The sequence below is a fragment of the Aquarana catesbeiana genome, linkage group LG03 (assembly GCF_042186555.1).
Source record: "Aquarana catesbeiana isolate 2022-GZ linkage group LG03, ASM4218655v1, whole genome shotgun sequence".
In the NCBI taxonomy this organism is placed as follows: domain Eukaryota; kingdom Metazoa; phylum Chordata; class Amphibia; order Anura; family Ranidae; genus Aquarana; species Aquarana catesbeiana.
In genome coordinates this window covers 51,736,495-51,808,583 of record NC_133326.1, presented here as the reverse complement: position 1 = coordinate 51,808,583, position 72,089 = coordinate 51,736,495, and the positions used below count along the sequence as shown (strand labels likewise).

General features: G+C 44.9%; 2 protein-coding genes across 2 annotated transcripts; one reads left to right on the top strand and one right to left on the bottom strand.

Annotated features, from left to right (window-relative positions):
• Positions 1-13,734: 13,734 nt before the first annotated feature.
• On the bottom strand, positions 13,735-35,676 carry MFAP1 (microfibril associated protein 1). Its single transcript, XM_073618516.1, has 9 exons — positions 35,470-35,676; positions 31,865-32,084; positions 29,325-29,460; positions 27,412-27,593; positions 25,351-25,459; positions 24,627-24,787; positions 19,994-20,153; positions 17,957-18,046; positions 13,735-16,781 (listed from the first exon to the last, which is right to left on the bottom strand). Exons 1-9 carry the CDS (start codon positions 35,546-35,548, stop codon positions 16,602-16,604), a joined length of 1,317 nt encoding a protein of 438 aa, XP_073474617.1. The 5' UTR covers positions 35,549-35,676; the 3' UTR covers positions 13,735-16,601.
• On the top strand, positions 35,624-45,386 carry LOC141131356 (large ribosomal subunit protein eL43). Its single transcript, XM_073618517.1, has 4 exons — positions 35,624-35,745; positions 39,382-39,510; positions 39,587-39,669; positions 45,242-45,386. Exons 1-4 carry the CDS (start codon positions 35,743-35,745, stop codon positions 45,303-45,305), a joined length of 279 nt encoding a protein of 92 aa, XP_073474618.1. The 5' UTR covers positions 35,624-35,742; the 3' UTR covers positions 45,306-45,386.
• The last annotated feature ends 26,703 nt before the right edge of the window (positions 45,387-72,089 follow it).

Sequence of the window (72,089 nt, the reverse complement as noted above, 5' to 3'; positions counted from 1 at the left end):
GTAGCTTTAGCTGAACACTGTGCAGAGGTCACACTAAACTAACTTGTAGCTTTAGCTGAACACTGTTCAGAGGACGCACTACACTAACTTGTAGCTTTAGCTGAACACTGTGAGGAGGAAGCACTACACTAACTTGTAGCTTTAGCTAAACACTGTTCAGAGGACGCACTACACTAACTTGTAGCTTTAGCTGAACACTGTGAGGAGGTCGCACTACACTAACGTGTAAATAATTTAGCTGCCTGCGGTAGTGATAGGATCAGGAAAACAACACCAACCTTCTACAGGTAGCTTTAGCTGAACACTGTGCAGAGGTCTCACTACACTAACATGTAAATAATTTAGCTGCCTGCCGTAGTGATAGGATCAGGAAAACACCACCAACCTTCTACAGATAGCTTTAGCTGAATACTGTGCAGAGGTCACACTAAACTAACTTGTAGCTTTAGCTGAACACTGTTCAGAGGACGCACTACACTAACTTGTAGGTTTCGCTGAAGACTGTGAGGAGGACGCACTACACTAACTTGTAGCTTTAGCTAAACACTGTGAGGAGGACACACTACACTAACTTGTAGCTTTAGCTGAACACTGTTCAGAGGATGCAATACACTAACTTGTAGCTTTAGCTGAACACTGTGCAGAGGTCGCACTACACTAACTTGTAGCTTTAGCTGAACACTGTTCAGAGGACGCACTACACTAACTTGTAGTTTTAGCTGAACACTGTGAGGAGGACGCACTACACTAACTTGTAGCTTTAGCTGAACACTGTGAGGAGGATGCACTACACTAACTTGTAGCTTTAGCTGAACATTGTGCACTACACTAACTTGTAGCTTTAGCTGAACACTGTTCAGAGGCCTCACTACACTAACTTGTAGCTTTAGCTGAACACTGTGCAGAGGTCACACTAAACTAACTTGTAGCTTTAGCTGAACACTGTTCAGAGGACGCACTACACTAACTTGTAGCTTTAGCTGAACACTGTGAGGAGGAAGCACTACACTAACTTGTAGCTTTAGCTAAACACTGTTCAGAGGACGCACTACACTAACTTGTAGCTTTAGCTGAACACTGTGAGGAGGTCGCACTACACTAACGTGTAAATAATTTAGCTGCCTGCGGTAGTGATAGGATCAGGAAAACAACACCAACCTTCTACAGGTAGCTTTAGCTGAACACTGTGCAGAGGTCTCACTACACTAACATGTAAATAATTTAGCTGCCTGCCGTAGTGATAGGATCAGGAAAACACCACCAACCTTCTACAGGTAGCTTTAGCTGAATACTGTGCAGAGGTCACACTAAACTAACTTGTAGCTTTAGCTGAACACTGTTCAGAGGACGCACTACACTAACTTGTAGGTTTCGCTGAACACTGTGAGGAGGACGCACTACACTAACTTGTAGCTTTAGCTAAACACTGTGAGGAGGACACACTACACTAACTTGTAGCTTTAGCTGAACACTGTTCAGAGGATGCAATACACTAACTTGTAGCTTTAGCTGAACACTGTGCAGAGGTCGCACTACACTAACTTGTAGCTTTAGCTGAACACTGTTCAGAGGACGCACTACACTAACTTGTAGTTTTAGCTGAACACTGTGAGGAGGACGCACTACACTAACTTGTAGCTTTAGCTGAACACTGTGAGGAGGATGCACTACACTAACTTGTAGCTTTAGCTGAACATTGTGCACTACACTAACTTGTAGCTTTAGCTGAACACTGTTCAGAGGCCTCACTACACTAACTTGTAGCTTTAGCTGAACACTGTGCAGAGGTCACACTAAACTAACTTGTAGCTTTAGCTGAACACTGTGAGGAGGTCACACTAAACTAACTTGTAGCTTTAGCTGAACACTGTGAGGAGGACGCACTACACTAACTTGTAGCTTTAGCTGAACACTGTGAGGAGGATGCACTATACTAACTTGTAGCTTTAGCTAAACACTGTGCAGAGGTCACACTAAACTAACTTGTAGCTTTAGCTGAACACTGTTCAGAGGAAGCACTACACTAACTTGTAGCTTTAGCTGAACACTGTGAGGAGGAAGCACTACACTAACTTGTAGCTTTAGCTGAACACTGTTCAGAGGACGCACTACACTAACTTGTAGCTTTAGCTGAACACTGTGAGGAGGAAGCACTACACTAACTTGTAGCTTTAGCTGAACACTGTTCAGAGGACACACTACACTAACTTGTAGCTTTAGCTGAACACTGTGCGGAGGTCGCACTACACTAACTTGTAGCTTTAGCTGAACACTGTTCAGAGGACGCACTACACTAACTTGTAGTTTTAGCTGAACACTGTGAGGAGGACGCACTACACTAACTTGTAGCTTTAGCTGAACACTGTGAGGAGGATGCACTACACTAACTTGTAGCTTTAGCTGAACACTGTGCACTACACTAACTTGTAGCTTTAGCTGAACACTGTGAGGAGGACACACTACACTAACTTGTAGCTTTAGCTGAACACTGTGCAGAGGTCACACTAAACTAACTTGTAGCTTTAGCTGAACACTGTGAGGAGGACGCACTACACTAACTGTAAATAGTCTAGCTGCCTGACTGTGGTACTAATAGGCTCAAAAGAACATCAGCAATTTTCTTCAGGTAGCTGTAAATACTGTAACAACACAAGCCTGCCTGTCAGTAGGAAGATAACAGGAACGGATCTAGCTAAACTGAATACTGTGTATATATATACAACACCTGGGATGCATATATATACACAATACACTGTGAGTGCAGCTAACTGACTGACTGTCCTGCCTAATCTATCTAACTTAAATCAAATGACACTGTCTCTCTCAAGCCGGAACACACTACACAGGGCCGCCATGCAGGCGGCCTTATATAGTGTGGGGCGTGTTCTAAACCCCCTGAGCCATAATTGGCCAAAGCCACCCTGGCTTTGGCCAATTACAGCTCTCTCTACAGACGGCGCTGTGATTGGCCAAGCATGCGGGTCATAGTGCATGCTTGGCCAATCATCAGCCAGCAATGCACTGCGATGCCGCAGTGAATTATGGGCCGTGACGCGCCACAAAATTTGTCGCGAACGGCCCATATCGTTCGCAATTCGGCGAACGATCGAACAGCCGATGTTCGAGTCGAACATGGGTTCGACTTGAACACGAAGCTCATCCCTAATAACAACTAGTCCTTCGACCGAGTATAATAGACTGAATATGTGACAACAGTCTAAATTGCCAAAGCAAAGTGATGGAGTGTCCAACTATGTGTAAACGCGGAGACCGCAACTCAGGGTGATGAGTTTCCACATATAAACAAAAGATGTGTTGATCCGTGCGTGAGAACCACTTCAAACGAAAACAGCATCAATGGATTAGTAGTAAGTGCATGCTCTTACCGGATAAAATGGACTTCACTGTCAGCGACATGAAGTCTTGAAAGCAGTGTGCCACACAGGGCAGATATGAAGATATCCGGGCAACTGAAGCCTCTAGGGTGAACTTCCACGGGAACTCCAGGGGTCTCAGGTCAGCCGTCACAACTGGAACTCTCGGTAAAAATCTTGCAGATGAGGAGTACCAAGTGAGACGAGCAGGGATGCTCACATCCATCCAAGTAATATGTGGAGAGAAAAATAATGCTACCACATGGTGCAATTAAAAGGGGTATTTTTATTTCTAAAAAACCAATGGTAATAAAAAGTGATCACAGTAAAAATAAAATAAAGGGCAACATGGAGAGTAATATGTTTTTATGTCTTTATGTTTTAACATCACTATTATGTTATTCATGTATGTTCACCATGCGCTACATTTTCTTCCCTTGTTTTATATTGTTTCAAACGTTACATATTCTAGTAATTAGACCCAAAAAGTCCCAAAAGTAGACCCAAAGTAAGTCAGTACATATGGTATCTCACAAAAATGAGAATGTCCAAATTAGGCCCAAAGTGTAAAAATTTTTTGCAGCCACCAATTTTTTCCAGCACTGCCTTAACCTTCTTGGGCATGGAGTTCACCAGAGCGTCACAGGTTGCCACTATTACATAGTTAGTCAGGTTGAAAAAAGACACAAGTCCATCTAGTTCAACCAAAAAGAAAAAAAATACAATCCCATATACACAATCCTTCACCCACAGTTGATCCAGAGGAAGGTGAAAAACTCCAGCAAAGCATGATCCAATATGCTACAGCAGGGGAAAAAATTATTTCCTGAACCCCCGAGAGGCAATCGGATTTTCTCTGGATCAACTTTACCTATAAATGTTAGTATCCAGTTATATTATGTACATTTAGGGAAGAATCCAGGCCTTTTGAAAGCAATCCATTGAGCTTGCCAGAACCACCTCTGGAGGGAGTCTATTCCACATTTTCACAGCTCTTACTGTGAAGAAACCTTTTCGTATTTGGAGATGAAATCTTTTTTCCTCAGACTTATGCCCCGTACACACGGTCGGATTTTCCGATGGACATTGTCCGATCGGAGCGTGTTGTCGAAAATTCCGACCGTGTGTGGGCGCCATCGGACATTTTCTATCGGATTTTCCGACACACAAAGTTGGACAGCAGGAGATAAAATTTTCCGACAACAAAATCCGATCGCGTCAATTCCGACCGTGTGTGGCCTGTTCCGATGCACAAAGTGCCACGCATGCTCAGAAGAAATTCCGACACGGGACAGCTCGTTCTGGTAAACTTAGCGTTCGCAATGGATACAGCACTTTCGTCACGCTGCAATGTTAAAAATGGTTTAATACAGCGCACTCTCTTCTTCTTTATAATGTCACAAGAATTAAGTCGTTTTGCTGCTCATATTCATACACACTTCTCACAAACTTTTATTTGTGTTTTTTTAGTGGGATTCCCTCAATATATTGTTATTAGTTGTCACATCTGACAGTTTTATATTTTTTATGTTTTTTTTTTTTTTTGTTTTTAAGCCTTTTTTTTTCTTTAATGTTTGGATTTTTTCCAAGGCTGATCTTTGTTCAATGTTATTTTTATTTTTACTCCAGAATATTTTTGTGTGTGTTTTGTGTGTCAGGTTACCCCAACACCATTGATATCTTTTATTATTTAATCTCCAGGAGATTTTTTGTTGTTGGTGACCCTTGTTCATTTCACATTGTATATTAGAAATGTACCTGAATCCTCACAAACAAACTGTCATTTTTGAAGTAAAACACATAGGAGAGTATAATTCAAAACAAAAATCCTTTATTAAGGGATCAGAACCAAACAAAGAGGAAGGCAACACTGGATCAACAGCAGAAATTAGTGAAGCCTGGGACCCCCACGGCAGACATCAATTCTTAAACATCAAAATTGGTGGCCTGAGGAGTCCATATGTAAGGGAGGGCAGTCTGGTCCGGGATTCACAGAGACTCGGATAGCAGCAGATGACATCTGTGTCCCCAGGCTGTGGTACCACAAGAGGCTGCATCTTTTGGCCGACCAGACTGGATCCAGGGCAATCACTGTCTGGTCTTCCTTCCACACTTCCTTCCGGGCTGTGGCTGTGCTGTTGGAGATGTGGCAGGAGGAGGAGTAGGACCTGGAGGAGGAGGACTGGGAGGACCTGGAGGAGGACTGGGAGGACCTGGAGGAGAGGGAGGAGGAGGAGGAGGACCTGCAGGAGGAGGAGGAGGACCATCCCAAAGCTGTGTGTGAGGTGTAATTTGGCCCCTCACACCTTTCTCCAGAGCCTCTGATATGAGGGCCTGACACATGGCTTTTTGGCCCTCCTCCATCCTCTGCATTTTATATGCTATGAATGCAGCAATGTTCTCCTGCCTGGTCTGTGGTGCTCCCAGGACCTCTGTAGCCCTCCAAAAGAATCTGATAGCCGCCTCCTCTAGGGCACTCGTCCTACTGCCACTTTCTGTTTTCAGGGGGGGTGGAGGGACCTGCAGATCAGCCAGCCGGCTCGGCCCGGCCACCTCCTGGCTGAGACTTCCCTGTGTATGAAAAAAGGACATAGTTGTAATGTTTTGCATCATCAATCACAATCATAAATTAGTACTCCCAACTAACATATAGTTCACATCATTGATTGGACAAGCAGAAATATTTAGAGGAATGCTATACCTGGCTCAATCTGGGCTCCTCCACATATGGCCTGGAAGGCCCAGGTTGGGCGTCAGAAGCCTCAGCCGGGGGGGGAAGGAAGCGTGGAAGGAAGACTGGAGAGGGATGGCCTGGGTTCAGTCTGGCCTGCCAGGAAATGCAGCCTGTCGTAGTACAACATCCTGGGGACATAGATGTCACCTGCTGCTCCGGATCTCTGTGAATCCAGGACTTTCTTGCGCTCCCTCAGATATGTGCTCCTCAGGCCACCAATGAAAATCTTTAAATAAGTGATGTCTGCCATGGGGATCACCTGCTTCACAATTTCACACAATTGCTCCAGTGCTGCCTTCCTCTTTGCTTGGTTCTTGAAATGGGGGTGGGTAATCTCCCACAGACAGGGCAGCTCCCTTAGCATATCAATGAATAGTGACATGAAGTCAGTATCTCTCATTAAGATATCCATGTTCACTGCAAGACACAACACAAGACAAAGCCTAATGTCAGACCAAACTCTCCTAATCTTGTTACAATATAGGCCTCAATCTAGAAGCAGTATAGGCCCAAGTTTGTCTCTTACCTTCGTTCTTACGATCGGCCCGTCCAATGCTCCTTCCTCCGCTCACAGATCGTACGTAATACGCACGCGTGTTACGCTTTATACACACTGCGCATGCGTGTAACTCCGCCCGCCCCTGAGGTTCTTTCTAGTCTATTCCCCGCCCCTTTTCGTTCGGCGCAGTGGGGGAAGAGCATGATGGCGGAGTTACAACAGGTGCGTGATAATTCTAACGAGGAGGAGGAGGAAAGCCCGGATCCAGGCACGTCCCGATCCAGAAGGAGACGTTTTAAGGCCACAAATATGTCGTTTGGGGAGATGTTGGAGATGGTAGACATCATGAGGAAGTCCGACTATGACGGAAAGTATGGGCCTTACCCCCACCCCAACATCAGAAAGGCCAAAATCATTGGTAAAGTGGTCAGGAGTCTTGAGCGGAATTTCGGGGTACGAAGGTCTAAAGATCAGCTCAGGAAGCGGTGGTCGGACCTGAAGTTGAGAGAGCCAGAGCAGTACCGAAAGATCCGGAGAGTGCTGCAAAAAAGTAAGTAGTTGTGCTGTGTTCATATTCTTTCTGTCTTTATTCCGTTCGTTCTGCTGCATATGCTTTTAGTAATTGTAACGTTTAAAAAAGTCAACTTTAATGTTCATGGGCCCATTATTCGTTCGTATCAAACATTTTTCTTTCGGCCTCTAGAACACCATTGTTTAGGCCATATGCATTTTCCCACATTTTTTTTGGGCCTACTTGGATGCCAAATATTTTTTTGTGTAGATGGGTTTGTTACTAGAATGAAATGCAAACTAGATTGTGTGTAAGGAGAGGACACTGAGCAGCTGTTTTCACATCTGGACACTGGAGCACTAGTGTGGGACACAAGAACACCATTTTTATTAGGGGGGGCACACAGGTGCTCCAGTGTATACTATAGGGGGGTCTCCATCTGTGAAGCTTGTACCAAACAGGTAAAGTATTGCAGCTTGACAAAGGACAATAAAAAAAAGACATCTTTGAACTCGGCTAAAATAGAAAATTGTACCCCACTTCCAAGCAATGTTTCCTATTTCTAGTTCTGCCATCAAATATCTGTGTGCTAATTATACCATTTTTGTTTTACATAGGGGAGAAAAGACTCGGAGGACACCCCTCATCCCAGGAGACCAGAGACCCCCCTCTGGAAGAAGGGGAAATACCAACCCAAGAAGAAGAGCAGGAGGAAGAAGAAGATGTGGTGGAGATTGGCACCACAACAGGTGAGTGTCTGCGACCACAGGCTCAGGTAAAAGAGATGGATGGTGGCAGATTTTTGAGACCTGTTTTTTTTGTTCTTTATCTCTTTTTAGGTGATCGTGATCCAGAACGCTTTACATCTGAAAGTGCCCAGATACTGATCGGGGAGATCATGGGGTGTAATCTCCAATTGCAAAACATCCAGCAACAAATCAGTGATGTTATTAAAAAAAATAATAACATCATTGATGTTTTGGGGCGAATTTAAACCCCACAAAATCACCTGTTTTATCTTACAAAAATTTTTACAATGTTTAGAAAAGCCAAATTTGGAGGATGCACACAGTGTGCCAACATGTGCTATCTGCCATCACAGGAGATCAATGGACGCGTTTTGGGGGTGCAACCCCTTCCTCAATTATAAAGTAGCGTTGAGGAAGGGCTTGCTCCCCCAAAACACATCCCTTGATCCCCCCTGATGGCAGATAGCACATGTTGACATTGGGAAATTTGTGTGCATCTTCCAAATTTGGCTTTTCCAGGGGTGATTTCCCCCCATCTGAACGCTATATCAAACCCAGTTCCTAAATACTGATGTCTGATATAGCCTTCAGGTTTTACCTAATGTGAACTTTGTAAGTTCAAGTTTTTTGGCTTTCTTGTTGGTTTTACACAGGCCTGTTTTATCTGAAATGGATATTTCGATTTTTGATAATGCCCCCCCCAAAAATTGTTATACAACAAACATGTTGTTTTGTTTTAAAAACCTTTGGTAAATGCACATGTGATTGTGCAGGTATAAAAAAGTGCCTTACTCAAGAATGTGTGGATTATTGTCTCAACACTACAACACTTTTGGGGTGATGTAATTGCTGTTTTATGCAAAAATGGGGGTTATTTCCTAAAGGCAAATACACTTTGCACTACAAGTGCAAGTTCAGTGCAGTTGCAAGTGCACTTGTAGTGAAATGTGTTTTTGCATTTAGGAAGTACCAGCCAACACTATTCTTTATAAGGTTACCCAATCACGACATTTTCTGCACTCAACACATTTCTGTCAGGGTCAGCTCAAACAAACACAAGCAGTAAATGTCCACCAAGAATTGCTTTTGGTTGTTTTTTATTTGAAAAAGGTGTCACAGATTGTCTGGCATATTGATAGCCCCCCTACCCGCAAAGAACTCCAGGTATCGTAACCGGACATCACGGGCACTCAGGGAGGGCAAGCCAGGACGGCCGCTTTCAAGCGCCGTCATTGTTGATGTATTTGGTATTCCGGCCTCAGGCCCAACTGAGCCAGCATAGTTGGCTGAATGTTTTCTTAAAAAATTATGGAGAACACAGCACGCCAGTATAATATGGTTCAGTTTATACTCCGCCATATGAATGGGTGTCAGAAATAGTCGGAACCGGCTGGCCAGGATTCCAAATGTGTTCTCCACCACTCTTCGGGCTCTGGCCAGCCGGTAATTAAAAACCCTCTGTTCCGGGGTGAGGGTCCTCATCGGGAATGGCCGCATCAGGTGGTCCCCCAGCGCAAACGCTTCATCAACAACGAACACAAATGGGAGACCTTCAACATTGTCCTCTGGAGGTGGCAAGTCCAAGCTGCCATTCTGGAGACGCCTGTAGAACTCCGTCTGGGCGATCACTCCACCATCGGACATCCGGCCATTCTTCCCCACGTCCACATACAAGAAGTCGTAATTAGCCGACACCACCGCCAACATCACTATACTATTAAACCCCTTGTAATTATAATAGTACGACCCCGAGTTGGGTGGTGGGACGATGTGGACGTGTTTCCCATCAATTGCCCCTCCGCAGTTAGGAAAGTCCCACCGCTGGGCAAAGTGGGAGGCCACAGTCTGCCATTCCTGTGGCGTTGAAGGAAACTGTTGAGGAAAAAACAATAAACATTACTATTTTTTCACAGAAACATGGCAAGCAGATTAGACACAAACATTATGGGTCAACCTCCAGATAGCATTTACTAAGGGGAATTTTACAACAACAAAGTATAAGGTACACCTATCATATTCCCCCTCCCCCCCTCTCATGGTCCATTTCTAACATTATAGGGGGGGGGGACTCTTGGACAGGTAACACTCTTCACTTCATTGAGAGATGAATGCCTAAATACAGGGTATTACTTGGAACAGCCCCTCCTTAGTTACACTATTGGCAGCCCACTGGACAGGTAAGAAGTGTCATAATACAAAGATATAAATACACACTGTACACATTTGAGGACATTTGAACATTCTGCTATTATCTAGCAAGATAATAATAGGATACAAGAACTTTAAACAGTACCATTGGAAAGTAGACAGGCAGGCCCTTGCACTACATGCTTTGGGGAATTCATCCATAAATCTGACCAGTAAAGAGATGGGTATAGTGTGTATGGGTTTGGCAAAGTCAGCAGATAGATGATTGAGGATAATGAATTGGGATCAGCTGACTTAGCAGTTGGGGGGGGGGGTTACAAAAAATTTGGGGACACCACAAAAAAAAGCCTATGGCCCTCTGCCTGAATTTAAATCAAAAATAACATTTCCAAACATTTTAGGGGGTGTTTGGGGTAAAGCACTACTATGGAGCTGATAAAATACATTGTTAAGTGACTACATGAGGTGAATATAGGGCAGGAGACACCATGCTGGGGAGGTTAGTGAAGGGCAAATATGTATGAAGGACATAAAATAATAATTACATAAAAATCCAGCATGCATGAGGACAAAGGGGACATTCACAGCATATTACAATCATGGTAATTAGGGAATGAGGAAAGAAATACAATATATTATCAAACATTCAATACAATAAAATGTGATATAAAAGGATAAAAATCTTACCTTCATATACTCCTTCTGCAGGACCTGGATGATGGCAGAACAGGTCTCTGGGATAATGATCCCCAGAGCCTGGGGGGAGATGCCTGTCGAGAACTTCAAGTCCTGCAGACTTCTCCCTGTGGCCAAATACCGCAAGGTAGCGACCAACCTCTGCCCCGGAGTGATGGCTTGCCTCATGCAGGTATCCTGCCTGCTGATATAGGGGGTCAGCGAAGCCAACAAACGGTGAAACACGGGGTCCGTCATCCTGAGAAAGTTCCTGAAATCATCAGGATTATTCTCACGGATCTCACGGAGCAAAGGCATATGACAGAACTGGTCACGCTGAAGCAACCAATTCTTGGTCCATGAACTCCTCCCCACCCTGTTCATGGACTGGACTTGTGTCAAGGTCAGGACCCCAACACCAAGCCCCCGCACAGCACGAACTCTACGAGGAGTACGCATACGAAACATGGCTAGAAAACGGTCGGCTGCTCAGAACGAAGTAACAGAACGCACTGAAGAACAGCAAGGCCTGTGAAGAGCGACCTGAAAAACAGCAACGAGCAGGCAAGATCACACAGAAAACTCCGATACGAACTGACTGCACGCACTGAAGAGCAGATACAAACCCACAAGCACAAACCGAACGTCAGAAAACGATCTGAAAGCCACGAGTCTGAAAAAGCGCGAATCATCTCTTACCAAACTTTTACTAACACGAGATTAGCAAAAGGAGCCCAAAGGGTGCCGCGCTTGGTTCTGAAACCGGCCTTTTCTAGTCTCGTCGTACGTGGTGTACGTCACCGCGTTGTTGTCGATCGGAAATTCCGACAACTTTGTGCGACCGTGTGTAGGCAAAACAAGTTTGAGCCAACATCCGCGGAAAAAATCCTAGGATTTTGTTGTCGGAATGTCCGAACAAAGTCCGACCGTGTGTACGCCCTATTAGAGTGGTAGACAGTGTACAGACGTCACAGGTCCCACATGCTTGAAAAAGAAGTGTGCGTGCTCGATTATAGCAAGGCGCATGCTTCGAAACGCGTTGTAAAGCATTGTGGGACCTGTGATGTCAGTACACTGTCTATCACCCACACAACGCTGTGCTCCGTGCTGCATTCCACCGTGGATCCCGGAACTGCTTCAGTGACTATCTTCCAGCTACTGCCGCTGCTTCCCTACAGCATGAGACACACCGCTGCCCAGCGCTTGGAAAATAGACGGACAGACCCCCCCTTACTGGTGAGTCTAAGTATTGCCTACGTCTTGTGAGTAACCCATTATGGGGGTCATATTAAATCGTATCTAAAATACTACACTTAGTGGCACTTCCTCTCTTCTTTTTTGCCCTTGTGATGACCTTAAAGTGAATAACTCAACACCAAGTTCACTATATGGACAATTTATGTATTTGTACATGTTGACCATATCCCCCCTTAATCTCCTCTTCTCAAAAGAGAATAGATTCAGTTACTCTAATCTTTAATCATAGCTGAGCTCCCCCATGCCTCTTATCAGTTACGTTGCTCTTCTCTGCACTTTCTTTAGTTTCCCGATATCCTTTTTGAGAACCGGTGCCCAAAACTGAACTGCATATTCCAGATGAGGTCCAACTAATGATTTGAACAGGGGCAAAATGATGTCTCTTTCGAGTACATATCTCTCTTAATACAAGAAAGGCCTTTGCTCGCCTTGGAAACCGTGGCTTGGTATTGTATGCTATTATTGAGCTTATGATCTACCTAAACACCCAGATCCTTCCCCACTATTGATTCCCCCAGTTGTTCTCCCATGTATGATGCATGCATGTTCTTAGCCCCCAAGTGCAAAAATACATTTATCAACATTAAACGTCATTTGTAAATTGGAGACATCCTGTAAGGACGTTATTCCACTGCATAGCTTGGTGTCATCTGCAAAGAAAGAAATGTTACTTTTAATCCAAGACCCTATATAAATTATAAAGATTTTCACAGGTTGCCACTGGAGTCCTCTTCTACTCCTCCATGACGACATCATGAAGCTGGTGGATGTTAGAGACCTTGCGCTCCTCCACCTTGCGTTTGAGGATGCCCCACAGATGCTCAATAGGGTTTAGGTCTGGAGGCATGCTTGGCCAGTCCATCACCTTTACCCTCAGCTCCTTTAGCAAGGCAGTGGATGTCTTGGAGGTGTGTTTGGGGTCGTTATGTTGGAATACTGCCCTGCGGCCCAGTCTCTGATGGGAGGGGATCATGCTCTGCTTAAGTATGTCACAGTACATGTTGGCATTCATGCAGCCCCAGACCCTCCCACCACCATGCTTGACTCTAGGCAAGACACACTTGTCTTTTTACTCCTCACCTGGTTGCCACCACACAGGCTTGACACCATCTGAACCAAATACGTTTATCTTGGTTATATCAGATCACGGGACATGGTTCCTGTAATCCATGTCCTTAGTCTGCTTGTCTTCAGCAAACTGTTTGCGGGCTTTCTTGTGCATCATCTTTAGAAGAGGTTTCCTTCTGGGACGACAGCCATGCAGACTAATTTGATGCAGTGTGCGGCGTATGGTCTGAGCACTGAAAGGCTGACCCTCCCCACCCCTTCAACCTCTGCAGCAATGCTGGCAGCATTCATACGTCCATGTCCCAAAGGCAACCTCTGGATATGACGCTGAGCACGTGCACTCAACTTCTTTCGTCGACCATGGCAAGGCCTGTTCTGTTAAACTGTTGTATGGTCTTGGCCACCGTGCTGCAGCTCAATTTCAGGGTCTTGCCAATCTTCTTATAGCCTAGACCATCTTTATGTAGAGCAACAATTCTTTTTTCCAGATCTACAGAGAGTTCTTTGCCGTGAGGTGCCATGTTGAACTTCCAGTGACCAGTATGAGAGAGTGAGAGCGATAACACCAAATTTAACACACCTGAAACCTTGTAACACTAACAGATCACATGACACCGGGGAGGGGAAAATGGCTAATTGGGCCCAATTTGGACATTTTCACTTAGGGGTGTACTCACTTTTGTTGCCAGCGGTTTAGACATTAATGGCTGTGTGTTGAGTTATTTTGAGGGGACAGCACATTTATTATTATTATACAGGATTTATATAGCGCCGACAGTTTATGCAGCGCTTTACAACATTAGGGCAGACAGTACAATTACAATACAATTCAATACGGGGGAATCAGAGAGCCCTGCTCGTTAGAGCTTACAATCTAGGATTTACACTGTTATACAAGCTGTACACCCACTACTTTACATTGTAGCAAAGTGTCATTTCTTCAGTGTGAGATACTGTATGTTGCACCAAGTGCCTCCAAGCATTGGGCCTGCAAATCTTCCAAATCCTGGCTTCTTCTACCCAGAATCTAGATAGGGCTAAGAAAGGCCTCGGGAGCCAGCTACCCGCAGCAGGATGCACCGTGCTAGCCAGACACCCACCCACACACTGACCCACAGCAGGGAGCCAGGCCATCCATTGACCCACAGGAGGGTGCATAGTGTCAGCCAGCCACCCACTGACCCACAGCAGGAAGCCCGGCCACACACCCACAGTAGGACGCACCGTGCCAGCCAGTCACTGACCCACAGCAGGGAGCCAGCCACCCACCCACAGCAGGGTGCACCATGCCAGCCAGCCATTTTTTGTAGTCTCTTATGGGACCTGGAGGGGACTCTTTATAACAGACTCTATAATGGACACTGAAAGGGCGTTGTTCCTTGTGCTGAAAAATTCTGTTATTAAACAGAGATTAAAAAAAATAAATAAAAAAGGCAGACATTGTGCAAAATGTAGGGGTGGGGCCTGACAGGGGGCCCTGAGTGATGTCAGTCTGCCCCTGGTTTCAGCTCCTGTAGCTGCAGAGTCACGTGCAGCACTCTTTCTGCCCCTCCTCTTCTCTTGCCTAATCATGAAACACTTTTGTATTTTGTGACTAGGTTCACATAATACAAAGTATTTTTTAAATGGACACCAGGGGGGCAGGAAGGCCAGAGCAGCTGCTGTGTGAGAAAGTGGCATCTGTCTCTCCTGGCAGAGCAGCAGGAGTATAGCAATAGCTGTACTCCCAACACTCGAAAATGTAAACTACAGATACAAAAGAGAAGTTCACAAGATGTCATACATCTCATTGCACTTAAACAACACCGGGATGGTGATTAAATTTGCACAGTAGTCCAATTTAGTCAGTTAGGCAAAACCGCTGACATCGTATTGCTTAAAACTGTGTATTTTGTCCAAAACGTATTGTCTTAAAAGCTGTGATGTCATCATTCTGCTCTGAAAGTTTCTGTCCCCAGGGTCCAAGAAGAGGTGTCTCAGAAGCGGCGATGTCACTTTCTAATAATGCTCATCGCCACTCACTGAGACTACACATCCCAAAATGCCCTGGGATATAGAGTCTGTGTGGGCGGAACTGTGGGCATGTGTGCTACACAGCGACTTTGGAATCCGCGCACCGATATCGATGTGCTCCGCTTTGCTCTCATTTTATGACAGTTCATTTCACATTGTTTCCCCACAGTGTAAGCAGTAATCTGATGTGATAAGGCTCACTTTCTCTGAGCAGGAAAAGCGAAACTTTCCCTGTTGGGTGAAGTTCTGGTTTAACTCATTAAAAGCCACCAAAAAAAAAAAAAAAAAAAAAAAAAGAAAGAGGTATATGAATTCCTGGAGTTCTGCTTTAGACCTGCCAAACCAATATCCATTCCTCACCATTATAAAAGGGGGAATGATTCATGCCCCACAACAGCTTGTACGCTAGTTGGAGCCCTTCTGGAAGAGTGTGCATCTCTCACCCCTTCCGCTCTTATTGTTAGTGCATTACCTGAGGGGGCCAATCCTGAAGTCTGAGCACTGTCACCTGGGTGCAGGGGGAAGTCCTAAGCCCTGTATAAGCTCAGGCACAGAGCTTACATAGGGATTTTCACTCAAGGCTCCAATAAACCAGGAAAGGAAATTATAGGCTGCATAAGAGAGGCTATCAAGAGAACCTTTTACTTTGGCCTGAATAGCTTAAAGTGCACCTGTCACATGGCACAAAACGTACTTTTGAGCAGGGGCCTCAGTTAGCCATCAGCCATTGTTCCGAAATCAGCAAATAGCTGGTTGGCAAAGGGTTTGGTACACTGAAATCAAATTATGGACTCCAGATAAAGGCCTGAATCACTGGGGGAGATTTACTAAAACTGGTGCAGCTGTGTATAGTAGTAGACCAACTTCAAGGATTTATTGTCAAAGTTTAATTGAACAAGCTGAAGTTAGGGCCTGGTTCACACCTATGCATTTTTTAGTGCGTTTTCAAATTTGCAGAAACACACTACAGTCCATTTAACATGGTTTCCCATGGATGTAGTTCACATCTGTGCATTTTATGGAAAGGGCCAGGGACCTTTTTCTGGTTCCATAGACTTCAATGGATCAAAAACGTGTATTTTTCAAGGCAAAATGCACCTGGCATATGCAAACTGCAACCTGCATAGGTGTGAACCAGAAGCCGATTGGTTACTATGCACAGCTGCAGCAAATTCTATGTGCACCAGTTTTAGTAAATCTCCCCCACTGGTTCTTTATGTCATTACTACTAATACCACTATATATTTCACCTACAGTGGAATTGTCCCACCCCAGCTGTAAAATATCCCACACTTAGAGAAGACTGCATAGGATCAGATAGTCCAAACAATCTGAAACACTTGAATGCATATTGTAATGTTTGATATTAAATTTATGCAAGGCTTGATACATAAAACTAACCAAACATGTTTAAGGTTAAAATGTACAGAGCATTGTGAATATTTACACAATCTTCATAGACAAAGAAAGTTCTGGGAACTGAGAATTTCATACAAAAGAAAAAAAAAATTATTTACATAAAGGATTTATCCTGGAATACAGGAAAACTATAACAAGTTCACAAATTGATCCTCTAGGTTTTCCTTTTCTTCACAGAAGGTCTCTCAAACACATCCCTTACACCAGCTGCCTTCTGTTTGAAGAATTTGGTGTTCTGGGCACTCTCCTGGCCCCATGCAGAATCAAATGACGTTGTGTCTTGATCCACCAAGTGAGTGTATTTTGTCCTACCAGAACGTCCAAAGTTTTTGACCTAAAAGACAGAACACATTATGAACAAGTGCGTCAAAGAAGTCATTTTCCAAAGTTGAACTATTTAATGCATCTAAATGTGGTCACTTCAACAAAATTATTGAGCTAGCTCTATATTTCTTCATGTAATTATTGTTTATTTGCATTTTAGGAGTACTAAAAAAATGCACTTAAAATTGAAATGTTTTGGATTTGCTGGTACAACTAAAAGTGGCCCCTAGAGATTACTCCACCCTCTGGAAACGGACCTCAGTCTGAAACATGACTTGGACCCACCACGGGATGTACTAGTCAAAATACACTTCTTCCGCTCCAAGAAATGTCTTTTGCAAGCAGACAGGAACTAGGCCTCTTCAGTTCTAGGGTAATCGATTCAGCCTCTACGCCGACATGGCACAGTCCACCCTTCCGAAATGACGAGCCATGCGCCCATACCTGCTGATCCTACAGTCTGAGGGTGTCAGGCATCTCTGGGGCTACCCCTCTCGCCTCCTTTTTGCCCACAACGGCAAGGAAGTGTCGATGCAGCCCACGCGCCTGAGAGGCTGTACTCTCATTTCCAAGAATTGGGCCTCCAACTACCATCTTGCACATCTGGGACCCCAACAGTCCTTGTCCACTGGGATCTCATCCACCCCAGCAGAAACCTTCATCTTTGACCTTCCCCCAGCATGACAAGGCCTTGCAGCTCCTGCACTCTCAAACCTTCCAAACAGTGGGTGCTGGCTGGTGCAACTTCCTGTTCTTTAAGCAAGACTTCACATGGCTTCCGTTCTTCATTGGGTGATGCTACACTTTAACATTTCTAACCGTTTTTCCATTTCTCTCAGGTTACCCTGTTACCAATGTATCCCAATACTGGGTATAATTTAAAGCTCTGCACCAGGGGGGTCAAACCCAATTTAATTGTGGGCCACATCAGCAGTATGGTTGCCCTCAAAGGGCTGGTTGTATCTGGGGTGTGCTATGTACAGAGTACAGCGTTCAGAGGATGCACCATGTACAGCGTAGAGGGTGGAATGGAGCACTAGCAAGGGCAATTGAAGAGATAAATCAATAAATATTGAGAATACTGGTAAAAATAGTAGTTGAAGTCTGGTTTTGATTTTTTTTTTTACAAGCAAACTAGCACACATACACAACACTGTACTTGTGTGCAATATGCACAAAAGTTACCTGCATGACTTTGGGTAGGATAGTTTTATTGAAGTGGTCTTCCAATGTGGGAGCACTGAAGTCTCTCTTATATACATCTTCATCTTCATCCTGTTGTGCGAAAAGAAATATAATTTTCCCAGTTTCTATGTTAAAAATAACATGCTAAAAAGCAGCCATGGCAGAAACAATTACATTCCAACAGTATAACATATTGACCCCCTCAGCTCTGTAGTGTGTGGAGAAATTGCTCATTTTATGTACCCTATTTACAGCATATTTCTTAGCTTTTCAGTAATACAAGAATCTCCCTCTACCACAGTTCTGAACTACAAATAGATCTTAAACTAGAACTCCATGTTTCGTGGTTTGCCTATAAAAATGTAGTTTGGGCCAGCGTGCCCAAAACAATTACTCATGGTTACAGTAAGCTTCAGCCACTCTGTATCCAGCATTACTCTGCAGTGACGAGTCTCACTCCCTTATCTTGTGCGGCTGGAAAGAAATTGAGTCGGTCATGTGGTATACCAGCCATTCAGGGACCACCCTGTATTTTTATCTATAAAATATAGTGCTGTTACTGATTAAAATTTTTGTGTTCGATTAATCGATTTTTTTTTTAAATCGATTAATCGACTCATTTCGATTAATTATAACGCACATACAGATCCAACTACTTTTAGCTGTTCTCCTTGCATTGCAACTCTGCATTAGTCAGTGGTAAATGTGGTATACACTATATACAATCACCTGACACTAGCTAGTTTCCACAATCCATGACTTAACACTTTTTTAAAAAAAACTTTTTAAAAAATTTTTAAAGGAGTCTTTTAATGTTAAATTTGTTTTTAGGGTGGACCTCCACTTTAACAAGACATTTTCAAACTTGCAGCTCAATTGCTTGCTATCTGGGTAATGCCTCAAATGGGTATACCAGTCCTGTTGACAACCATCTAAAATGGGAATGCCACTTCACTTCCCGTTGTGTCTCTGGGACAGGAAGTGAAATGAAAGCTCCACACTGGGACGCACAAGCCAAAGCCTAAACCGAGAGGGGTTTTCTCTCTGCATGACCTAATCTAAAACTAAAATACAGATTCAAGCTGTATATATACACTTTAAAATCACCACGATTCCTCCTCCACAATTGACCTGTCCAGTACAGACAACACACTCACCTTCATAATGCCCTCCAATGCTTGTTTATTCCCAACAAGGGTCACGTATCAACAGCATGGGGCGTGTCCGGCAAATCACAAAACCGGCTCGCAGCCACACCTCTGCAATTTGCGGACACGCCCTCTCGGTTGAAGCCTTTCATGATTGGATCGGTCAGGCGCCTGCTGTATTCCATTACTTTACCATTGTCCAGTGTGGGCACCGTCAATGACTGGGGAAGCGGGGAGGAGTCCGATGACGTCAATGTCCGTGACGTCACCGGATCTCAGACAGAACTCCCTGAAGACCCGGAAGCCAGCGGAAAGGTGAGTAAAGATCAAAAGAATTTTGATCGATCAAAAAAATTAACGATTAATCGAGGAATTATTCGTTAATTTCTGTAGCCCTAATAAAATACAAGGCCTTTCCTGACTGGCTGAGGTGAAAAGGTGGATGGATGACATCACTGGCACTACTCCTTTCATAGGAATTATAAAACAACTTTTAGGCACCTTTCACATGGGCGCCTGCTGTTCCGATCAGCATGGAATCTGTGAGCTGATCCCCTGCTGATCAGAGCAGAGCGGGGCAGATGGCAGGTCTGTGTGTGCAGAGCGGACAGAAACAGACCTCGCACTGTTCTATGGGCAGCCGGGAGTAAACGGACTCCACTGTGTTTACACCCGGCTGCCTCCAATCCGGTCCACCCAAAACGGAAAAAGGACACCTCCATTATTTTTTTTTTTTTACGATCCGGATCAGACCCAGGAGGTAGGCGTGTATATACGGACACAAAGAAAAATTTTATACAAAACCTCACTTTAAGATGCATTTGGATTTAGATTAGATGAAATCTCTGTACAAATCTTTTGAGTATAACTATAGAATATAATTTCTTACCAGGAAGAAAGCTCCTCTGTGGTAGTATTTCTGCAGGAATTTGTATTTTCCCTTTAGAGCTTTGTTGGTGATTATCTTGCCATTGGCACGAAGTTCAGCACGGCGTTCCTCTTCGGTCATGTTACGCATGCGGTCTATTTCTGCCTTCTCCTTCTCTATTCTATAACATAAAGAAGAGATTTATCATACTTACAGCATTTCTGTATGGTGTAAAATGGGGGGTTGTTTTGTGGGCAACATACTATACTAGAAATCCAGGTCTAGAACATCAACATAAATAAATTTGTTCCTTAAAGCGAACCTGTGTCTGCCCATGCAGTGCAAAGCAACAGATTCAAAGTAATGCTTGCCTTCACCAGCCACACAAATATTCTTTACTCACTGGACGCTCCATCTAGCTGTTAGGAGCCAAGAAAAATACCCAATACTTATAGATAAATCACCATCCAGCCCTTCCAGTGTCCTATGTTGTGTAGGACTTGTCTTCATCCCATGATATGGCAAAGTACCATGGCGTCAATATGTATATATGTTTTTTTTTTAGCATGCCTTGCGTTTATGCAATTTTGTGTATACACTTTTTGTCATTGAGTATGCTGTATATGATCACACAAGGTACAGTAAAACGTTCTTTGCTTTTTGGTATACATCTCTCATCTGAAGTCCAAAAAAAAAAAAAAAAAAACAACTATTTTGTCGGATATTATGTAATAAACTCATACAAATAATATTGTGCTTTATATTCTATGTGCTTACTCTATATAGTGATTGGCCTCATTCAAAGTCCAAAATTCTCTTTATTTCTGTACTTATAGGTATGGGGAACATTTAAAAGGAGAAGTCCAGATTGAGCTAGTTTGGCTGAGCTTCTCTTATGGGTCACAGGAGTGCAATTAGTTTTGCACTCCTGTGACCCGTTTTCAGCAGAGAGCAGTCTGAAGTCCGCTCTCTGCTGACGTCACAGGAATCAGTCCAAGCACCGCGTCATGCCGACAATAAAGTCTGGATCCGCAGGTGCCTTTACTAATACCCATTTCAGCCTCTCAGCGAGCTGCTGAGAGCCTGAGACGGACGTTCCCCACCCCTCCTCAGCTCAGCTCGGGGGGGGGGTTTGCAGAGCGGAGAGCTGCTGATCAACAGTCAGCAGTTTTCTGCCCGGGAAGCTGTGAGAACTGAGCCATTGGCGGTGTTCGATCGCTTGGTTCTCAGTGCAGAGGTGGCAGTGGACAGATGCAGCATTGGTCCGATGCTGCATCCACCTAGGCAAGTATGAATCTGGAAAAACACAAAACCATACTTCTCTTTTAAGTTGCTACCCATCTTGCCCTCCGCTTGGAAGCCTTTACAAGGCTTTCTCCTTGCTGAGTGAGTGAACATCATGGTGGGGGAGCAAAGGAAAGGCAAAGCACAGGTATTTAAAAGTCAGCAGCTACAAAAAGCATAGCTGCCGACTTTTAATAAACCGACACTTACCTGTCCCACAGTCCGGCGATGCGGCCGCCCAGAGCCTCGTTCCTCTCCTCGGCGCCGTCATAGCAACTGTGGGCACCCGGCCGTGACAGCTTACGGCTTCACGGCCGGGCGCGCACATGCGAGAGTGGCGCTGCGCTTTGCTATTGGCCAGCCAATCTTCTGGGACCTGAGTTGTGTCCCAGAAGATCGCTGGCAGGGAGGGGCCGCCTAGGGCGAGAGGAGGAGTGCTTAAAGTGTAAGTTCCACTTTTGGGTGGAACTCCACTTTAAGAATCAGTATGGTAGTTGGCGTTTGATAAAACTGGAATGTCACATTATCAACATTTATTTTAATAACCAGCTGACACTTCACATCATCATCTAGGCCAAGCATCACTAAATGGCGGAACATGGTCCGAATCGAATGTGGACCAAGCCGCTGTTCGATCTGGACCCATGGTCACACCATTAAGGAGCTGCCAGTCTCAGTAACTGCCCCCCTTGACATCCCCCCCCCACAAAACCAAAGTAGTGTCCTCTGCCCCCCTTCGCTCTCCTACCTTAGACAGAGCGGAGAGCATTCCTGGACCGAGTGTGAGAGGCTTAGTACAGCACTGAATGGAGTGCTGGAGGCAGAGTATTTCTGTAACGAGTGTGGAACACACAGCATTGAATGGAGTACGGGGCGGAGCTGCGAGTGTTAACATTTCGAGTTAACCAGCAAGTGATTGGCTGCGGGGCGGTCCTAGCAGCCAATCACCTGCTGATTAATACAAAAAGTTAACCCCGGCAGCTCCCGCACTCTGTTCAATGCTGTACTCCCTTTACTCATTTCGGAAATGCTCTGCCTAAAGTAGGAGAGTGAAGGGGGACAGAGGTCACTACTCTTGGCTGTGTATGGGCGGGGTTTATGTGAAAAGGGTCAGTTTTGGGTGTAGTTTGGTGGTGATGCAAAGGGGGGGCAGTGCTGTGAAAAGGGAGGTGTGATGTAAAGAAAGGTGATGTAAAGGAGGACAGTGCTAAGGTGGGTGTGTGTAAATCGGCAGAGGACAGTACTGTGCGGCGGGGTGATGATTTGAAGGGGGGGAGATTGAGGACTGCTGTAAATAAAAGAGGGTGTGTGATGTGAAGGGGGTTTGTACACTATTGTAAAGGGTGGGGGGTGATGTGCAGGGGGCCTAAGAACATTATTTTGAAGGGGAAACTGATGTGAAGTGGGGGCGAACTGATGACACTGAATTAAAAGGAATTGTCATATAGAGAGGGCTGAAAAGAAAATTTTACTGGTCAGAGCTACATATTAAGTGAATACCCCTGATCTAGGCCATTTCATTCCTACACGGTCATTGGAAGAATGCCGTTTTACTTACAACATTGTCTGAGGGATTGTATTATTGCTACAAATGTCTAGAAAAAAACTTTTTGTGTAGGAAGGAAAGGTTAAAACACCTATGATGTAGATGTATTTTTTGTGTCACCTGTGTGCATGCTGGGGGGATTTCCCTCCACTTCTTGTTTTATAATCAAGAATTGGGAGGAAATTCACCCAAAGTGAGGGCAATCCCCACCTTAGGCAGTCATCATCAGAACATTTGTCCCCATTGGAAGACTTTTCCCTCAGCTCTTGCTCTCATGACAACTGTAAAATTGAGGAAAATTGAGGAATTCTGTGTACTTTCTATTTTTCTACACTTGCTATATTGCAGTAAGCTGTGCAGTCTTCCTGCCCGAGTCCTCGCAACTTCCCTTCTGTGTCCAGGAAGAGTCAGCAACAGCATCTCAGCCAATGACCAAACCAATAAAGGCATTCTCTAATTGGCCAAGGTTGAGAGGCTGGGCAGATGATATCACAAGCTCCACCTTGGCCAAAGAATATCTTGTGTGCATTGATAAACATACAAGGGTGTTCCTGAATGGCTGAGATGCTGTTAGGCGGACTGTTTCTTTCCAGATGCAGATGCATGAAGGGAGGCTGCTGGGACTCGGTTAAAAGATAGTATAATGTACGCAGCACAAGCCCAGAGCGGCGGCACTGTTCTGTAAAAAGTAAGCATTCCCTTGAAACATGTTAGCCCCAAAAAATATCCAAAGTGACAAGAAACATGGAGTTCAACTAACATAAGGTTTAGCCTAGGTTTCCACTACTGCAACCTGAAAGTTGCATGATTTTGATGCGACTTGAAACAATGTCTGGTTATTCTTGAGGCCTATGGACCACAAGTCGCATCAAAGTAGTGCAGGGACTACTTTGAAGTCGCACAGATATGAACGTTACGCATTGGAAATCATGGGGTACGACTTGTCATGCAGCTTTGCAGTCCCAAGTCGCACTAGTGGAAACTTAGCCTAACTAGCATGATTTCATGCAGTCTTGTGTTAGTTGCCTCTGCATAAAAGGAGAAAAAAAAAAAAAAAAAAAAGGGGGGAGCCCTGTTAAATGCCCCGGGATTTGTTAACAAGGAAGGCATAGCTGTTACAAAAAAAATAACATTCCTGGAGCAGAACGCTAGCGTTCCATAGACAACTAGCAACAAAGTAGTAGTATGTTCTGTAACGAACATAGGATAGTCTCAAGTAAATATCGTATTTAAATCGGCATATAGCACACACTTTTTTCCCCTTAATATCAGGGGAAAATCGTGGGTGTGTCTTATGCGGTGATCCCCACTGTCTGTGAAGCGAGCGCCGCTGAAAAAGACCACTCGGCTCGGCTCCACTCGCATTCACGCCGCCCCGCCTCACTGCTGTCTGAGGGGAAGAGGAGCGAGCGCCGCCGAAAAAGACAGAGCCGAGTGTACTGTGTACTCGGCTCCGCTCGCAGTCCTGCCATTGGACTGGTGTTGTGTCCATCATAGGAGCCGGGCCAAGGGGGTGGGACTGCGAGAGGAGCCGAATACACAGGACATCCGGCTCTGTATCTTGACGGCGCAATAATTTAAAAAACAAACAATCATGCTGCAATTTTGGGCAAGGCTGCAGATGGGCACTGACAAGGCTGCAGAAGGACACTTAAAATGTAAGTTTTTTTCCTTAAACTTCCCTCCTAAACTTGGGGTGCGTGTTATACGCCGATGAATACGGTATATATAAACGTGTTGATGAATATTGCAGACACCAAATTATTAAACATATACAGTACACATTGGTTGAATGTTTCTGACAAAATAAAAATGAGAACATACGCTTCTCTTTCTTCACGATCACGTTTAATGCGTTTCAGTTCCCGAACCTTCCAGGCTTCATACTCCTCCTCATCATTCTCATCATCTGTATTCAGGGCATCCAGAGCTGCCAGAGTTCTCTTGTTTTCCTCTATCTCTTTCTTTGTCTCCTCCTCCACAATCTGTCAAGTCAGAGAAGTATTAGCTACACAGGCGATTGAATCTTTCTGATACTGCTCCTTTCTTGTAGTTAGCATTGCATAGATTTAAGTGTGCTGCACATGACATGACTGCCAAGTGGATACATCTCTCAGAATAGCAGAGATTTAATCTCAAATCACTTGTGTAGCCCCAGCCTTAAAAGTAGAATTCCAGCTTGAACATGGCTCAGAAAAGCCTTGTATTTCTATCAACAAAACATAAGGCTTTCTCTGACTGGCCGAGGCGGAAATCGTGATTTGCCTGCCTCTCCACCTTAGCCAATCAGAGAAAGCAATTGGCGGAGAAGCATTCAACTCTGCACCATTTAGTTTTGGCAGCAGGCAGGAAGTTGCCCGTACTGCTGCCAGTACACAGCACCGCATAAGGTTTGCTGCTAATGCTACTACAGCGCAAATAGCGGCCACATAGTTATGTAATGGAAGTAGTTTGGGCCATCTTGGCTCACGAAAACTATTTAAAGTCATATTAAACCTGGAATTCTACTTTAGCAGCATGCAGACAGATAGGTCTGTAGCACAGTTACCTTTAGGGTGTATTTACGTCTCTCCTCTGCCATCCGCTTAGCTTCAACCTCCAACTCCTTCTGTTTTTGTGCTTCCACTTCTTTTTCTTGAACCGTTACTCTATCCTTCCTAGAAAAGTAGATGTGCACAATATGTGCTACTTTATATGCATGTTTTAAGAAGGCTATTGCAATATCACAAGGAATCATGTACACAGGTACGAGGACAGAACGTATTCTTTCCACTTGCATTTCTTAACAGCTGGTAAAGCTTATGTTCATGGCAGGGTCACCGTTCACAGGTTGAAATGAACACTAAGTGCCGGTTCACACTAGGACGACTTGTCAGGCGACCTAGTCGCCTGACAAGTAACGTCCTGTTCTGTACAATGGAACCATTCTAGTCGGAGCGACGCAAGTCGCTCCGACTTAGAAAAAGGTTCCTGTACTACTTTGGGGGCGACTTGAGGCGACTTGCATAGACTTCTATATAAAAGTCGTTTTGCAAGTCGCCGCCCCTGTCGTGTGCAGGTCGCCTCGGTGAGGCGACCTGCAAGTCGTGCCGCCCCTAGTGTGAACCGAGCCTAAAAGCTGGATCAGAGACAGAGGCCCCACTGCTTTCAAATAGAGCTTTTAGCAGACAGGGCTTTGATATAAACCAAGTTACAAAATGACTAGTAGCTACTAATCAGGACATTTCAAAAGTTGGGCTGCAAGAAACCCAAAAGGGCCGTTACAAGGAGGGTCAAAAAGGTATTATTCACAAACTGTAAAGTAAAGACAAAAATGGCATAAAAGTCACACACCTCCACCTCTCCAACACTAAAATGACAACATTGTCAAGACAACAGCAGCAGCTGCTCACACACCACACCGAACACACCCCACCAGCTGACTCTGATCAATACAGCAGTGAAGGTTTAGTAGAAGTGAGGATAAGGGAATGGATCCCAAATTATGAAGGTTACGCAGCGCTTGCCACCTGGATTACAAAACAGCGATCAAGTATTTAAAGTGATTGTAAAGTCTTGTTTAAAAAAATAAACATGTTATACTTACCTCCTCTGTGCAGTGGTTTTGCACATAGCAGCCCAGATCCTCCTCTTCGGTGCTCTTGGCCCCTCCCTCCTGCCTCCACAGCAAGCAGCTTGCTATGGGGGCACCCTAGCAAAGCTGCAGCTCTGTGTGTCCATTCAGACACAGAGCTGCGGTTCAGCCCCACCCCCCCCTCTCCTGATTGGCTAACTTACTTTGATTGACAGCAGCAGGAGCCAATGGTGCTGCTGCTGTGTCTCAGCCAATCAGGAGGGAGAGGCGAGGGACTCGTGGACATCGCTTGATAGAGATGGGGCTCAGGTAAGTATTAGGGGGGCTGCTGCACACAGAAGGCCTTTTATCTTAATGCATAGAATACATTAAGACAAAAACCTTCTGCCTTTACAAGCACTTTAAACACCATATGTCACAACAACAAGCCCCAATGACATAACAGATTAGGCTCTCAGACTGCTGAATAGTAAAGAGTGGTATACAGTCCACAGTCACAGTACCATGACATATGACGAATGGCACAGTCTAATGCTCAAAAGTAGGTGAAAACTTACTGATATATGGCACCAACAGTCTTCCACCCTAAACTGCAGCCCTGGATCAAAGCTGGAACCAGGTGTGTAGCAATGGAGGTGTTACTAGTAATATCATAACTGTATTGGGGCACAGTCAGTGCTTATTAGCAAGTCCATGTTGTGAACTAGTAGGTCACAGTGCTTAATCCACACCCCTACAGAAATCCCAGCCAGTACTGCCTCAGAAGTAATTGCTCACCATTGCCCTGGGTTCTAGCGGGTTCCGGCCGTGTAGCAATGAAGGATCACATACGTGTTCCTGGTCAGTGAACTGTGGGTGGACATGGATGGCCAAAGCCTCGGTAAATAATGCCACCCACTGGGAATATACTTGGCAATAGCAGTATTGCCAAGTATATAATATGAGGTGTTATGGAATATCTGTGCTCAGATGTTATTACTTGCTTCACTGCATTTGGTTTACTATGGAAAATGCATTGGTACCCCCCTCACTTACTTCCTAATGTATACTGGTTTAAGTTTTGGTTCTGGCTCTTCTTCACTGTCTGTGTATTCTTCATATTCAGATACCATCTCTTCCTCAGATTTCCATTCATCCTCCACCTCCAACACTTCCATTTCCTCATTCTTCCTTTCCTCTGCTTTTAGTCGCATCATACAACGTCGACGCTCAATTTCCTGCAAAAAAAATATAGGCCTATGGGTGATCCAAAATCTCAAATCAACACTTACAGGAGTATCAATATTGTTTGTTTATATGGTGCCAAGTTATTCTTCAGCACTGTACAGAAAATACAATCATTCTCATTGATCCTTAAAAGGGGCATACAATTCAATATCCCTACCAAAGTAAAACAGATACACAGACACACTAAGTTTAGTCTAACGTATGCTGATAAATCTGCCACTTTGTTTCTTAGGAGTAAAACAAATTATTAAAAGGAAACATACAGCGATAATCTACAAAATCTCAGTGCAACAGCAAGGCAACTAGTAACTTCAGAAAGTAATTGATGCAATGTTTTAATATTTATTCTTTTCTTTAATGCCATTTCTAAAAATTGTAATTATCAACAGCTCGCTGATCATACCAATGTTCCATGAGATGTAGATGTGAACATTATTTCAGGGGTTCCCTGAGATCTCAAACTTTTTGCCAGGGGTTCCTCGAAGGTAAAAAGGTTGAGAAACACTGCTCTAGATATTCTAATTAGACAATGATGAACAACCGGCTTATGTGATATAATAGAATTTGATATCTAAAAAATGGACAGTTTCCCCGGTGGGGCTTTAGACAGCAAAATCTTGATATTCAGAAATAATAAAAAAAAAAAAAAATGTATAACCAGTAAGTGCTTTTATTGAACCATGAACAATTGTAATGCTATAATTCAATTGGCATTACAACATAGAGCACTGGCCAAGTAGTACAATACATATTCCACAATATAAAGTCGACACATCTTTACACAAAATTATATACAGTCATACATTTCCGGGCTGTTGACGGTATAAATCCCCGACGCGTTTCGACCTGTGTACGGTCATCATCAGGGGGATAGTTGGTTCTATAAAATACATTGAATATCTTCAAAATTTAAGAACATGTCATCATAAATCTCATTGTAAGGTTAAAAGTGGTAGTATATTTACCGCTGAAAAGTAGAGGGAATAATCCTTTGGCCAGTAAAAGCCGTAAATGGATCCGGGGGGCCCCCATATTCGCCCCTGTCTCCCCAGAGCGCATGAGTCCAGCCCAAGGGGCTAGCCCCTTGGGCTGGACTCATGCGCTCTGGGGAGACAGGGGCGAATATGGGGGCCCCCCGGATCCATTTACGGCTTTTACTGGCCAAAGGATTATTCCCTCTACTTTTCAGCGGTAAATATACTACCACTTTTAACCTTACAATGAGATTTATGATGACATGTTCTTAAATTTTGAAGATATTCAATGTATTTTATAGAACCAACTATCCCCCTGATGATGACCGTACACAGGTCGAAACGCGTCGGGGATTTATACCGTCAACAGCCCGGAAATGTATGACTGTATATAATTTTGTGTAAAGATGTGTCGACTTTATATTGTGGAATATGTATTGTACTACTTGGCCAGTGCTCTATGTTGTAATGCCAATTGAATTATAGCATTACAATTGTTCATGGTTCAATAAAAGCACTTACTGGTTATACATTTTTTTTTTTTTTTTTATTATTTCTGAATATCAAGATTTTGCTGTCTAAAGCCCCACCGGGGAAACTGTCCATTTTTTACTATTATTGTTTCGGGGTGTGCAGCGCATGCGTCTCTCCCACATGTGTTTTTCTCTTTATTACAGAATTTGACATCTGGCCCTACACAAGTTCAAATCACGTAAGTAATGTAAAAGAGCAGAAGTGCACACTTACCTCATCATCCACCTCCTCTTCCTCCTCCTCACTGGTGTCCTCTCCTCTTTCAACTCGCCATTCTTCTCCTGGTTCAGATTCTGGCTCACTTTCGCCCACCACTTCTGGTTCCACAATCTTACGGTGTCTGGCCAACCTACAAGGGGGAAAACACATACTCTAGAGCAGGGGTAGTGAATTCAAATTCAAGGAGATATCACTAAAATTTTCTTCTGGCCGAATCACAAGTCTGTGCCATGAAAGATTGTACGTGTCTACTTTCCTTTCTTTGGCGCAAGCCGCACTCTCTGGCGCTTTTCTTACCGTTTCTGCCACACACTCTGGTAATACTCTGTAAATGTCCCAAGATAGTGTTCTCCCTTACATCAGGTGCCTCCACCACAGTAATTCATTACATTGGGTGACCCCATAAATCAGTTGCCACTGTCAGGGTACCCCCTTATATCAGGTGCTCCCCATCAATGTGCCCCCTCACATCATTTGTCCCCACCAGAGTTCCCCTTTACATTAGTTGCCGTCATCAGGTGTCCCCATCACATCAGGTGTTCCCATCACAGTGCCACCTTAACATAATATGTGCCCATCAGTGTGCCCCTTCTTTTATATTAAGAAACATTTTATGTTAGGGGCATGCTGATGGGCATATTTTGATGAAGATAGTTAGTGACATATTTAAACACAGCTGGTTCTGCCACACTCCCTGCTTCCTCCTATCTCTCCTCTCCAGACTGCGGGCTCCAGGGCACACCACACATCGCTCGTCACTTGATGTTTAAAAGGACTGAGCACAGCATTGGCACTCCACTAGATCAAGGAGAAGGCTTAACACAGCTCCAGCACTCCACTGTGCCTATCGCACTGTCACAGGCTGCAGGTTCAGGCTTGCCTCACTCACAACTTTGGCTCCTCGTCATTCCGACTCTCATAGCTCTCGCAGCCTCTCACAAACTCATTGGAGTAGCCACGATAGCCTCTGCGTGCCGCCAAACAGGGAAGACTTTACACTGGTGGCCCGACGATCCGGACAGGAGCGTTGCTCGTTCCATGTTCGGACAGCGGGCTGCCATTTAATGATGGCTGCTTTAGAGCAACCATTCTAAACCATGGTTCCTCCAGAGGTTGTTAGAGGTTCCTTGAATTGTGGTGGATTGACCTTCCAGATGTTGGTGCCTGCATAGTTCTGGGCCCAACACCACTTGGCAGAGTAAGCCACAGGGCACCCGTGATATTTGAAGCAATCTGAAACAGGTGAATTCTTTCACCAGCAAGATGTACTATGCTAAATGAAAATAAAAGAAAGAATTTAAAAGTAGCACAACTGGACAGTCATAAATTTATCACTGAAATTTGTGAACTTTCAGTGTACAAAAAGGTTTCCAAACTTGTTCATAAAATAGAAAAAGGCAGGTAGTTCTGCAGCAAAGTATTTGAGCCAATTGGCCATCAGGCATTGAAAATGTAGTGGAGAAATATTAACAAACAATTCATAGTTGTTGTAAGCATTCCACTGCTCTTAAAAAAAACCACATAAAAAAAAAAAGCAGTGCTCAACTTTTTAGAGCTGGGGGGCCTCAAGTGCAGCTTACGACATCAAAGGACCGCACATAAAATTCAGTGACTATTCAATTTCAGAGACAGCAGATACACAACAGCATATAGTCAGAGACTGCAGCCACGATCCAAGAGATGGTCAGAGACTGCAGCCACGATCCAAGAGATGGTCAGAGACTGCAGCCACGATTCAAGAGATGGTCAGAGACTGCAGCCACGATTCAAGAGACGGTCAGATACTGCAGCCACAATCCAAGAGATGGTCAGAGACTACAGACATGATATAAGAGATGGTCAGGGGTGGGGATATGCTGCAGGATACTGTCAGACTATGAACATGCTAAAGGAGCTGTTGGGGACTGGAGACATGCTTTAAGAGACAATCATAGGCTGAAAACCTTACATGAGACATGCTTGAACAGGGCAATAGTGAAACACAGATTAGTCTGCAGGGTCCCCGTGGGTCATCCCCTGAGGGCTTGCACCTGGCTGAAGGTTTGGGCACCAGAGCTTTAAAGCAGTAGTATGTGATGCATACTAGCACATTATGAAAAACTTACCTTAGAACAAAGCTCTCCAGCGCCGTGATGTCACAGCTGAGAGGACTGACATTCTCCCCTGGTCTTCCTCCCAGATTCGCGGCTTCCGGCTACATGAGTGGCCGGGGCGCAATGACGTTGTGAAGCCGGTTCCGACACGGGCCTTCAGAGGGCCCGTAAGCCAGACCTTCAGAGGACATGCGCCGGTGATGTAATCAGCTGCATGCACTCTGAATATCTCCTAAACATGTGCAAGTTTAGGAGATATTTACAGTACCTACAGGTAAGCTTTATTATAGGTTTACCTGTAGGTACAAGCGGGGTAACAGAGTTTACTACCACTTTAAATAGTTTACAATCAGGACCAGGTACATGCAATATACCCTTCTGAAGAGCACAGCTGTGCAACTATCAGCCACTTGTTGTATCATGTTTAAATTAATCCATTACCTCTCTTCTACATCTTCATTCATGCGGTTCTGTAACCGACGGAGACGTGGGTCGCTGGTGCTTTCTTCTGGCTGTTCCTCCACTTCCACCTCCTGTTCCTTCCCTTTCTTTATGAACTGGAACTCCTCATCTTCCTCATCAGAGGATTCCATAGGTGCATAGTCTGGTCTTTTACCGGAGACATATCTTTTTACCTTCACCTTCTCCATCGAGATTTCACCTGAAGGATACAGAACGTATGTTCACATAACACAACAGTTTAGGTTTTAATGCAAATTACATTTTGGCTAAAAACGATCGGTAAAGCAAGAACTCCTCAAACACGACACAAACGGAAATCATTTTCAGCTAAATAATTCGGCCCATCAAGTTTTACAGCATCAAAACAGATCCCACTGGCATTACCCCCTCCTCTACAATCCACAAAATGTTTTTTTTTTTTTTTTTTTTTTTTTTAAAAAAGGGTCCTCTGTGTTTCCAACAACCCATCTGCCTGTACAAGTCCATGCACCTGACATCCGGTCAGGCCTAAGGGAAGGAGTTTTGAAAAAATAAAATAAAAAAATTAAAAATAAAAAGGTAAACCTTAAAAGGATAAGTTTACCTTTCTGAACATGTTACACGTGTATTTAGGATTTATCCAACCGCCATCCCCTCCCCCCTTCTCCTTGACAGTGTTTGGGGATCCTCTACCTGCACCCGCTGTCAGAATTTGACAACAGTGTGGCCATGCGGAGCTCCACCCACACAACCGCGTCATTCATTCAGAGAGGTCTGTGAATGAATGAACTACAAGTACCATCTTCTACTGCAGCAGATGGCTTGTAGATCTCAACAGACTGTGAGGGTGCTGGTGAGCGCTCTTATAGTTCACTGATTCTTCCTGCTCTCCATTAACTGTCTGCCCGTAGGGGGGGTAAAGGCAGACAGCTGCACTGAGAGTCCACAGGGGCCTGACATTGCACCCGCAATCTGCAACGCCCTGCAGGGTCCAAAAAAAAAAAAAGCTATTTTTTTTTACCTGTAAAAAAATAGCATTTATTTTTTATTTATTTTTAAAGTGAAAAGTTAAACTCTAATTCAGCGGTCCCCAACCCCTGGGCCAGGCCACGGCCTGTGGATGACCGGGCTGCACAGAGGGAGGTGAGCGGTGACAGCGGTCCTCACAGGGCTATTACAGACTGTGGTCGCCTCTCACCACCTGCTGTGCGCCCATGTCTGTGTGTCCTCTTCTCCTCCGGCCCAAAAGGTAGAAGTCCTAAGCAGGGAAGACAGAGATTTTGGGGGGGGGGGGGAGGAGGAGGAAAGGTAGGGTGGGGGTGGGGGGGGGGGGTAGACTGTGATTGCTAGGGGCACTATAATATAAAGGGGACTGCCTTGTAATATAAAGGGGACTGCACTGTACTGGAATGTAAAGGGGTACTGGAATGTAGAGGGGACACTGATATAAAGGGGGGGGGGGGGGGGCTGTGTTGTTATGGGGAGGGAGAATTGTAATGTGAAGGGGGGCTGAGGACAGACTCTGAATATCCCATCCCCTGATCCATCCACTAACCCCCATCCCTGGGAAAATTGGCTGCCATGAATCCGTTGGTCCCTGGTGTCAAAAAGATTAGGGACCGCTGCTCTAATGTATTAGTATTATATAATAACAATAATAGATATATATTTATTTTTGTGTCACAAACTAACTTTTTTATTACTACATAATATGAGGACAGACCTACACAATCCACCCCATTTGTATTCAGACAAGCAGGCCCTTTCATTGCATAGCTGATGGTAGATCTGACCATACACCAGGGCTTGACAAAGTGTACTTTGAATCTAGAAGCCAGCTTAAAATAAAGTAAAAAGTTTAGTTTTTTAACCACTTCAATACCGGGCACTTTCACCCTCTTCCTGCCCAGACCAATTTTCATCACTGTCTCACTTTGAATGACAATTGCGCAGTCATGCAACACTACCTACATTACTACTACTACCACTACTACTATACATGACATTTTTTTATTATTCTGTTCACACAAATAGAGATTTGTTTTGGTGGTATTTATTTTGCGATATATAAATGAAAAAAAATAAATAAATAAAAAGACCAAAAATTTTGAAAAAGAAAAAACCTTTCTTTATTTTGGTTATAAAATGTTGCAAATAAGTATTTGTTCTTCTTCACAGATGGGCAGTGATGGGGCTGTATTGATGGGCAGTGATGGGGCTGTATTGATGGGCAGTGATGGGGCTGTATTGATGGGCAGTGATGGGGCTGTATTGATGGGCAGTGATGGGGCTGTATTGATGGGCAGTGATGGGGCTGTATTGATGGGCAGTGATGGGGCTGTATTGATGGGCAGTGATGGGGCTGTATTGATGGGAAGTGATGGGGCTGTATTGATGGGAAGTGATGGGGCTGTATTGATGGGAAGTGATGGGGCTGTATTGATGGGAAGTGATGGGGCTGTATTGATGGGAAGTGATGGGGCTGTATTGATGGGCAGTGATGGGGCCGTATTGATGGGCAGTGATGGGGCTGTATTGATGGGAAGTGATGGGGCTGTATTGATGGGAAGTGATGGGGCTGTATTGATGGGCAGTGATGGGGCTGTATTGATGGGCAGTGATGGGGCTGTATTGATGGGCAGTGATGGGGCTGTATTGATGGGCAGTGATGGGGCTGTATTGATGGGCAGTGATGGGGCTGTATTGATGCTAATACTAATGCTGCTGCTCTGATTATCAGTGTAAATGTCGCCTCTCACAGGATCGCCGGTTATCAGCTTTCCTTTCCTTGCGCTGTGACAGCTCTGAGGGAAGGAAATGCAGATAACTGGTATTTGTTTACATGGGATCAGCTGTGATTGGTCACATGGTAAAGGGAGCGATCACAGAGCACACAGGGGGCGGGGTTCCGGGAGGTTTGTAGCCATCTTTCAGCCATATCACAGTTGGGAAGTGGGACGCGGTTGGCTGACAAAAAGTCTGGGGCGCCAGGAAGCGATTTCTAGTCGCCATGGTGACCTGGGATTTGTCAAGCCCTGCCATATACTATACAACCTGATTGTACAATATCCTATAGATCTACCGCCAACTATGTAGGAGATGGGACCTTCTGAGTGGCTAGATGTGGAGGTCCTTCGAGTACACCATTTTGGTAAATCTAACGTTGATTATACGGAGAGAATATGGTCATCTAAAGGAGGTTGTACAATCAGATTGTACAGTGTATGGGCATCTTAGGAGTGCAGGAACCCTTTAGTCTGAGCATACACCATGGTACAATCTTATTGTACAATCTCCTGTAGATCTGCCAGTATGTATGTGATGCAGAGGTCTTCCTGATTGGATACAAGTGGAATGGATAGTTTGTGTGTCCTCATACGATCAGATTTTATGGTGTATGTCCAGCAAAGATCTATAGAAGAGTCCATTAGAAAAAAACAAATCTATAGATCTCCCTCCCTCCCCCCCCCGGACCATCCTGTGATCGGTAATAGAAGGGTATATAGATCTATATACAGTGCGCCCCTCCCCCATATAGACTTCACTACAACACAGACTAGGCTCTGCGGCCTACCCGGGTCCCCGGACCTCACACGGCTCCTTACCTTTCTCATTGCGGACAGGGACGGCCCCGGCCGTGGACTGGATCGGCGGCTGCTTGCTGAGCGCGTTGGAGGACGCCATGGCTCCGGTACCGGGAAGAACCGACACAAACAGACCTATAGAGCAGAGCCCAAAACAGCTGGAGGACCGGAAACCACAGAGACGACGGAAGGACGGCTACGGCACTCTCTATGGTCACTTCCGTGTGCGTCGAGGGTGCGTAAATGGCGCATGCGCGGTAGGCTCCTCCCTTTCCGCTCGGGTCCTAAAGGAAGATGGTGAGAGGATTGTGTGTGTCCGTGGCGGGTCATGTAATCTGGTGTCATCCTTCCCCGGGGGACACCCCGCTGTAAAGCCGTGGTGTGCGTCTGTCTGCGGGGGCTCTGCTGTCCCGGGCTGGGGCGGTATGGATGTGTCTGGGTGATGGTTGGCCTTCTATAGAGAAGGATGTCCGTGTCTCCCCCTGTGGGGTCAGACAGGCTGGGTATGGTGTGTACACAGGACAGGCCTCCAGTGAGGGGGATGTGTGTCCCCTGAGGAGGGTCCTCCTATACATTATCATTGATCTGTGTACACAGGAGGGGCCACTTCTTCATGTAGAGCTAAAGACACATTCTCCACCAATTGTGGATAGAATAAGTGAGAATTATAACCTCTGTAAGGTTCATTTTCCCATCTGTGTCCCCATTCAGGAGATTCCCCTTCACTTCCTGTCCTGCAGCCAAACAGGAAGTGAGAGGAAATCCCTGCAAAGTGAGGGAAAACTGATGTCCCCGTAGGAAGATTCCCCCTCTATTCTTCCAATGTCACCCCAAAACTTGCATGTCTTTTCACTTTTACTCTTGGTAAAAACTATCCGGACAAATAGAGAGGGGAATCTCCCGATCCGGGACACAGCAATAAAAACTGACAGGGGTTCTAATCCTTCTCCACCACTAACGTTTTTTTTGCTTTTTAGTTTTACTTTAAGGCTCCATTCACACCTGGGATCAAAGCACAATCGCTGCAATTCTTCCTGTGATCTGAAAACGCACTACAATGGTAAAGTGCAGCTTCAGACGCCGTTGTTTTCAGCGGCAGCAGTTTTGTCACGTGAATCGCATCCCCTGAGAAGGAGCTTCATTTGGGTGATGAGCTTCACACAGCCGTGACTATTAGAGCCCCTTTCACACCGAGGAGCTTGACAACTGCCCATAAAATGCTCAACGCTTTTGCGGCACGTTTTTTGTGTGACGGTCATGTGACTCAAACTGCTTCAAGAAACCTTATTGCGGAGCTTCCCGTTCATTTCAATAGAGAGGGGCGCTTTTTTTTTTTTTTCCTCGGTGTTCCAGAGATGCTGCTTGCAGGAGTTTTTTCACCGCCCCCAGTGTGAAAGCATCCATTGATTTTAGTGGAAATAGGTTTTCGTGAGCTTTTCAGGTGCTTTTATTTTTTTATGTTATTTTTTTGCATCAACGCGCCTCAGTGTGAAAGGGCTCTGAGGACTAGTGTCTGAAACGCGTAGGCTGTTTTACAGCATTGTACATGCTTGCTTAATAAAGAAATATTATTTTGAATGTCCTCCTGAGTGCCGACCCTTCCATTCATCACGTGAAGCTCATCCCCTTGAAAAGGAGCTTCTTTTGGGGGTGACGAGCTTCATGCAATTTTCTGTGTGATAAATTGAGGCAAAGCCGCACCGCAGATCTGTTGCCATTGAAGCCAGTGGCACCTGAACCTGCATCTTGAGATCACAGGCAGAATTGCAGCGATTTGGCTTGAATCCCACAATGCCCAGGTGTTAGGAGGCTAAAGGAGAACGTCACCCAAGAGGGGAAGCTTCACTCTAATCCCCCCCTCCCCACTCTTCTGTTATATTTGGAGTGTTTTTTTTGGGCAGGGGGGGGGGGGGCAGTACCTACATTTATCATGTGCCCGCTCCCTTCTTCAGTCCACCACCTAGGCTTAAAGTGATTGTAAAACTTTTGTGTTTTATTTTTTTTAAATGACAAACATGTCATACTTGCCTCCACTGTGCAGCTCATTTTGCAGAGTGGCCCCAATCATCCTCTTCTGGGGTCCCTCGGAGGCTCTCTTGGCTCCTCCCCACATCAGATAAACCCCTAGAAGAAGCGATCTCCCGGGGGGGGGGGTTACCATGCGGGTGCGCTCCCGAGTCCAGCATTTGCGTCCATAGAACTGAATGCCGGACTTGGCCCTGAGTGCCTGCGTCATTAGATTTGATTGACAGCAGCAGGAGCCAGTGGCTGCGCGGTTATCAGTCTATCCAATCAAGAGCTGAGAAACCCAGGCAGAGGAAGCGCGTGTCTCCACCGAGGGAGCGAAGGGCTCAGGTAAGTAAAACAGGGGGGGCGGTGATTGCCAGAAGTTTTTTCACCTTAATGCATAGGATGCATTAAAGGGGTTGTAAACCCTTGTGTTATTTCACCTTAAGGCTCATCTGATTGGCTGGGATTGCAGGGAAAACACCTTTCCATAAGAGGCGCTCTGTGCAAAGAATAGCAATGCAAAGCTGATGGAGCAGCCTTACTGTTGGAGTGAATGGGAATCTGCTGAGCTACCGGTGGATGTCATTCTTCATTCTGGCTTCCATCTTTCCAGCTACTTGAATGGCCAGGCTGGGGTGACTTCAAGCAGTTTAAAGCAAAAAAAAGGGAATCTGATGCTACTTAATCATTAGATGAGGCGGCTGCATTTGTTTTATTTTTTTCTTGGCTTTTTCTCCTGGTGATCTGGCCAGTAGCACACATCCTGTATTAGGCTCTATTCACACCAGTGCATTTTGTTCATGCTTTTTGCCGAAACGCAGAAACCCTCAAAAAGCAACATGTATAGATGTGAATTGAGCCTTACAGTGCCTCCACTCTGGATGAAGGAGCACAGGGGGCACCTTTGTACAGCAGCATTCCCAGTCTGGGTGAATGGGAGTGTTGGATGTACTAGCAGATTTAGATACACTAACAAATTGAAGCCAAACTCCAGCTCATACTTCAGAATCGTTACACCAACGTTTTTTTTTTTTTTTTTTTGTATAAAGATTTTACACGAATTAATCTGATCATTGTCGACACCCCTGTCAGTGTTGAATGGTTAGCCCCATCCCTGTACTGTTACATCTGGAAGCGAGCTTGTTCTTTTGAAAAACAGACTTACTGGCTGGATCACCAAATGATGATAGAGAGCCTAAAAAATAAAACTAATGCGGCCACTGCTTCTAAGAATTGGTAAACCTGCAATGTTTGCATTTCACTCCCACACATGCACAGGGGTCACACCATCTCTGCACATGCATGCCTCTGGGTACATTACAGCTGACCAATAGGGGGAAGAATGTATGACTGAAGAGACCAATAGGGTCTATTCTGTCATAAAATCACTGCCTGTCAGCAGTTTAAAAAAAAAATTGGGTTTGATCCCGCTTTAACGCAATCCTAATCCCCCTGGGAAATCTGTGGTAACGCATCCCAGGAGGCTTTGGGGCAATCCCCAGGACCAGTGTCATTGGGGGTCTGGCTGCCACAGCCCAGAATTGATGGGGGGTCTCCAGATGTAAACAATGGTGGTGGTATGGGACCCAGCATGTAGCTAGAGTATGCTGGATTCACTGGGTGTGTTTTATGTGGAAAATAATGCAAAAAGATAAGTGGGGGATACAAAAGAAAATGATTTTGGGAGGGGCACTGAGGGTGTAACGCTTTAATGCTGCACAGAGAACTCCTTGATTGGAGGAGGACCAGTCATGTGACTGATTTCTGTTCTGACCTTGTACCCCTTATCGATTTTTTTTTTTTTTTTTTTTTTTTTTTTTTTTTTTGTGTATTGGTGGTTGCATTGCTAAGTGTGCTTTGTGTAGACAGTCTAAAACTTGCAGAGATTTGTAGTGTAAATCTCATGTCTGTAAATTCTTGCAGGCCAAACGCACCAAGAAGGTCGGCATTGTGGGTAAATATGGGACCCGTTATGGTGCTTCCCTAAGGAAGATGGTCAAGAAAATTGAAATCAGCCAACACGCCAAGTACACCTGCTCCTTCTGTGGCAAGGTAAAGACTCGTATATTCATTAAGTGGAAAGGACATTGTGTTGTATTGTGGGATCTCATCTGTATGTTCTCCTTAGACCAAAATGAAGAGGAAGGCTGTAGGAATCTGGCGCTGCGGTTCTTGCATGAAAATTGTAGCCGGAGGAGCCTGGACCTACAAGTAAGTAAAGTTGCAAAACAAAATGTGTATGTAAATGTGGGATTGGTTTAGTAAAACTGGAGAGTGCAAAATCTGGTGCAGCTGTGCATGGTAGCCAATCGGCTTCTTCAATTAAGCTTTGACAATAAACTCTGGAAGCTGATTGGTTTCTGTGCAGATATTTAGTAAATAAAGTGTGGTTTTCACAATATAATCCCCAGAAAATAAAATTACTCTTTGCAGCAATCGGTCACATTCAGATTTTGTGGTGGTAAGCCTCTGTTGGAGATGAAAGTAACGGTCTGCCTTCTGGGGTGTGTGTAAAATTCTTATAGTGTCCATACACTAGACGAAAAATCGTTGGAAAATCATTTGGACAGTTCCGTTTGTTTATCATCCAGTTAATGGGCACAAATCGATTGTGATGTTTTTGAGCCAAACTTTTTTCTTGTGTTCCTATTATGGAAATTTACCTACTTTCTGTTAAGACAGAAAGTGATTAAAAATTTCTCACACTTTAAAGCCTAAGTTAGAACAGGAGGAGGACGACACCAGAGGGAGGAGGACAGTCGGGGGTAATTGGTGCGGGGGCAGTTACAAGGACCGCCCCCCCCCCCCCCCCAATAGCCTTTCAATAAGGCAGCTGACAGCCATGGGAGAAAGAGGGGGAGAAGTAGCCATCAGCTGCTTTTATTGAAAGACTGCAGGCACCCCCCACCCCGAGCATTTGCTTGCGTATTGATACTCGTGCATATGCTTGGTATTGGCACCGATAATTGGAGAAAAGCTAGATACTGCGTCTCAAATTAATTTTTACTTTAACCACTTCATTACTGTACATTTTCACCCCTTTCTGCCCAGGCCAATTTTCAGATTTCAGCGCTGCCACACTGAATGACAATTGCACTGTACCCATATGAAATTTTTATATATTTTTTTTTGAGACAAATGGAGCTTTCTTTTGGTATTTAACCACCACTGGGTTTTATTTCTTTGCTATATAAACAGACCAAGTTTTAGTTTCTGTTAAAAATTTTGCAAATAAGTGATTTTTCTTCACTGGTGTACCGATCAGGGCACTTTGTACCACTTTAAAATACTGTACTTGCTGTTCCCCTCACAGCTCTGGCCTTCCTTTCCTCACACCCCGATCTGTAAAGCGCTTTGTCCAAGGCACACAGTTCCTGATGCATGCCCACGGGAGGAAGTCCAGGGGGGTGGCTATGAGGCCCTATATCAAATGTAACGTGGGCAGGAAGTGGATAAAGTACAGCCAAAGCTAGTTTTGCTGTACTTCTTCTGTAGGTCACAGGAGTGCAGTTCATTCTGCATCCTGTGACCCATTTTCAGCAGACAGTGGCTGAAGCCCGATGTCACAGAGCCAGTCCAGGCTCGGGTAAGATTGCGTCAGGAGAAAAAAAACATCCATACTTCTCTTTTAAGGCTAGGTTCACACTGCTGCAGTGCGAATTTAACGAGATTTTGATCCGATTGCGTTGCAAATTTGCATTGCGAATTCTTTGTGTGTTCTTGCGATTCTACTGCAAATTTTGCAATCTATGGAGCTGAATTCGCATTGCACACGGATCAAACTCGGACAGGACCCTTTTTTTACGCAGGTTAAATTCGCAACGCATTGATGTGAACAGCACTCATGGAAAACAATGTTATTAAAATGACTTGCGAATTTGAGCGATCGCATCGGCTCAAATTCGCAATAAAATTCGCAGCAGTGTGAACCTAGCCTAATTGTAGTTTCTGTGCCAAATTGATTTGGTTTAACCACTTAAGGATTGGAAAGGATTTGCCCCTTTTTAACCAGGCCATTTTTTGCAAAACGGCACCGTGTCCCTTTAATTGACGGTTGTGCGAAGTTGTACCCAAACAAAATCTGTCCTATTTGTGGGGGGGGGGAGCTTTATTTTGGTGGTATTTGATCACCTCTGCTTGATTTTTTGGGGTTTTTTTGCACTATAAACGGCAACAATTTTGAAAGAAAACAATTTTTACTATAATACATATCTCCAAAAAAAATATATAAACAAATTTATTCATCAGTTTAGTCTGATATATTCTACATATGTTTGGTTAAAAAAAATCGCAATAGGCGTATATTGATTGGTTTGCGCAAAACTTATCGCATCTACTATGGGATAGACTTTTTTTTTTTTTTTTTTATTCTTTCTACTGGCAATGGCGGCAATCTGCGATTTTAATTTTTTTTTTTTTTTTTTTTTTTTTTTTTTTTTTTTGGGACTGTGACATTGCGGCGGACAAACCTGACCCCAAAGGACACTTTTTGCGGACCAGTGACATTATTACATTGATCAGTGCTATAAAAATGCACTGATAAATGAAAAAATGACACTGGTAGGGAAGGGGGTAATACAAGGGGTGAACTGTGTTCCCTAGGTGTGTTCTAACTGTAGGGGAGATGACAGAGATCACTGTTCCCTATCACTGGGAGCAGTAGATCTGTCATGTCTCCTGTCATTCTGCCTCTGTATTAGGTGATCGCGGGTCGCTGGCAGACATCGATTCTGCGGGCACGCTCTTGCAGTGGGCGCAAGAGCGCACGGACGTACAATGACAGTGATTTGCACAGGAGAGCCAACCTGCCACAGTACAACTGCGGTAGGCGGTCATTAACTGGTTAATGGATTAGTTCACTTTTTTTTTTTTTTTTTTTTTTAAATTTCACTTTTGCAATTTGCAAAAATGTATAAAACCCAAAACCAGCAAAGTCCAGTGACACATGTGTAGTCATAAACCATAATAAAAAAATCAGCATGAAGATGAAAAATATATATATATAAATTATTTGTGAAGCTCCTAAATGACCAGCGAAAAACAAAAAAAAGTGCTCAAGTGACTCTTGTGTTCAGAGAATCGAGTGAATTCTGTGCTCCCCTGATGGGCCCTCACTCACCAGCTCCCTGCACCCCTGCAGGGGTAATGGGCATGTAAAGAAAGCCTGGGATGGTTCCTGGTATCTCTCCTAGTGGTATCTGTGGTCTGTAGGGCCTCAGCAGCTCACGCCACCCAGTAAGGGTATTCAAGGGAGTCTTCCTGGTCACTTTTCCCAAAGTTTATTCGTCAGCTGTTCATAGTTAGATCCTCATAGAAAGATAGGGCTTCCATTGTGTAGTATTTTAAAGTATTTAGTAAAAGTTATAAGCAAAAACAAAAGGTGTCCCAGTACAGGGAGACCTCTAAGCACAATGAAACAGGCAATCTGTAAGGGCACTGGTTCACAGCTTGCGTTCCTGCCTCTTGCTTCCGTACTGGAAATGACGTTGTAGCGTAGCCACATCTTGCGCGTTTCGTTATTGGACGTACTCGAAGGTGTATATATCACCAAAAGGTGCTATAAAATTAATTTGCGTAGTGTTGCATGTGCACAACTGTCAAAGTAACATAGCACTGTATAGCAAAAAATCTTTAAAGTGGTAGTATGCTGCGGCTGTTTAAAAAAAAAAAAAAAAAAAAAAACACTGTAAGGCAATTGCATAATGTACTAGAATGCATCTCATACTAGCACATTATGACCTACTTACCTTGGAGTGAAGCCTTCCAGTGGCATGCGGTCACCGCTAAGAGGGCTGACATCTTCCCCGACCTTTCTTCTGGGTTGGCATGCTCCGGCTGTGTGATTGGAGGATATACATTTTACCTACAGGTAAGCTTTATTATAGGCTTATCTGTAGGTAAAAATCAACAAGTGGGCTTTACTACCTCCTAGTTTCAAAGCACATTTGTGTCAAGCCCCAATTTTTAGCATTTGCTTCATTGGTCTGTCCATACAGTCGTTATTGAGCATGTTGACCTATTATACCATACCATGTAGCCCCCCCCACATCGGGGGCTTTAGAGATAATGGCAATTGTGAAGCAATACTGAACGGCGTTCTCAGGGGTCAGGACATACATAGAAATGCACCTTCATTCAGTGTGCTATCCCCCTTGTGTACAGGTGAGCTGTGAATTTGCGGTGGCTATTTTCCTGGGAGTTCCCTGCTTTGAAGAACTTTACTTGAGCGGTAAATGGCATTTTAGCCCCCAACAATAGACCTTGCTTGACGGGGGGGGGGGGGGGAAGAGACAACTGGGAGAGCAGCAATGCTCCTGAATTAACAAACTTGTCTGTTTTGACATTTTATACAGCAGCAATTTATAAGTATAAAGATTGTGACATCACTGCCCCACCTCCCTTGCCTTGTCCAATGAGAACATTTTGCATGCATTGTGAGAGCAAACACATTTTTATTGACTGGCACCCATGCCTAGCTCCAGTGTTCAGCAGGAGAGCCATTGTTTCAGCATAGGACTCAGGGGCTAGTTTCCACAGGGATTTGCCAGGTATGACACCCTTGCATTAGTTCAAGCTTGGCCAATGTAACTATGCAAAATAAGCATACCTGAAATTCAGCTTTAATACAGGCCTTCACTTCTTCATGTTTATCCAAATTGGGGGACAGGTAGGAGGGGAGGGGCATTTTTAAGAATAAATGTACATAAAATACATAATATAGTTGGGCTTTTCTGTTACATTGGAGGCTCTTTAACCATTTTGAAGACCAGGTATTTTCTGGCACTTTTTGTTTACAAGTTTGAAATCAAATTTTGTTTTTGGTAGAAAATTACTTATAACCCCCAAATATATATTTACCTTTTCAAAAGCAAAAGATGGGGGGGGGGAGATGTCGTGCTATTAAAATAAGTTTACTTCCGTCTTGGACTGGGAGTGATGTTACTCTAATCCTCCAAGGCCTACAGACTATCAAAACAGACCTACTCTTTGATCGCCTGTGTGACCAGTCAGTGACGCTCTCGGATCATTTCTCGGGTGAGCCGGAGAAAACTGTGAGCCCAAAAGATACCGGTGAGCAACTTCTGAAGGCGTTCTAGCGACTTATTAGTTGCTAGGAACACTTTCGAGAGAGCCAGCTGCTGACTGTAAAGAAGAAAAAAAAAAAAAAATACCGGGGTAATGACTTGTATCTTCAGCCATAAGCCACTTGCAAACAGCAACGTGTATATATGTATTGTGGTCGGCACATGGTTAATATTGAATTATAATTTTCACCTTGTAGAATATGCAGGGAAGGGACATTCATACAAAAGGTATCATAATAAACATTTAGAAAAAGCTGCATCCAAGCTATGAGAAGTATACCCCGTTGTAAAGTATAGGATTACAAGCAATGATTATTTTATAAGTAGTTTGTTTTGCAGAATATCTACACATTTTAGCAGGGATTAGTAGTAGTGCAAAATCAGTATAAAAACTACAATTTATAGCCGCTGTGACCAAAATAACAAAAGCTGGGGATTTGTGTTCTGCTGATGAGATGACTGCTTTTTGCATCTTAACAACAAAAGATGTTGTTCCTGAACACGTTTTTTCTAGAAAACCTAATTCTCGGTAGTACTCAAAAAGCAATTACTGTGTCCTAATTTACTTGAGCAGCAAATCGTAATTGGCCTCTGCCTGCAAGATTGCTCTTTTCATTTTGGCGTTCCTTGTAAGCACAAAGGAGGAACACAGATTGAGCAGTTATTGTGTATCACTGAATCTATTTCTGTTCTTCCAGCACCACCTCGGCCGTCACCGTGAAATCCGCCATCAGAAGACTCAAGGAATTGAAAGACCAATAGATCATCCATCCTTCTGAAGTTCTGCTCCTTGCCTGTTTTTCTGGACTGTTCTTTATTAAAGGATGTCTTGTAAAATGGAAACCGTTTCATGTTTACGTCTTATATTGTGGCTTGGGGGAAAAATGTCTGGAGAAATCCATGGGATAAAACACAGATAGCAGTGCTGCTTGAATGATTACTCACAAGGGTTAAGTTGGCCACAGAGATTGGAGCTTAGCAGGTGAAGATTTTTATCCAACCTGGTTAATGACTTTTTGCCCTTCCAGATGGTATTGTATTGATTGTTGCTTGATCCTGGTGGAATCTGCTTTTGATTCTGTAGGCTTAAAATAAGTGGTCTACAGAGATCACACTATCCAAATTTTTTATTTATTTTTTGTTTTTTCTCTCAGGCTTGCAGGAAAACGTATCACTAGGTGATCAATTTCACAGTCCCAACCTGAGGAAATAAAAAAAATCTTTACTGTCTCGGTCAAACCAAGTATTGTGGCATTTGGTGTAGTACTTTGTGGCAAGTGCAGGCAGTACTATTTTATTGTAATCCACAAAATATTCAACTGATTGGTCTTGGTTGCCATGGATATTAGATGATTAGTTTTAGACTCACTCTAGTAAGGCCAGGTTCACACTTGATACGGCTTACAGAAGGGGGTCCGTTGCGTCCCTGTTAACCGATTCGGGTGCGCATCAAGTCAGAATTTCTGCCTGAATTCGCACCTAAATCGGAGCCAGACTCACAGGACCCTTTCCAACTGCGGCTGCCCCGGAGGTGTGTGAACCAGCTCCATTGAGGACAGGTCACACTCTCCTTTCATGCGAATTGGATGTGGCATCCAGTTTGCCTAAGTGTGAACCCAGCCTAACTGGTGAACCTGTGGTTACTAAGTATTTGGCAAAGTAAGCCAACAGTGCTGCTTTATCCTAATAATTTTTTTTTTTTTTTTTTTGCGGGCATGGCAGCCCATTCAAATGACTGCTGTGCCTGTGTTTCTGCCAAAAAATGCATGCAGCTTTTCAAAAATGTGGCCACTGGGATATCGCATGGTCTTTTTGACCATGCGATTTCCTGCAGCTCCTGCAAATGCACTGCATGCTGAGATGCCTGGTGGTGCCATTCATTCTGAATGGCAGCCCTGCGTGTCTCCCATAAGCAGCATGATTTAGCTGAGGGAACAGATGATACCTGCAGCCACATGCATAGGTTTGAACCTAGCCTAAGCCCACGTTCACATCAGGCTGTTTTGACATGCGATTTGACATGTCAAATCGCCAGCTTTTGCCAGCAACTGCACCATCCGAAACGTTGCAATGCCGACTTTGCGGCGCCGCACTGATTCCCAAAAGTAGTTCCTGTATTACTTTTGGCAATTTCGGGGGCGATTTGAATAGACACCTGTGCATGAACCTGCACAGATGTTTGTCAAATCGCCCCAAAATTCGGACTGCATTGCCGGTTTAAAATCTTGCAAGTTCAGCTGAACCTGCCCTCAATGTGTACTTGGGCTAAATGAGAGTGTGAATTTAACCAGCAGCTTGCTGGGAACTCTGTCAGGAGGTGTCTAGACATGCACACCCAGGTGATCTCTTAATTGGTATGGGGACAAAATGCAGTGTCAGGTAAGCAGTTGTTGAATAAAGCACCGTGCACACGAGCCGCATGACATCAGCTGGTCCACCAGCTTCTATTGGATGAGCATGCTGGAAAACCAGCAGCCAACCGGCTCCAAATCAGCACTCAGCCAATGGCTGAGTGCTGACCAGAGTGTTCTGGCAGGGGTGCCGACCCCCTGTCAGAACACAATAGCTCAGCGGGGGAGATCACTATACTAATGTTGGATCATTAGTACAGCGGCTCTGACTGGAGCTGTCAGGTTTTTTTTTTTTCGTTCATCCCACGGGCACACATTTAGAAAGTGGTGGTACAACACATTCATTTGTGTGCTAAATGCACAAACCTTATGAACAGAATCTGTTCAACTCTTGTTAAGCAGCATGGAGTTTTTCATTTTGAATTTTAAGTGATCATCTTTGGTAAATTCATTAAACGCTCTGTGTTGGCCTCATGTACACTGCTGCTGGTAAACGGATGTTCAGAGGCAGTTGGATGCTTTTTTCAGCTGCCCCTGAACTCATCCAATGTTATCTTATGTGTACATGTACACAGGTTTGTTTAATGTCGTTTTTAGGCAGTTCAGTTTAGAGGCATTTCAAACGCTTCTAAACACGGTAACTCTTGTTTAGCTGCGTTTTTGCCTATTTTTTGGGGGGAAAAAAAGCGGCATGTAAACGCAGAAAAACTGACGTTTTAAACGTGGGTTACTATCTGTCAAGTTAAACTAGCTTTGGATGGGATACAATCCTCACAAAAGTCTTCTATAACTATCAGAAAGTCTGGCCCTACAGTTCCTGCATTTCTTCTTCACCGGTTTGGCCTAGAAAAAAAAAAAGCACAAACAAGAACTATAAACGAAAAAGCTCCATACAAAAAAAACAAAAACCCTGCTGTAGAAGTAACTATCCACAGACAAGGACTTACCTTGGGGGCAGTATGGGACCCAGATGCTGCAGCTGGTTCAATTCGAGCGGGCGCTCCATCCTCAGACCTGTCCTCAAGCTCCATGAAGCAAGTGGAGATCGGCTGTAGAGACAAACTGCTGCTGTACCGCTAAATGCGCCTGTCCGGCGTTGAGCAAACTGTTCCCCAAGCAGCATGTCCTCAGTGTATCCACGCCGTACTCCTTAAGAAAAAAAGTCAGCGCCTGGAAGCTTGTCATGTGACTTCCGGTTCCGGCGCAATCTTGCCACGTCACCGGAAGTCTTCCAACGCCATCTTGGTACACTGCGGTTAAGCACGAGGACGACACAGATCCACACAGCCAGAGCTGGGGGGAAAAAAAAATGGAAGGGAGTTGCCACCACTTACACCACCAGGTAGGCAAGAAACCCCCAAAGAAAGGGAACCCTTCTGGTAGAAGTACAGATCACCCAGGACTTGGCCACAACTAGTCCTGGATACCAGAGAAGGGGGGGTCCACCAACAACAGATACCAGACCTAAGAAAACAAAAAACATGTCTGTGCTCCTGGAGGGTCTGGAAACACAAAACAACTGAGGGTCAGAGGAAAGGGAGGGGCCTTTTGAATTGTATCCGATTTGTGTTTCCTGTATTGCAATAGTTAAATCGTTCAGGAGAGGTTGTGAAAACGTCCTGTGTACATTAAGCCTAAAAGGCTTTTCTACTGCATAATAAAATGTAAGTTTCAGCAAAACTTGAAGACAAGAGTTTATCTCAAAGCTTGTGGGAGAAGTGTGTGCACAGCACTATGCATGGTCTCGACTGAAGTGGAGGACCTGGCCTTGTCTGGTTCTTTTTCTTTACAAGCAAGTGAGTGGTTTGAGGACAGGGTTGATGACCACTGCTCTAGGGTCTCTGCAAAAAAAACCCCCAAAAAAACACAAACCACTGACTTGCTTGTAAAGAAAAAGCACCAGACAAGGCCAGGTCCTCCACTTCAGTCGAGACCATGCATAGTGCTGTGCATACACTTCTCCCACAAGCTTTGAGATAAACTCTTGTCTTCAAGTTTTGCTGAAACTTACATTTTATTATGCAGTAGAAAAGCCTTTTAGGCTTAGTGTACACGGGACGTTTTCACAACCTCTCCTGAACGATTTAACTATTGCAATACAGGAAACACAAATCGGATAAAATTCAAAAGGCCCCTCCCTTTCCACTGACCCTCAGTTGTTTTGTGTTTCCAGACCCTCCAGGAGCACCGACATGTTTTTTGTTTTCTTAGGTCTGGTAACTGTTGTTGGTGGACCCCCCCTTCTCTGGTATCCAGGACTAGTTGTGGCCAAGTCCTGGGTGATAATCTGTACTTCTACCAGAAGGGTTCCCTTTCTTTGGGGGTTTTTTGCCTACCTGGTGGTGTAAGTGGTGGCAACTCCCTTACATTTTTTTTTTTTTTTTTTTTTTTCCCCCCAGCTCTGGCTGTGTGGATCTGTGTCGTCCTCGTGCTTAACCGCAGTGTACCAAGATGGCGTTGGAAGACTTCCGGTGACGTGGCAAGATTGCGCCGGAACCGGAAGTCACATGACAAGCTTCCAGGCGCTGACTTTTTTTCTTAACCACTTCCCTACCCGCCCATAGTCATAAGACGTCCACAGATGGGATCTCCCATCCTGGGTGGACGTCATATGACGTCCTGGGATTCCCGGCTGTCTAGGGGGCGCGCGCCCGCCGCGTTCCTCGGGACCCGGTGCGTGTGCCCGGCGGCCGCGATGTCCGCCGGGCACCCGCAATTGCCCGTTAACCGGGCCAGCATGTGGATCTGTGTGTGTAAACACACAGATCCACAGCCTGTCAGCTCTGAGGAGAGCGATCTGTGTTCCCAGAACGGAGGAACACTGATCGGTCTCCTCCCCTAGTGCGTCCCCTCCCCTTTCAGTTAGAATCATTCCCTAGGAAACATATTAACCCCTCCCCGCCCCCTAGTGGTTAACCCCTTCACTGCCTGTCACATTTACACAGTAATCAATGCAATTTTATAGCATTGATCGCTGTATAAATGTGATTGGTCCCAAAAATGTGTCAAAAGTGTCCGATGTGTCCGCCATAATGTCACAGTCACCAAAAAAAATCGCGATCGCCGCTAAAAAAAATTAAAAATTTTTTTTTTTAAAAAAATGCCATAAATCTATCCTGTATTTTGTAGACGCTATAACTTTTGCGCAAACCAATCAATATACGGTTATTGCGATTTTTTTTTTTTTTTTTTACCAAAAATATGTAGAAGAATACGTATCGGCCTAAACTGAGGAAAAAATGTGTTTTTAAAAAAAAAAAATTGGGATATTTATTATAGCAAAAAGTAAAAAATATTGTGTTTTTTTTCAAAATTGTCGCTCTTCTTTTGTTTATAGCGCAAAAAATAAAAACCGCAGAGGCGATCAAATACCACCAAAAAAAAGCTCTATTTGTGGTAAAAAAAAGGACGTCAATTTCTTTTGGGTACAACGTCGCACGACCGCGCAATTGACGTTTAAAGTGCGACAGCGCTGAAAACTAAAAATTGGCCTGGGAAGGAAGGGGGTGAAATTGCCCGGTATTGAACCGGTTAAGGAGTACGGCGTGGATACACTGAGGACATGCTGCTTGGGGAACAGTTTGCTCAATGCCGGACAGGCGCATTTAGCGGTACAGCAGCAGTTTGTCTCTACAGCCGATCTCCACTTGCTTCATGGAGCTTGAGGACAGGTTTGAGGATGGAGCGCCCGCTCGAATTGAACCAGCTGCAGCATCTGGGTCCCATACTGCCCCCAAGGTAAGTCCTTGTCTGTGGATAGTTCTACAGCAGGGTTTTTTTTTTTTCTAGGCCAAACCGGTGAAGAAGAAATGTGGGAACTGTAGGGCCAGGCTTTCTGATAGTTATAGAAGACTTTTGTGAGGATTGTATCCCATCCAAAGCTAGTTCAGAGACTTCCTCTTTTAAGCAGTTAATGTCTTCTATGAAGGAGGTAGTGGACTCCTTTCGGTCCCTTAATGACGAGGTAACTGGTCTAGGATCTTCCTCGTCTAGGCCCATAGCTCAAGAGCCTTCAGCCTCGGCTAGATCCCTTCCTCTGTTAGTGTCTGAGACAGTTCTCGCAATACTTCCGATCTGGAAGAAGGTGAGAATCCAGTTTCTTCATCTGATGAGGAATCTGCATCAGAGGATATGGGTAGCTCATCTAAGTATCTTTTTTCAGTTGAAGATATTGATAAAATACTAAAGTCAATATATACCTCAGCAGATTGAGATTCAAGCCCAATCTATACAGGATAAAATGTACAGGGGCGGAAATGGAGAGCCTTTCCAGTACACCAGTCACTTAAAGACATTATTCTTTCTGAGTGGAGAGAACCTGAAAAGAGGCTATTGCAGTCTAGGGGACACAAAAGGTTTCCTTTTCAGTCTGAGTTCGAGGAGGTTTTCTTTAAGTTCCCTAGATTAGATGCCCCTATGTCGAAGGTGTCCAAGATGTCAGATCTTTCTTTTGAAGACTCTGGGGTCCTCAAGGATCAAATGGATAGAAAGGCCAACTCGTTGTTACGTAAGGCCTGGGATGCTTCAGCTTTTTCTTTAGGTCCGGCGGTAGCATCCACCTGTGTGGCTAGGAATTTGGACGTATGGGTTCAGTGTCTGGATGATCTTCTTTCATCCGACACCCCCAAAGAAGAGATTAGGGAATCACTCCCACTCATTGCCAAGTCCGTTGCCTTTTTGGCTGATGCAGCAGATTCTGTAAAATCTGCAGCCAGGGCTTCTGCTCTCATTAATTCAGCTAGGCGAGCTGTCTGGCTTAAATCTTGGGAGGGTGAACTTGCATCCAAGAATAAGCTCTGCGGCATTCCCTTTGAAGGCAAGGCAAGCTCTTACTCGGTTCTTCCTTAGTGGAGGTCCTAGCTCGTTCCCCTGAGAAGAGTAAACGGTTCACTTCTTTCCAAATGGATAAACCCCAGAATAAGAGGCCTTTTTGTGGCTTCCAAACAAGACTGATTTTAAGGCCAACAGGCAAAGAAGAAATAGTCTCTTAACAAAGACAAGCAAAAAGTGGGGACTCTTTGCTCCTTCAGCCCCTTCCAAAAATCCCCAGTGACCCCAGGGTAGGGGGAAGGTTGTCTCATTTAATCAAGGAATGGGCAGAGATTTCTGACAATTCCTTTATTCTTCAAACATTGGAAAGGGGTTACAGGTTGGAATTCAAAAGTCTTCTCCCCTCCCAGACCCCCCCCCCCCCCCCCCCCCCCCCCAGAGAATTGGTTTTTTACCCACCTGCTGAGAGATGGCAAGCCATGATAAACCTGATTTCTGTGTGGGAAACAGGTAGTTATTTCTCCTGTTCCGGAAATTCAAAAATTCCAGGGATTTTATTCTCACGTCTTTCTGGTCAAAGCTTCCGGCAGCTTTCGTATGGTCATCAATTCAAGCGTCCTGAACAAATACATAGTCTACAGACTTTTCTGGATGGAGAACATTTATTCTGTAAAGAATCTGTTGTTGCTAGGGTCTTCGTGATTACCCTTGATCTTCAGGACGCTTATCTTCATGTACCAATCTGCCAGAGTCACCGAAGGTTCCTCAGGTTTGCGGTTCTCATGGAAAACGAGCCAAGTCACTGGCAGTTCAATGCCCTTCCTTTTGGTCTCTCGGCAGCTCCCAGAATTTTTTACCAAAATCATGGCCGAAGTCCTTGCCTCTTTTTGGTTGTAAAGTGTGTCGATCGTCCCATATCTAGACGATTTTTTGATCTTTGCTCGAGACAAGGAGTCCCTGGTTCAGGATCTGCAGTTTTTTTTTTTTACTGACCTTTCAGTAATTGGGGTGGAAAGTCAACCAGCGAAAGTCTTGTCTGGTGCCCTCCCAGAACATACTTTTCCTGGGTTATCTAATAGACTGTATTGTCCAAAAGATTTTTCTTCCTGAGGAGAAGATTTTGAAAATTCTTCTCTCCGTGCAGGCCTTCAAGTTGCTCCCTCAGACCTCCCTTCGGCAGATCATGCAATTGCTAGGGCTGATAACTGCGGCCATTCCAGGGGTGCCTTGGGCCCAATCACACTACAGACCCCTTCAAGCGTTTCTCTTACTCCATTGGGATCGCAGGAAAAATTCTCTAGATTGGCTGGTGCAGCTGCCAAGAGAGGATTTTCTCTCTCTCCTGGTGGGGGCAGCGAGAACATCTGCAGGGAGGGAAGGATTGGGCACAACATTCCCCGGTAAAAATTACCACGGACGCCAGTCTGTAGGGCTGGGTTGCTCACTCACAGGACTGACAGGCTCAGGGAGCCTGGTTGCCAGAGGAGGCAGGCCGCTCCTCAAATTTCAGACAACTTCTAGCTCTGGGGAAAGCCCTTGTGTCTCTGGAAAGGAGGGGTCTATTCATGAGACCTATTTTCTCAGACAATGCCACAACTGTGGCGTACCTAAACAAGCAAGGGGGCACTCGTTCAAAGTCGCTTCTAAAGTTAACAGATTGTGCTAAGATGGGGTCTTCCCACAGCGGACTTTTTTGTCTCCAGTCTCAACAGAAAACTGCTGGCGTTCTTCTCACTGGAGAGAGAGACGGGGTCCTTGGGGATGGATGTTCTCTCCTACCTGTGGGATTTCACTCTGGCCTACGCCTTCCCTCCTTTTCCCCTCCTACCTCTAGTAGTTCAGAAAATTATTCAGGACCAGGTGGAAGTTGTTCTGATTGCCCCCTGGTTGCCCAGGAGAAGTTTGTTTGCCTCTCTGAAGGCCCTCTCTGTGGATCCTCCCTGGCCCCTACCAGTTCGGAAGGATCTGCTCCATCAGGGACCGGTGTTGCATCCAAACCCTCAGACCTTCCATTTGACGGTCTGGAGGCTGAGGGGGGTGTTCAGAGAAGGTTATTCAAACTATCCTGAACAGTAAGTTAGTCACGAGAAGAATCTATGGGAAAGTTTGGAAAACTTTTATTTCCTGGCAAAGGAAAACCGGTTTAGATTCTTTTTCCACTCCCTGTATATTGGATATTTTGCAGGGTGGAGTGGAAAAGGGACTCTTTGTCAGCACCCTTAGGGTTCAGATTGCTGCCCTATCTTTGTTTACAGAGAGAAGACTAGCGGAGGATCCTTTATCAGGAGAATCCTTTCAGCCAGATCTAGACATGCTCCCAAGGTCATCAAACATATTCCTCCCTGGGATCTGTCATTGGTGTTAAATGCGCTAACAAAGGCTCCTATTGAACCTTTGCATGAGGCTTTCCTGAAATGTATTTTGTTTGAAGATTTCCTTCCTTTTAGCTTTTACGTCAGGGAGAAGGATTTCTGATCTAGAGTCTTTCCTGTAAAGACTCCTTCCTGAGGATTCTAGAGGACAGGGTAGAGATTAGGCCTGATCCTTTCAATTTACCCCAAGTTTCTTCCAACTTTCATAGGTCCCAGGAGGTAGTCCTTCCTAGTTTCTGCACCTCTCCCAAGAATGCAGAGGAGGAAAGGTTTAATCTTTTAGACGTGAAAAGTTGTCTTCTGCTTTATCTAGAAAAGTCCAGTAGTTTTAGGAATTCCTCCCAACTGTTGGTATTGTTCAGTGGCCCCAAGAAGGGTTCCAAAGCATCGAAAAGTTCTATTGCTGAGGCATACAAAGCATCAGGTCGAAACCCCTCCTCCTAGAATTAGGGCTCATTCAACGAGATCCATGGCCACGTCATGGGCAGAAAGAGCGGGGGCTTCCTGGGAAGAAATTTCTAAAGCTGCAGTCTGGTCCTCCTACCATGCATTTGTCAAACATTATAGATTACAGATGCTTTCCAGCCAGGACCTCTCCTTTGGTAGGAAAGTGCTTCAGGCTGTAGTCCCTCCCTAAGGTATATAATCTTGCTTATCCTCTCAAGTAACTGTCCTGGAAGGTGGGCGGCACAGAGGTGTAGTGGATAGCACTTTCACCTAGCAGTAGGAAGGGTCACTGGTTCAAATCCCAATCTCAAAAATACCTGCCTGGAGTTTGCATGTTCTCCCTGTGCCTGCGTGGGTTTCCTCCGGGTACTCCGGTTTCCTCCCACAGAAATGTTGGTAGGTTAATTGGATCCTGTCTAAATTGTCCCTAGTATGTATGAATGTGAGTTAGGGACCCTTAGATTGTAAGCTCCTTGAGGGTAGGGACTAATGTGAGTGCACAATGTATATGTAAAGCGCCGCGTAAGTTGATGGAGCTATATAAGTACCTTAAATAAATAAGGTGAGGGTGGGAAAACCCCCATTAGACTTACCGGTAATGGTATTTCCAGGAACCCTCCAGGACAGCGTCTATATTCCCACCCTATTCTGTTCTTTCACTGGTCGAGTTTGTTTTTTTCCTCTGCCGAGTGCACTTTTGGTGGAGGTTTACTTGATCTTCTAAACAACTGAGGGTCAGAGGAAAGGGAGGGACCTTTTGAATTGTAATTGATTTGTGTTTCCTGTAGAGAGCGGAGCCAATCATCTCTCAAGCAGCTGTCCTGGAAGGTTCCTGTAAATACCGTTACTGGTAAGTTTAACGGGGGTTTTGCGCAGCGTTTTTTTTAACAAAATTTTTTTGAGGGAAAAACTTTAATGAATTTTAATGTAAGAAACAATAGATAACCCTTTTTTTTTTTTTTTGGTAAAATGTAAGATGTTACGCTCAGTAAATAGATCCTTAACATGTCGCACTTTAAGGCCTCATGCACACTGGATGTTTTTACGACAGCTGTCTTTGGCTGTAGACTTTTTTTTTCTACAATCATTAAACTCTCCATGTTATCCTATGTGTCCATGCACACATAGGCTATCAGCAGTTTTGGGCAGTGGCGTTTTTGAGCAGTAAAAAAACCCCAAAACTAGTGGGTTCTGAGAAACGTTTTTCAGCTTTAAAAACGCCCTAATGCTTATAAACGCTTAAACGTCGCTCACCAGCGTTTTTTAACGTTTTTGATCGATTAGAAAAAAAAATGTTTTTTCTTAAAAAAAAAAAAAAAAAAAGAAAAAACCCTAACGCGGAAAAATTCTAAAAAACGCTATTGGAAAAAAGTTGAAAAACTCACGGCAAATCTACTGGCGTTTTTATATCGTCCAGTGTGCATGAGGCCTAAAATTGTGCACGCTTGTGGAATGGCGGCAAACTACGATACATAAATCTCCATAGGCGATGCTGTAAACATTTTTACAGGTTTTATCCCTATTGTGGGGTCACCAGTTACGGTTTTTGTAACTTGAAATCATATCCCCTCAAGCGTCTCTCTTCTCCAGAGAGAATAAGTTCAGTGCTCGCAACCTTTCCTTATACTTCTTTGTACTTGCTCCATTTCAAGTACATCCTTCCTGAGGCCTGGTGCCCAGAACTGGAGAGCATACTCTAGGTGCGGCCGGACCAGAGTCTTGTAGAGGGGGAGCACAATCTGGTCCAGGACTCCAAGAGATCAGGAAAAGCCGCAGATGACATATATGTCCCCAGGCTGTGGTCTTACCACAGCCTGCGTCTTTTGCCAGACCAGAACGAACCAAGACCATCACACTCTTGTCTTCCTTCCAGGCTGTGGCTGCGGTGTTGGAGTTGTGGCAGGAGGTGGAGGAGGAGGAGTAGGAGGATGGTCGAACTCTCAAACATGGCTTTTGCTTGTGAGTTTGCCCCCTCAACCGCTTATTTAGGGCTTGGAAGATCACTTCCTCACAGAAGAGGCGTTGGTCCTCTTCCATTTCCTGCATTTTGCAGGCTGCCATGCAGGCATAGGCCTCTTGAAGATTGGGGGGGGGGGGGGGGGTTCTGAGGGCCGCATTAGCCTCCCGAATTAATTTAAGTGCTGCCTCCTCCTACTGGTCCTGGCCACCTCCTGGCTGCCACTTATCCCCGCCACCTCCTGGCTGCCATATTCCACAGCCTCCTCCTGGCTGAGGCTTTCCTGTGTATGAAAAAGGGACATAGTTTTAATTTTTTCATCAATCACACACAATTTTCAGCTCATGACTGTTGCAAATTGAATGTTGACAAATAGAAAAGACTATCATTCTGACCCCAGCATTTTTCATTCTTGTCCATTTTTGGCCACTACTGTCTATTAATATGTAAAACACTTTGTTAAATCAGAAATTAGTGATCAATAATAACATCTGGTTAACATCATTAATTTTAGGACAAGAAATATGTAGAACAATGTTTTACCTGGCTCAAGCTGGGCTCCTCCTGGCTGGAAGGACCAGGTTGGACGTCGGAAGCCTTAGCTGGGGTAGAAGGAAGCTTTGAAGGAAGAGTGGAGAGTGATGGCCTGATTTCAGTCTGGTCTGACAGAAAATGCAGTCTGTCATAGTACCACAGCCTGGTTACATAAATGTCATCTGCTGCAGCTCCTGATCTCTGGGAATCCTGGACCTTCTTGCGCTCCCTATTATAAGTGCTCCTCAGGCCACCAATTTTGGCCTTCAAATAGGGGATGGTTACCATGGGGATCTGCGGCTTCACCAATTCCAGCAATTGATCCAGCGCTGCCACAGACAGGGCAGCTCCCTGTACTTATCGATGAATAGGGGGAGGAAGTCATGATCGTTGAAGCGATCCATTTTATCTGCAAGACACAACACAAGACAAATCCTAATGTCAGGCTAAACTCTCCTAATCTTGTCCCAATATAGGCCTCAATCTATAAGCAGTATAGGCCACTGATGCACCAAGTTAAAACTGTACCTTCGTTCTAATGATCGGCGCTTCGGCTACTCCTTCCTCCTCTCACAGATCGTACATATGACGCACACGTGTTACGCTTTATATATACTGCGCAGGGGTGAAACTCCGCCTGCCCCTGACCTTCTTTCTAGTATATTCCCCGCCCCTTCTCTTTCGGCGCAGTTGGAGAGCACATGGCGGAGACACAGCAGCTCCGTGATAATAGCAGTAACGAGGAGGAAAGCTCAGAGCCAGAAACATCCCGATGCCGGAGGAGATATAAGGCCTCAAATATGTCCTTTGTAGAGATGGTGGACATCTTGAAGAGGACAGACTATGATGAGAAGTATGGACCATACCCAAATTTGAGAAAGGCCAAGATCATGACTAAAGTTGTAAAAAGTCTGCACAGTAATTTTGGGGTACGACAATCCAAGGAGTAATTGAGGAAAGGCTGGTCAGACCTGAAACTGAGGGAACACGATCAGTACAGAAAGATCAGGAAAGTGCTTCTTAAAAGTAAGTAGTTGTCCTGTGTTCCTATTATTATTATTATTATTATTACTTGCATGCTGCTCCATGTGCTTTTCTTTACTGTTGTACAGTTTAAAATGACAACTTTCAGGTTCGTGGGCACAGTAATCGGTCGTAGTAAACATCGTTTGTTCGCAAACTAATACAATGTTTTTGGCAAATACAGGTTAACTACATTTGGTCATGCCTATTTGTATTAAAAGAAGTTTAGTACATTGTTGTCTAGATGTGTTTGTAACTAGAATGAAATGCAAACTTGAGTGTAAGAGGACACTCAGCAGCTGTTTTACCCATCTGGACGCAGGAGCACTAGTGTGGGACACCAGAACAACCTTTTTAGGGTGTCCCACGCAGGTGCTCCAGTGGATACTAGGGGTCTCTCCATGTGTGAAACTTGTCCAAAAAAATAAGTATTCCAGCTTTGGTAAGGGAAAAAAAATCATGTCTTCAGCTTGGAACTCTGCCAAAACAGACAATTGTACGACACTTCCAAGCAATGTTTCATATTCCTATTTCTGGCCTCAAATATCTGTGTGCTCAGTATACTTTTTTTTAATTCACATAGGGGAGAAAAGACTCGGGACATCTGAGGACACCAGGAACCCCACATCTCATAAAGAAGGGGGAACTCAGCACACCACAACTGGAGGATGTGGAGGGAGAGGTTTATGAAGTGGACGAAATAGTGACCACAACAGGTCAGTGTCTGAGACCACAGCTTCAGGTAATAGATGTATGCCTGCATATTTATAATACATGGTGTGATTTTTTTATTTTAGGTGATGTGGATGTTGTGGTAGAAGGAACTCATTTCACCAGTGCAAGTGCACAGATCCTCATTAGGGAGATAATGGTGTGCAATCGGATTTAGAGAACATAAAGGAAAACATCAATGATGTTCAACAAAAAATGAAGAACATAATTGATTGTTTAATTAAGGCAGAATCTAAAACACAAAAATTGTAACCTTTTTTGTGTTATTTTTTTGTTGAAATCAAGTATTAAAGTATTTTAAAAGCCAAATTTTGAAGATGCACACAGTGTGTCAACATGTGCTATCTGCCATCACGGATATCAATGTACACATTTTGTGGGTGCAACCCCTTCCTCGCAACTCAAGTAGGTGAGAGGAAGGTGTTGCACCCCCAAAACATGTCTATTGATCCCCATGATGGGAGCTAGCACATGTTGACATTAGGCATGGGATCATTAAGGAAATGTAAATTTTTGACTCCCAATTTGTGTGCATCTTCAAAATTTGGCTTTTACAGGGGTGACATCACCCCATCTGATGAAGGAAAGATCAACACGCTTTGGGGGGGCAAGGGTTTGTTCGGGAAATCCAGCCTCAGGCACAACTGAGGCCTCATAGTTTGTTGAATTTTTCCTTAAGAAATTATGGAATATGCAGCATGCAAGGACAATATGATTCAGTTTATATTCCGCCAAGTTGATTGCAGTGAGGAATAGGTGGAACTGGCTATCCATTATTCCGAAAGCAGTCTCCAACACCCTTCTGGCTCTGGCCAGTCGGTAGTTAAAAACCCTCTGGTCTGGGGTGAGGGTCCTCATGGAGAATGGCCGTATCAGGTGTTCACCCAGCCCAAGTGCTTCATCAGCGACGAAGATGAACAGGAGTCCTGCCACGTTATCTTCAGCAGGTGGCAATCCCAAGCCACCATTCTGGAGCCGTCTGTAGAACTCGGTCTGGGCGATGATTCTTCCCCATGTCCACATACAAAAACTCATTGCCAGACACCACCACCAACATCACTATACTATTAAACCCCTTGTAATTGTAATAGTATGACCTCGAGTTGGGGGGTGGGACGATGTGGGACGATGTGGACATGTTTCCCATCGATTGCCCCTTCGTAGTTGGGAAAGTCCCACCGCTGGGCAAATTGGGAAGCCGAAGTCTGTCAATCCTGTGTGGCGTTGAAGGAAACTGTGGAGTCAAACAAGAAAAACAAAATTGGTACTTTTGCACATAACATTGCAAGCAGATTAGACACAAACATTCTTGGCCAACATCAGTATAATATTTATTTTAAGGATTATTTAAAGACAAAAATATAAGGTCCACTTATCAGATTCCTCACCCCCCTCTGATGGCCCATTGTAAAAAATTTTGGGTGGGGGGAGGGTTTCAAATGAGTTTGGGACCCCAAAAAAAAGCCTCTTGCACTCTGCCTGAATTTAAGGACAAAAATAACATTTGTACACATTTTAGGGGGTGTTTAGGGTAAAGCACTACAATGGAGCAAAATACATTAAGTCACTAGGCTAGGTGTGTGTATAGGCCCGGGATAGCATGCTGGGGAGGTTAGTGAAGGCAAATATGCATGAAGGACAAAAGAGGAGCATTAAAAGCTTACAGCATGCATAAGGACAAAGAGGACATTTACAGCATATTACAATCATGGTGATTAGGGAATGATGAAAGAAATACAATATATTAGCAAACATTAAATACATAGAATGTGATTTTAAAGGAGAAACTTACCTTAATATAGTCCTTCTGCAGGACCTGTATGATGACAGAACAGGTCTCTGGAATAATGATCTCCAGAGCCTGGGGGGAGATGCCTGTCGAGAACTTGATGTCCTGCAGACTTCTCCCCATCGCCAAGTACCGCAATGTGGCGACTAGCCTCTGCTCGGGAGTGATGGCTTGCTGCTTGCAGGTGTCCTGCCTGGTAATGTAGGGGGACAGCAAAGCCAACAAACAGTGAAAAACGGGGTCCGTCATTTCAGGTTCCTGAAATCATCAGGATTATTCTCACGGATCTCCCGCAACAAAGGCATAGGAGAGAATTGGTCACGCTGGTGCAACCAATTCTTGGTCCATGAACTCCTCCTCGCCCTGTTCATGGATTAGGCTTGGGTCAAAGTAAGAACCCCAACACCAAGCCCCTGCACAGCACGAACTCTACGACGAGTACGTACCCGCAGCATGGCTTCAAAACAGTCGGCTGGTCAGAACGAACTAACAGAACGCACTGAAAATCAGAAAGGCCTGAGAAGAGCGAGCTAAAAATCAAACGAGTGGACAAGAACGCACTGACAACCAGATACGAACTGACTACACGCACTGAAAAACAGATACGAACCCACAAGCACAAACTGAAGAGCAGTAACGGACTGCAAAGCACGAGGCTGAAAAGCGCGAATCCTCTCACCAAACTTCTACTAACACGAGATTAGCAGAAGGAGCCCAAAGGGTGGCGCACTTGGTATTGAACTTCTCTTTTATAGTGCCCTTTTACGTGACCGCGTTCTTGGTGATCGGATTCCGTGTGTATGCAAGACCAGTTTGAGCCCACATGCTTCAGAAAAAAATCCACGGTTTTGTTGTCGGAATGTTCGGGCATTACATTTCTTGTTGCATTCCTTATAAAGTCTGCATGCTGATGATGATCCTTCAACCTTTTTGAAGGCCACCTCCTTTGCTTGTATATGCATTTTTACGTTGGAGTTAAGTCATCCAGGACTTTTGTTCGCTCTTTTAAATTTAGTACCCAATGGAAAACATTGGCTAATACCCTTATTTAATATGCTTAAAGCAATTTAAAACAAACCCTCTGTGTTCTTTGTTCCTTGTTCCTAAGATTTTATGCCTTCTAGCAAGGTTCATAGTTTAGTGCAGTGTTTCTCAACTCCAGTCCTCAAGGCGCACCAACAGGTCATGTTTTCAGGATTTCCACTATTTTGCACAAGTGATTTGATCAGTTTTCACTGCCTTAGTAATTACCACAGCCGTTTCATCTGAGGGAAATCCTGAAAACATGACCTGTTGGTGCGCCTTGAGGACTGGAGTTGAGAAACACTGGTTTAGTGAAGTTGGCTCTTTTGAAACTCCGTGTCTTTGTATTCACCTTATGTGATTTATACTGAAGCCAATTGACCTGTGATTGCTGTTTCCTAAGAAGCCCCGCATTTTACCATCTGTGATCAGGTCTGTATTGTTGGTAATCAGTAGATCCAGTAACACTTTATTTCTAGTTAGTGCGTCTACCATCTGAACCATGAAATTGTCCATTTAGGAACTGACGAGCCTTAGACTAATGCGTTGTTCCCTCTGCCCAGTGTGCCCAGTCTGTCTGGATAATTAAAATCCACCATAATGATAACACTTCCCATCCTTGCTGCTAATCCATATTGTGATAGGAGATCCGTCTCCCCCCCTCCTCCCTCAGGTTAGGTGGCCTATAGCATACTCCCAGTATTATTTTCCCCTCAGCTTCATCCCTTTGGATCTCTACCCATAAGGATTCCACCTACTCCCTAGCTCCCTTAGTAATATCATCTCTCACATTCACTTGTACGTTATTCTTGATATATAGGCATACCCCTCCCCCCTGTTTTACCCTCTTTATCCCTGCGATAAAGGGTATACCCTTGAATGGTTGCCAGCCAATCATGCGAGCTGTTGAACCAGGTCTCTGAAATTCCCACAAATTCCAAATCCTCCTCGTACAACAGTATCTCTAGTTCACCCATCTTGTCCGCCAGGGTCCTGGCATTGGTGAACATGTCACATAGTTTAGACCGGTCGCATACTATCCTCTTATTGGGTGTTCGGAGATTGCAACTAGGACTTGTTACTATACTTACCTTGGGTTTATGTGCTTTAGTCAACCTACCACTAATGCCCCCAATAATACCCTCTGGAATATGTTCTGCGCCGACTATCTCTACCCCTGGTCCCAAGTCCCTAAAATTGTTCTTTAGGACACTCCATCTGCCTCTGACTTTGTCATTGATACTAACATGCACCATGACAGCCGGGTCTTCCCCAGCCCCTCCCAGTAATCTGTCCACTAGATCCATGATGTGCCTAAGTGCCCAGTAGACAACATACAGTTCAGCACTTCAGGTCTTTGTCACAGATTGCCCTGCCTGTCCTTCTAAGAATTTAGTTCCCTACCATCAGATCTGTCTATCCTTTCCCTTCGCTCCCCCCCCCCCCCACTCACACTGGAGGAATTCTTCCTCTGGCACCTAGGGGAGTCCCTCAGTTCCAGCAGTGCTGGTCCCTGACTGGTTTCACCAATATCACTCAATGGAGCGTACTTATGGGGATGCTCCAGGCCTGGATCGGCCTTCCTGGCACTTCCCCCTCTACCCTTCTTGACTGTCACCCATCTACTCTTCTAGTGCCTGCACCTCTGTTTCCACCCGTCTCTGTGCTGGCCCCTGCTGGGTACGTTCCCGGCTCTCCTTTAGTATGGAGGGTCTTCTCAGTGCTGACAGTTGCTTCACCAGATTCCAAACCTGGGCTTCCAGGGAAACAATGTGCTTAAATTTTGCACAGCAGTATTCACCCTCGATCGGATCAAGGAATGTCACAAGATGTACACCGAGTCGCATCTCCACACCCGCCGGGCATCGTACCTACTAATTTAATGAGGATTGGGGATTATACAATGTCCAAATTACCTATCAACTAGCTTCCTAACACTAATACGCAACAAGAGAATACACAGGTACTCGCAGACCAACGTGATTCATTCCACAACCACTGCTGGTGTATGCAGTACTGTATGTGGCCAGAGGTGCAGGGGCGCTGGTGGCTCCCAGCGTTTTCAGGAGAACTTGGTGATACTCAAACTGTTGACACTTCTGGGTGCTCCGAGGCATGTTACACCCACCCCACCCAGCTGGGAGTGTCTGAGTTCTCCAGGAAGCGATGGGAGCCACCAGCGCCCACCGGATCTCTGGCCACATACAGTAATATATACACCAGCAGCTTTACTGTATACACCCATCGGCTTTTCTACATGGATGAGCACCAGAGTCCTTAACGCGGGATAAACATTGTGAGTGTAATTCCACTTTTTTTTTTTTACATTAAAACTGATCCTTGTACTGCTTGTATATCAAGTTAGCACTTGCATATCGAGTCAAAATTAAAAGAAAAAAAAAAGTTACTTGTCTTTCAAAATGCTTGTATACTGCGTTACTCACAAACTCGCAAATATTACTGTATATCTTTTCATGTGACATCACTGAAGAAATTACACTGTGCTAAAATGTAAAGTAGTGAGTGTACAGCTTTTGTTTTACAGTGTAAATTTGCTGTCCCCTCAAAATAACTCAACACACAGCCATTAATGTCTAAACCGCCGGCAACAAAAGTGAGTACACCCCTAAGTAAAAATGTCCAAATTGGGTCCAAATTGTCAATATTTTGCGTGGCCACTATTATTTTCCAGTACTGCCTTAACTGTCTTGGCCATGGAGTTCATCAGAGCTTCACAGGTTGCCACTGGAGTCCTCTTCCACTCCTCCATGACAACATCATGGAGCTGGTGGATGGAAGAGACCTTGCGCTCCTCCACCTTCCGTTTGAGGATTCCCCACAGATGCTCAATAGGGTTTAGGTCTGGAGACATGCTTGGCCAGTTCATCACCTTCAGCAAGGTAGTGGTCGTCTTGGAGGTGTGCTTGGGGTCATTATGTTGGAATACTGCCCTGTGGCCCAGTTTCCAAAGGGGGGCTAGGAATCGTGCTCTGCTTCAGTATGTCACAGTACATGTTGGCATTTATGGTTCCCTCAATGAACTGTAGCTCCCCAGTGTCGGCAGCAGTAATGCAGCCCCAGACCATGACACTCCCACCACCATGCTTGACTGTAGGCAAGACACACTTGTCTTTGTCCTCCTCACCTGGTTGCCGCCACACATGCTTGACACCATCTGAACCAAATAAGTTTATCTTGGTCTCGTTAGACTGCAGGACATGGTTCCAGTAATTCATGTCCTTAGTCTGCTTGTCTTCAGCAAACTGTTTGCGGGCTTTCTTGTGCACCATCTTTAGAAGAGGTATCCTTCTGGGACGACAGCCATGCAGACCAATTTGATGCAGTATGTAGCGTATGGGCTGAGCACTGACAGGCTGACCCTCTTCAACCTCAATGCTGGCAGCACTCTTATGTCTGTTTCCCAAAGACAACCTCTGGATATGGCGCTGAGCCTGTGCAATCAATTTCTTTGGTCGACCACGGCGAGGCCTGTTCTGAGTGGAGCCTGTCCTGTTAAACCGCTGTATGGTCTTGGCCACTGTGCTGCAGCTCAGTTTCAGGGTCTTAGCAATTTTCTTATAGCCTAGGCCATCTTTATGTAGAGTAATAATTCTTTTTTTCAGATCCTCAGAGAGCTCTTTGCTATGAGGGACTATGTTGAACTTCCAGTGACCAGTATGAGACAGTGAGAGCAATAACACAAATTTAACACACCTGCTCCCCATTAACACACCTGAGACCTTGTAACACTAATGAGTCACATGACCAGGGGGAGGGAAAAATGGCTAATTGTGCCCAATTTGGATATTTTCACTTAGGGGTGTACTCACTTTTGTTGCCAGCAGTTTAGACATTAATGGCTGTGTGTTGAGTTATTTTGAGGGGACAGCAAATTTACACTGTTATACAAGCTGTATACTCACTACTTTACATTGTAGCAAAGTGCCATTTCTTCAGTGTTGTCACATGAAAATATTTACAAAAATGTGAGGGGTGTACTCACTTTTGTGAGATACTGTAGAAGAGAAATATATTTGCTGTGACCACCCTTTGCCTTCAAACCAGCATACGTTCTGCTAGGTACAGATGCACACGGTTTTTGCAGGTAGATTGTTCTAAACATCTTGGAGGACTAACCACAGATCCTCTGTGGATGTAAACTTCTTGGACTTGTTCTTTATGCTGAAAATAGTTCTGAATGGCATTAGCTGCATGTTTGGGGTCATTGTTCTGGTGCAGAATAAATTTGGGACCAATCACACACGTCCCTGATGGTATGGCACGATGGATAAGTATCTGCCTGTATTTCTCCTGATTGAGGACATCATTGATCCTGACTAAATCTGTAACTGAATTTGCAGAAGTGCAGCCCCAAACTTGCAAGGAACCTCCACCATGCTTCCCTGTTGCCTGCAGACACTCATTAGGCCTCATGCACACAGGGCATTTTTACAGCTGCTTTTAGCAGCGTCACACTTTTTTTTTATTTTTGCAGTTTGAAAATGCCTCTCCATGTTATTCTATGTGTCCCTGCACACACAGGCTTTTAGGAGCTCGAAGGCATGGCATAGGCGTTTTGAAGCTTTAAAAAAAAAAAAAAGAAAAAAAACCAGGGCCAGCGTGTTCTAAGGACTGGCATTAGAGCTGCAAAGACGTGGGTAAAAGCTGCTTAATGCTGGATACGGCCGCGTTAAGCGGTTTTATTTTTTTGACATGTCAAAATCAATGATTCCCTATGAGAGTCCATTGATTTGAATAGAACCACCACCAGTCTGATCGTGATGATTGCTCTTGCGACACGGCTTGTGCGCTGAGGATCTTGAAGGGGAACCCTCACCAAAATGGAAGTAAACCCCAATGCTCTCTCACGCTATAATGCTGGGTCGGCCGTGTGCCATTACTTATATAGCCATGGGGTGGGTCCACCCAGTGATGTCATCCAGAGGCCCCACCCGTTGTGATTTCATCACCCGGGCAAGATGGGGTGGTGAGGTCACAAGGGGGCGGGGCATCTTGATTAAGTCACCCACCCCATGGCTATATACTTAATGGCACACGGCAGCCCTAGCATTACAGTGGGAGAGAGCGTCGAGAGAACATCAGAGGGAGAAGACAGCAGAGAGAGGAGACCCAGTAGAGGGAGAAGACAGCAGAGAGAGGAGACCCGGTAGAGGGAGAAGACAGCAGAAAGAGAAGAACCAGAAGACATCAGTGGAGGGAGAAGGACCAGAGGAGGAAGACATCGCCAGAAGGAGAAGAAATTGGAAGGAGAAGAGATGCCAGAGCTGCCTCAATAAATTACTTTGTCTAAAACCTGTGTACCGTTTTTATTTTTGACACTATTTTGGGTGAATGGGTATGGGTACAATGTACCTCATACTCATTCACATAGGGTCGGGATCTGGGGGCCCCCCTTGTTAAAGGGTGCTTCCAGATTCTGATAAGCCCCTGCCCGCAGACCCACGACAACCAACGGCCAGGGTTGTCGGGAAGAGGCCCTTGTCCCCATCAATATGGGGACAAGGTGCTCTGGGGTGGGGGGTGCGCAGAGCCCCCCCCCCGCCCCAAAGCACCCACACCCAATGTTGAGGGCATGTAACCTGGTATGGTCCGGGGGGGTGCTCGCTCTCCCCTCCCCCCTTTTTCTGACCTGCCAGGCTGTGTGCTCGGTAAGGGTCTGGTAGTTTGGTATGGATTTTGGGGGGGGTGGGTTCCCTACTGGTATGGTCTTGAGGGAAACCCCACGCCAGTTTTTTTTTTCATTTTGGTGAGGGGTTCCCCTTCAAAATCCTCAGCGGCCAAGCTGCACTGCAAGTCAGATCATCATGATCCAACTTGTGGTGCGACTTCTATTCAAATCAATGAGCTAACATAGGGAATCATTGATTTTTTTAATAGAGGCAGAGAAATGCTGCTAAAAGCTAGCGTGGCTAAACGTGCATTAACACCAATGCAAAAAGCTACTAAAAGCGGGTTTTTAACAAACTGCCTCCTGCTACAGCCAAATATTTCACATTTTGACTCATCCGTCCAGAGCACCTGCTGCCATTTTTCTGCACCCCAGTTCCTATGTTTTAATAAATAGGACATGGAAACAAGTGGAGGTTATGAGTAAGCACTACATGAAGCGCAAAACACGTTAACTTTCAGCTGTGACCCACACTGATGATTTTATGGAACATGCAATAAATGTTGACGTGCAGCAGATTCTGGATCCTTTTCTTTTCTGTAACATGGAAACAAGACTAAGTGACTCAACTATGCTTGAAAATATCCAACTGGGGTGCAGAAATATGGCAGCAGGTACTCTGGACTGATTTTGAAATATTTGGCTGTAGCAGGAGGCAGTTTGAGTTTGTTCATGAACAGCTTAAAGCAGAGTTCCACCCAAAAATGGAATTTCCACTTATCCAGTGTCCCCCCCCCCCCAACCCCCGGTTTCACATTTGGCACCTTTCAGGGGGGAGCAGATACCGGTCTAATACAGGTATTTGCTCCCACTTCCGGCAATAGATCGCTGCAGAATCCGCGGCGATCTACGCCAGGTCCGACCCCTCCTCTGTCTCCCCCGCTGTTTTCTGGGAGACACAGGGACCAGTCAGAATGTGCAGCGCAACTCGCGCATGCACAGTAGGGAACCAGGCTGTGAAGCCATAAGCCTTCACTTCCTGATTCCCTTACTGAAGATGGCGGCGCCTCCACCCGGGAGCCGAGGGACGGGTTGGCTTCGGGTGAGGACATCACGGGCACCCTGGACAGGTAAGTATCCTTATTTTAAAAGTCGGCAGCAGCAGCAGTATTTGTGGCTGCTGACGTTTAATTATTTTTTTTCGGCGGAACTCCTCTTTAACTGCTTGCCAACCAGCCGCCGTCATTATACGGTGGCAGGTTGGCACGGCTGCACGAATCGCCGTAGCTGTACAGCAGCCGCTTTAAGAGTTATAGGGGGTGCGACGCTGGAGCCAATGCGCGTGGGCAGCGGCCGTGATTTCCGTCGGCAATCCGCGATCGCTCCTCAGAGCCACAATGGGGATCTGTCAATGTAAACAGACAGATCCCCGTTCTTACAGGGGAGTAGAGCGAGATCTGCTGTTCCTAGTAATCAGGAACATCGATCTCTCTGTACTCCCAGTCAGTTTCTTCCCCCCACAGTTAGAAACACCTCCCTTGGACAGACGTAACCCCCTAATCGCCCCCTAGTGTTAACCCTTTCCCTGCCAGTGTCATTTATACAGTAATCAGTGGCAATTTTTAGCTCTGATCATTGTATAAATGTCAATGGTCCCCAAAAAAATGTCATGTGTCCGATCTGCCTGCTGCAATGTCGCAGTCCCGCTAAAAATCGCTGATCACCGCCAGCTAGTAAAAAAAAAAAATAATAATAAAAATGCCATAAATATATCCCCCATTTTGTAGACGCTATAAATTTTGCACAAACCAATCTATATGCTTATTGCGTTTTTTGGGTTTTTTTTTACCAAAAATATGTAGAATACATATTGGCCTAAACTGATGAAGAAATTTTATTTATTTATTTTATTTTTTGGAGATTTACTATAGCAAAAAGTAAAAAATATTGTTTGTTTTTTTCAGAATTGTCGCTATTTTTCTGTTTATAGCGCAAAAAATTAAAACCGCAGAGGTGATCAAATACCACCAAAAGAAAGCTGTATTTGTGGGAGAAAAACTACAAAAATTTTGTTTGTGTACAATGTCGCATGACCGCGCAATTGACGGTTAAACCGGCGCAGTGCCGTATCGCAAAAAATAGACTTGTCATTAAGGGGGTAAAGCTTTCCGGGGCTCAAGTGGTTAGTGAAAATTCATGTTGCCATACAGGTGTTGTACATTTCAATGCACCGCATCTTACATTGCACAGTGTTTTGAGTCATGTGTTGCATTTTATTGCAAAACATATTAAGCAAAAAAGCAAGGGTATTTTAATTTTTTTATTAACTTATTTGGGACTGAGAGCCCCATAGCCCCCGGCAAAACTCAACTTCCCACCCCTTCCTGAATTTTTTAAAACTTTTTAGCACATCTACATTTTTTACAGTGGTCTCATCTGCAGTCATGTGATGTGTGATGGGTCATTTTTTATTCCTCTGTCAGTGAGCGGTGCTTGCTCCTATGTTGCACAAAACAATATAATGTAAGGGTGTGAGTGTCATTCTGTGCTGTAGTAGGGTGAGTCCATGACACCCCGGACTCACAAGAAGTGGGTTGAATGATGCTGAGTGTCACTGAACCAAGATAGACCAGAAGAAGTGGAGTGGAGAGCGTTCGGGGGACAGGCAGCACTGGATAGAAGCTGAGTACTACAGCAAAAGCTGTTGTTTTTTTTTTCGCCTGGTATTGAGCTTTACATATAGCATGCATTTGGAATTTAGTGAAATGAAGACATTTAAAAAATGTACTGAGGATACAGTAGCTTTCAGGCTGGGTTCACACTTAATTTGCATGCCGCCCACAGCAGGGATCCAGTGCGTCCCTGTTCTATATTTCAGGGATGATTCAGGCCCGAATTTTTGCCTCAATTGGGACCTGAAACAAAGCCAAAGATGCACAGGACTCTTGTGCAATCCGCTCCGCAGCCGCCATGCAGATGTGTCAATGGGCTCCATTGAGAGCCGGTCACAGTTTTTGCGGTGTGCTAGTGTGAACCCAGCCTGAAAGGAAGTGAAGCATTATTATTATATTTTCTAATATTTTGTATTTGTCATTACTTTTAATACATGTTCAGTGGCGTCACTAGGGTTGGTGTCACCTCCCCTCCCTCTCCACCAACTATAGTCGCCCCTCAGTACAGACCCCCTTCTTCAGTACAGACCTCCTTCCAAGTATAGTCCCCTCCCAGTACAGACCCTCCCTCCACAAAATATAGTCCCCCCTCAGTATAGACCCCCCCCGCACTTAGTACAGACCCTCCTCCCTCAGTATTATTATTATTATTATTCAGGATTTATATAGCGCCAACAGTTTGCGCAGCACTTTACAACATGAGGGCAGACAGTACAGTTACAATACAAATCAATACAGGAGGGATCAGAGGGCCCTGCTTGTTTAGAGCTTACAATCTAGAAGGGAGGGAACAAAAAGGTAATAACTGTGGGGGGTGAGCTGATGGAGAAAATGAAAATACAGTTGTTAGGTGTGGGTAGGGTAGGCTTCTCTGAAGAGAAGAGTTTTCAGGGATTGTCTAAAACAGTGGTTCTGAACTCCTGTCCTCAGGACCCACTAACAGGCCAGATTTTAAGTATTACCTTGGGGAGATGCAGACTAGAATCCTACAATCTCTGAGCATCAAATGATATCACATGTGATGTATTTCAGTTATCTTGCAAACCTGGCCTGTTAGTGGGTCCTGAGGACAGGAGTTGAGAACCACTGGTCTAAAAGCTAATAGATTAGTTGATGATCGAACAGATTGGGGTAGGGAGTTCAATAGGATTGGAGAGGCTCTGGAAAAGTCCTGGAGGCGGGCATGGGAGGAGGTGACGAGGGAGCTAGAGAGCAGGAGGTCTTGAGAGGAATGAAGAGAACAAGTAGGTTGGTATTTAAAGACTAGGCTAGTGATGTAGCTAGGGGCTAAATTGTGGATGGCTTTGTAAGTAGTTAGTATTTTGAAATTAATTCGCAGGATGAGCAGAAGCCAGTGGAGGGATTGACAGAGAGGGGTATCAGACATAAAGCGATTGGTAAGGTGGATGAGTCTGGACCCCCCTCCCACTAAGTATAGACCCCCTCCATCAGTACAGACCCACCTCAGTACAAACCACCCCCTCATCCATCAGTACAGACCCCCCCCAGTACAAACCATCCCCCTCCTCCATCAGTACAGACCCCCCCCAGTACAAACCATCCCCCTCCTCCATCAGTACAGACCCCCCTCAGTACAAACCACCCCCCCTCCTCCATTAGTACAGACCCACCTCAGGACAAACCACCCCCTCCTCCATCAGTACAGACCCGTCCCCCAGGACAAACCACCCCCTCCATTAGTACAGAACCCTCCCCTAGGACATACCACCCCCCTCCATTAGTACAAACCCCCCTCAGGACAAATCACCTCCTCCATTAGTACAGACCCCCCAGGACAAAGCACCCCCCTCCATTAGTACAGACCTCTCCCCTAGGACATACCACCCTCTCCTCCATTAGTACAAACCCCACCAGGACAAACCACCCCTTCCATAAGTACAGCCCCCCAGGACAAACCACCCCTCTCCATCAGTATTCAGTACAGCCCCCCTCCCAGGACAAACCACCCCCTTTATCAGTACAGCCCCCCTCCAGGACAAACTACCACTCCTATCAGAACAGCCCCCCCCCCCCCCCCGGAACAAACCACTCTTCTCCATCAGTACACACCCCCCAGGACAAACTACCCCCCTTATCAGCACAGCCCCCCCCCCCCCGGGACAAACCACCCTTCTTCATCAGTACAGGCCCCCCAGGACAAACTACCCCCCCTTATCAGTACAGCCCCTCCAGGACAAACCACCCCCCTCCATATAATATAGCTGTGTCCAGCATAAAAACCAACCT

Coding starts and splice junctions, on each gene's coding strand:
- MFAP1 (XM_073618516.1), bottom strand. CDS start 35,548: ATGGCGTCCTCCAACGCGCTCAGCAAGCAGCCGCCGATCCAGTCCACG. Junction 24,788..25,350: donor GACGTAAATACACCCTAAAG/GTAACTGTGCTA, acceptor CTGACTTGACAG/ATTGTGGAGGAGGAGACAAA. Junction 20,154..24,626: donor GATCGTGAAGAAAGAGAAGC/GTATGTTCTCAT, acceptor TTTATGTTATAG/AATAGAGAAGGAGAAGGCAG.
- LOC141131356 (XM_073618517.1), top strand. Junction 39,511..39,586: donor CCTGCTCCTTCTGTGGCAAG/GTAAAGACTCGT, acceptor TGTTCTCCTTAG/ACCAAAATGAAGAGGAAGGC. Junction 39,670..45,241: donor GGAGGAGCCTGGACCTACAA/GTAAGTAAAGTT, acceptor CTGTTCTTCCAG/CACCACCTCGGCCGTCACCG.